The sequence below is a fragment of the Gobio gobio genome (genome assembly GCF_949357685.1).
Source record: "Gobio gobio genome assembly, chromosome: 23".
Lineage (NCBI taxonomy): Eukaryota > Metazoa > Chordata > Actinopteri > Cypriniformes > Gobionidae > Gobio > Gobio gobio.
In genome coordinates this window covers 20,033,861-20,105,949 of record NC_137119.1, presented here as the reverse complement: position 1 = coordinate 20,105,949, position 72,089 = coordinate 20,033,861, and the positions used below count along the sequence as shown (strand labels likewise).

Here is a 72,089-nt window from a genome sequence, read left to right as displayed (position 1 = left end):
CGCGTCATTGATTGATATAAAACTCCGGACAAGCTTTCTTGCGTGTGTCCATTTTAATGTGTCTTGACTATCGTACAGTCTGACATTAATGACAACCGAGATCTTACAATGTGACATGGCTTACAGCGGGGATCATGTTCGTACAGTCTGACTAGGAACAATCGTGAAGGACTATAAATCGCACAGTGTGCACCCGGCTTTAAACAACTCCCCACCCCGACGTGAAGTGCATTCAAATTGAGTAATGCTAGCCATGGATTATCCTTCTTATACTATATGTAGACCAAATTTTACTAGTCAATATTATTTCTCATTAATATTCATAATCAGTTAATATTTTGTATCTGTATTATTATTTTTATTAGCATTAATAATCATTTATAATCGTTGTATGCTTGAATACATGTGTGTGAGAGAGCATGGGAGAGTTAACTTTGGACTATGAGGCTCCATATGTGAGAGTGGAAGACAGCATGAATGTGTGTGTGTGTAAGTTTCAATGCATATGTGTACATTTAGTTAATGTAAACCAGATGTGTTTTGGGGTGCTTAAAACCACAAGCCTTTTGTCTGGAGAGAGAGAACGGACTATGGATAACCACAGAGAAGCTGCATATAACATCTCTCCAGAAATAGTCTTTCTCTCCTATGTCTGACAACAACAACAATTATTAAAAATATAGCTGCAAGCAGCAATACCGGGGCCAAGCGCAAAGAAGAAGACAAGACATGCCAAAATGGCTGGCAGTGTCAGATCAACTGGAGCAATGAGCAATTAATCACGTTTTAAGATGATTTTAAGCAAAAGGCTGAAAATGCATTGTAGTCTGAGAGTGTCAGACCAACTGCAACAATTAACAATTATACAGTTTAAGAAGATTAGGCAAAATGGCTGAAATATCATATATTGAGTCACTGATAATGTAAGTTAATGGTTTATCACTTTTGACCAATAGGTGGCACAGATACGAAATTGATGTGGTGTGGTCAGAATAAGGGAACAATGACACATGCAAAGTTTGATGCCAATATGTCAAAGCATTGCAGAGATACAGCCTCAAGAGTAATTTTGGCATAATGGCTCAACTTCGTCACTGCGGTTTACAAAAACGGTTTCATCTATTGATGCAAAATCCCTAACTTTTTGTTGACACAGTCTGAAGATGATACGATTCGATTTTGGTGGAAATTGGACAAACGGTCTAGGATGAGTTTGAAAAAGTAGGTTTTGATCAAATAAGAACATTGAGGACAGTATGTTTGACCAAATATGGAAAAATTAGTATCTCTGTTCTCGGCATGAGCCAATGACTGTATTATGACCAGTTTCATTAAACTAGGCTAATTTAATCAAAAGTTATTAGCATGTTTGTAAATTTTGTTATAACCTCTGACCACAAGTTGGCACTGCCCCAAAACGTTTTGAGTACCTTCAAAGCATGGTGCGGAAGACATGATTTTTGGACAAACAGTTCAAAAGTTATAAGCAAAAATAGCCATTTTTTGTATCTCCGGACCAGTAGGTGGCGCTGCGCCGAAACGCTGCATGTTGCTTCAGGTCATGCTTGTGATGACATATACCAAGATTGGTTTGAATACGATAAAGCGTTGTGGAGATATAGGCTTATGAGTGTTTTTGCAACCGCTATGCAAAATTTGTCTGCGTGTTTATCAAAAACGATTTGACAAATCAACTTGATTTGCAAGATTTTTTGTCAGCATGGTCTGAAGATGATCTGGTTCAATTTTCGTGCAAATCGGACAAACCGTCTAGGACGAGTTCGTAAAAGTAGGTTTTTTGGAAAATTAAAAATGGCGGGGAAATTATCATGACCGAAAATGACATCATAGGTTGCAATTGAATCGGCATGAGCCAATGACTCTATTATGACCAGTTTCAATATACTAGGCTAATTTAATCAAAAGTTATTAGCATTTTTGTCAAGTTTGTTATATCTTTTGACCACAAGGTGGCACTGCCCTAAAACTTTTTGAGTACCTTCAGGGCATAGCAAGGAAGTCACATACCGAGTTTAGTAACAATATACTAATGCATTTGTAAAATATAGCATTTTTTGACAAAATTCAAAATGGCCGACAGCCAAAATGGCCGATATGGTAAAATTGAATATCAGACGACTCGGCATGCCGTCCTGAATGTAACGAGACCACTTTTATGATTTTTGGACAAACAGTTCAGAAGTTATAAGCAAAAATAGCAATTTTTCGTATCTCCGGACCAGTAGGTGGCGCTGCGCCGAAACGCTGTACGTTGCCTCAAGTCATGCTTGTGATGACATGTACCAAGTTTGGTTTGAATACGATAAAGCGTTGCGGAGATATTGCCTTAAGAGTGTTTTTGCAACCGCTACGTAAAATTTGTTTGCGCTTTTATCGCAAATGATTAGACGAATCAACTTGATTTGCAAGATTTTTTGTCAGCATGGTCTGAAGATGATCTGGTTCAATTTTCGTGCAAATCGGATGAACCATCTAGGACGAGTTCGTAAATGTAGGTTTTTCGGAAAATTCAAAATGGCGGGAAAATTTTTATGACGGAAAATGACGTCATAGGGTGCAATCGAATCGTCTTGAGCCAACGAATCAGAGGAAAAAAGAATTTTGTTTCTAGCCCTTATGGTTCAAAAGTTATTAGCATAAACATGAGTCAAATTTTGGACTGATGGTGGCGCTAGAGGGATTGAGTTTGAGACTCCAAATTTGCTACGGTGACAGTTCAGACTGTCCTCTATTAGTGTGCCAAATTTCACAACTTTTTACCATACGGTTCTATGGGCTGCCATAGACTTCGTGGCGGAAGAAGAAGAAGAAGAAGAAGAAGAAGATGAATAATAATAATAAGAACGGGAACGGTTTCAATAGGTGCCTTCGCACCTTCGGTGCTTGGCCCCTAATAATAAGAACGGGAACGGTTTCAATAGGTGCCTTCGCACCTTCGGTGCTTGGCCCCTAATAATAAGAACGGGAACGGTTTCAATAGGTGCCTTCGCACCTTCGGTGCTTGGCCCCTAAATATAGCTGCAAGCAGCAATACCAGGGCCAAGCGCAAAGAAGAAGACAAGACATGCCAAAATGGCTGGCAGTGTCAGATCAACTGGAGCAATAAGCAATTAATCACGTTTTAAGATTATTTTAGGCAAAATGGCTGATATATTATATAAAGATTCACTGATAATATAAGTTAATGGTTTATCACTTTTGACCAATAGGTGGCACAGTTACAAAATTGATGTGGTGTGGTCAGAATAAGGGAACAATGACACATGCAAAGTTTGATGCCAATATGTCAAAGCATTTCAGAGATACAGCCTCAAGAGTCATTTTGGCATCATGCCTCAACTTCGTCACTGCAGTTTACAAAAACGGTTTCATCTATTGATGCAAAATCCCTAACTTTTTGTTGACAAAGTCTGAAGATGATACGATTCGATTTTGGTGGAAATTGGACAACCGGTCTAGGATGAGTTTGAAAAAGTAGATTTGAGGAACATTGAGGACAGTATGTTTGACCAAATATGGCAAAATTAGTATCTATATTCTTGGCATGAGCCAATAATTGTATTTTGACCCGTTTCATTAAACTAGGCTAATTTAATCAAAAGTTATTAGCATTTTTGTACATTTTGTTATAATCTTTGACCACAAGGTGGCACTACCCCAAAACTTTTTGAGTACCTTCAAAGCATGGTGCGGAAGACCCATACCAAGTTTCGTAACGATAGACTAATGCGTTTGTAAAATATAGTATTTTAGCACATAATTCAAAATGGCCGAGAGCCAAAATGGCCGATATGGTAAAATTGAATATCAGACAACTCTGAATACTGTCCTGAATCTAACGAGACAACTTTTATGATTTTTGGACAAACGGTTCAAAAGTTATAAGCAAAAATATCAATTTTTTGCATCTCTGGACCAGTAGGTGGCGCTGCGCCGAAACGCTGCAAGTTGCCTCAAGTCATGCTTGTGATGACATGTACCAAGTTTGGTTTGAATACGATAAAGCGTTGCGGAGATATTGCCTTAAGAGTGCTTTTGCAACCGCTACGTAAAATTTGTTTGCGCGTTTATCGCAAATAATTTGACGAATCAACTTGATTTGCAAGATTTTGTGTCAGCATGGTCTGAAGATGATCTGGTTCAATTTTCGTGCAAATCGGATGAACCGTCTAGGACGAGTTCGCAAAAGTAGGTTTTTCGGTTAATTAAAAATGGCGGGAAAATTATTATGACGGAAAATGACGTCATAGGGTGCAATCGAATTGTCTTGAGCCAAGGAATCAGAGGAAAAAAGAATTTCGTTTCTAGCCCTTATGGTTCAAAAGTTATTAGCATAAACATTAGTCTAATTTTGGACTGATGGTGGCGCTAGAGGGATTGAGTTAGAGACTCAAAATTTGCTATGGTGACATTTCAGACTGTCCTCTATTAGTGTGCCAAATTTCATAACTTTTTACCATACGGTTCTATGGGCTGCCATAGACTTCGTGGCGGAAGAAGAAGAAGATGAAATATAGCTGCAAGCAGCAATACCGGGGCCAAGCGCAAAGAAGAAGACAAGACATGCCAAAATGGCTGGCAGTGTCAGATCAACTGCAGCAATGAGCAATTAATCACATTTTAATATGATTTTAGGCAAAAGGCTGAAAAATGCATTTTAGTCTGAGAGTGTCAGACCAACTGCAACAATTAACAATTATACAGTTTAAGAAGATTAGGCAAAATGGCTGAAATATCATATATAGAGTCACTGATAATATAAGTTAATGGTTTATCACTTTTGACCAATAGGTGGCACAGATACGAAATTGATGTGGTGTGGTCAGAATAAGCGAACAATGACACATGCAAAGTTTGATGCCAATATGTCAAAGCATTGCAGAGATACAGCCTCAAGAGTCATTTTGGCATCATGGCTCAACTTCGTCACTGCGGTTTACAAAAACGGTTTCATCTATTGATGCAAAATCCCTAACTTTTTTTTGACACAGTCTGAAGATGATACGATTCGATTTTGGTGGAAATTGGATAAACGGTCTAGTATGAGTTTGAAAAAGTAGGTTTTGATCAAATAAGAACATTGAGGACAGGATGTTTGACCAAATATGGAAAAATTAGTATCTCTGTTCTCGGCATGAGCCAATGACTGTATTATGACCAGTTTCATTAAACTAGGCTAATTTAATCAAAAGTTATTAGCATGTTTGTAAATTTTGTTATAACCTCTGACCACAAGGTGGCACTGCCCCAAAACATTTTGAGTACCTTCAAAGCATGGTGCGGAAGACATGATTTTTGGACAAACAGTTCAAAAGTTATAAGCAAAAATAGCCATTTTTTGTATCTCCGGACCAGTAGGTGGCGCTGCGCCGAAACGCTGCATGTTGCTTCAGGTCATGCTTGTGATGACATATACCAAGATTGGTTTGAATACGATAAAGCGTTGAGGAGATATAGGCTTATGAGTGTTTTTGCAACCGCTACGCAAAATTTGTGTGCGCGTTTATCGAAAACGATTTGACAAATCAACTTGATTTGCAAGATTTTTTGTCAGCATGGTCTGAAGATGATATGGTTCAATTTTCGTGCAAATCGGACAAACCGTCTAGGACGAGTTCGTAAAAGTAGGTTTTTTGGAAAATTAAAAATGGCGGGGAAATTATCATGACCGAAAATGACATCATAGGTTGCAATTGAATCGGCATGAGCCAATGACTCTATTATGACCAGTTTCAATATACTAGGCTAATTTATTCAAAAGTTATTAGCATTTTTGTCAAGTTTGTTATATCTTTTGACCACAAGGTGGCACTGCCCTAAAACTTTTTGAGTACCTTCAGGGCATAGCAAGGAAGTCACATACCGAGTTTAGTAACAATATACTAATGCATTTGTAAAATATAGCATTTTTTGACAAAATTCAAAATGGCCGACAGCCAAAATGGCCGATATGGTAAAATTGAATATCAGACGACTCGGCATGCCGTCCTGAATGTAACGAGACCACTTTTATGATTTTTGGACAAACAGTTCAGAAGTTATAAGCAAAAATAGCAATTTTTCGTATCTCCGGACCAGTAGGTGGCGCTGCGCCGAAACGCTGCATGTTGCCTCAAGTCATGCTTGTGATGACATGTACCAAGTTTGGTTTGAATACGATAAAGCGTTGCGAAGATATTGCCTTAAGAGTGTTTTTGCAACCGCTACGTAAAATTTGTTTGCGCGTTTATCGCAAATGATTTGACGAATCAACTTGATTTGCAAGATTTTTTGTCAGCATGGTCTGAAGATGATCTGGTTCAATTTTCGTGCAAATCGGATGAACCGTCTAGGACGAGTTCGTAAAAGTAGGTTTTTCGGAAAATTAAAAATGGTGGGAAAATTTTTATGACGGAAAATGACGTCATAGGGTGCAATCGAATCGCCTTGAGCCAAGGAATCAGAGGAAAAAAGAATTTTGTTTCTAGCCCTTATGGTTCAAAAGTTATTAGCATAAACATGAGTCAAATTTTGGACTGATGGTGGCGCTAGAGGGATTGAGTTTGAGACTCCAAATTTGCTACGGTGACATTACAGACTGTCCTCTATTAGTGTGCCAAATTTCACAACTTTTTACCATACGGTTCTATGGGCTGCCATAGACTTCGTGGCGGAAGAAGAAGAAGATGAAATATAGCTGCAAGCAGCAATACCGGGGCCAAGCGCAAAGAAGAAGACAAGACATGCCAAAATGGCTGGCAGTGTCAGATCAACTGGAGCAATGAGCAATTAATCACCTTTTAAGATGATTTTAAGCAAAAGGCTGAAAATGCATTGTAGTCTGAGAGTGTCAGACCAACTGCAACAATGAACAATTATACAGTTTAAGAAGATTAGGCAAAATGGCTGAAATATCATATATTGAGTCACTGATAATGTAAGTTAATAGTTTATCACTTTTGACCAATAGGTGGCACAGATACAAAATTGATATGGTGTGGTCAGAATAAGGGAACAATGACACATGCAAAGTTTGATGCCAATATGTCAAAGCATTGCAGAGATACATCCTCAAGAGTCATTTTGGCATCATGGCTCAACTTCGTCGCTGCGGTTTACAAAAACGGTTTCATCTATTGATGCAAAATCCCTAACTTTTGTTGACACAGTCTGAAGATGATACGATTCGATTTTGGTGGAAATTGGACAACCGGTCTAGGATGAGTTTGAAAAAGTAGGTTTTGATCAAATAAGAACATTGAGGACAGGATGTTTGACCAAATATGGCAAAATTAGTATCTATGTTCTCGGCATGAGCCAATAAATGTATTATGACCAGTTTCATTAAACTAGGCTAATTTAATCAAAAGTTATTAGCATGTTTGTAAATTTTGTTATAACCTCTGACCACAAGGTGGCACTGCCACAAAACTTTTTGAGTACCTTCAAAGCATGGTGCGGAAGACATGATTTTTGGACAAACAGTTCAAAAGTTATAATCAAAAATAGCCATTTTTTGTATCTCCGGACCAGCAGGTGGCGCTGCGCCGAAACGCTGCATGTTGCCTCAGGTCATGCTTGTGATGACATATACCAAGATTGGTTTGAATACGATAACGCGTTGTGGAGATATAGGCTTATGAGTGTTTTTGCAACCGCTACGCAAAATTTGTGTGCGCGTTTATCAAAAACGATTTGACAAATCAACTTGATTTGCAAGATTTTTTGTCAGCATGGTCTGAAGATGATATGGTTCAATTTCTGTGCAAATCGGACAAACCGTCTAGGACGAGTTCACAAAAGTAGGTTTTTTGGAAAATTAAAAATGGCGGGGAAATTATCATGACCGAAAATGACATCATAGGGTGCAATTGAATCGGCATGAGCCAATGACTCTATTATGACCAGTTTCAATATACTAGGCTAATTTAATCAAAAGTTATTAGCATTTTTGTCAAGTTTGTTATATCTTTTGACCACAAGGTGGCACTGTCCTAAAACTTTTTGAGTACCTTCAGGGCATGGCATGGAAGTCACATACCGAGTTTAGTAACAATCCGTTCATGTGTTCATAAAATACAGCATTTTAGCTCATAATTCAAAATGGCCGACAGCCAAAATGGCTGATATGGTAAAATTGAATATCAGACGACTCGGCATGCCGTCCTGAATCTAACGAGACCACTTTTATGATTTTTGGACAAATGGTTCAAAAGTTATAAGCAAAAACAGCCATTTTTTGTATCTCCGGACCAGTAGGTGGCGCTACGCCGAAACACTGCATGTTGCCTCAAGTCATGCTTGTGATGACATGTACCAAGTTTGGTTTGAATACGATAAAGCGTTGCGGAGATATTGCCTTAAGAGTGCTTTTGCAACCGCTACGTAAAATTTGTTTGCGCGTTTATCGCAAATGATTTGACGAATCAACTTGATTTGCAAGATTTTTTGTCAGCATGGTCTGAAGATGATCTGGTTCAATTTTCGTGCAAATCGGATGAACCGTCTAGGACGAGTTCTCAAAAGTAGGTTTTTCGGTTAATTAAAAATGGCGGGAAAATTATTAGGACGGAAAATGACGTCATAGGGTGCAATCGAATTGTCTTGAGCCAAGGAATCAGAGGAAAAAAGAATTTCGTTTCTAGCCCTTATGGTTCAAAAGTTATTAGCATAAACATGAGTCTAATTTTGGACTGATGGTGGCGCTAGAGGGATTGAGTTAGAGACTCAAAATTTGCTATGGTGACATTTCAGACTGTCCTCTATTAGTGTGCCAAATTTCATAACTTTTTACCATACGGTTCTATGGGCTGCCATAGACTTCGTGGCGGAAGAAGAAGAAGAAGAAGAAGAAGAAGAAGATGAATAATAATAATAAGAACGGGAACGGTTTCAATAGGTGCCTTCGCACCTTCGGTGCTTGGCCCCTAATAACGGCTAATATAATGAATATAACGGTTAATATAATGAATATAACGGCTAAATATAATGAATATAACGGTTAATATAATGAATATAACGGCTAAATATAATGAATATAACGGCTAATATAATGAATATAACGGCTAATATAATGAATATAACGGCTAAATATAATGAATATAACGGTTAATATAATGAATAATATAGCTGCAAGCAGCAATACCGGGGCCAAGCGCAAAGAAGAAGACAAGACATGCCAAAATGGCTGGCAGTGTCAGATCAACTGGAGCAATGAGCAATTAATCACCTTTTAAGATGATTTTAAGCAAAAGGCTGAAAATGCATTGTAGTCTGAGAGTGTCAGACCAACTGCAACAATGAACAATTATACAGTTTAAGAAGATTAGGCAAAATGGCTGAAATATCATATATTGAGTCACTGATAATGTAAGTTAATAGTTTATCACTTTTGACCAATAGGTGGCACAGATACAAAATTGATATGGTGTGGTCAGAATAAGGGAACAATGACACATGCAAAGTTTGATGCCAATATGTCAAAGCATTGCAGAGATACATCCTCAAGAGTCATTTTGGCATCATGGCTCAACTTCGTCGCTGCGGTTTACAAAAACGGTTTCATCTATTGATGCAAAATCCCTAACTTTTGTTGACACAGTCTGAAGATGATACGATTCGATTTTGGTGGAAATTGGACAACCGGTCTAGGATGAGTTTGAAAAAGTAGGTTTTGATCAAATAAGAACATTGAGGACAGGATGTTTGACCAAATATGGCAAAATTAGTATCTATGTTCTCGGCATGAGCCAATAAATGTATTATGACCAGTTTCATTAAACTAGGCTAATTTAATCAAAAGTTATTAGCATGTTTGTAAATTTTGTTATAACCTCTGACCACAAGGTGGCACTGCCACAAAACTTTTTGAGTACCTTCAAAGCATGGTGCGGAAGACATGATTTTTGGACAAACAGTTCAAAAGTTATAATCAAAAATAGCCATTTTTTGTATCTCCGGACCAGCAGGTGGCGCTGCGCCGAAACGCTGCATGTTGCCTCAGGTCATGCTTGTGATGACATATACCAAGATTGGTTTGAATACGATAACGCGTTGTGGAGATATAGGCTTATGAGTGTTTTTGCAACCGCTACGCAAAATTTGTGTGCGCGTTTATCAAAAACGATTTGACAAATCAACTTGATTTGCAAGATTTTTTGTCAGCATGGTCTGAAGATGATATGGTTCAATTTCTGTGCAAATCGGACAAACCGTCTAGGACGAGTTCACAAAAGTAGGTTTTTTGGAAAATTAAAAATGGCGGGGAAATTATCATGACCGAAAATGACATCATAGGGTGCAATTGAATCGGCATGAGCCAATGACTCTATTATGACCAGTTTCAATATACTAGGCTAATTTAATCAAAAGTTATTAGCATTTTTGTCAAGTTTGTTATATCTTTTGACCACAAGGTGGCACTGTCCTAAAACTTTTTGAGTACCTTCAGGGCATGGCATGGAAGTCACATACCGAGTTTAGTAACAATCCGTTCATGTGTTCATAAAATACAGCATTTTAGCTCATAATTCAAAATGGCCGACAGCCAAAATGGCTGATATGGTAAAATTGAATATCAGACGACTCGGCATGCCGTCCTGAATCTAACGAGACCACTTTTATGATTTTTGGACAAACGGTTCAAAAGTTATAAGCAAAAACAGCCATTTTTTGTATCTCCGGACCAGTAGGTGGCGCTACGCCGAAACACTGCATGTTGCCTCAAGTCATGCTTGTGATGACATGTACCAAGTTTGGTTTGAATACGATAAAGCGTTGCGGAGATATTGCCTTAAGAGTGCTTTTGCAACCGCTACGTAAAATTTGTTTGCGCGTTTATCGCAAATGATTTGACGAATCAACTTGATTTGCAAGATTTTTTGTCAGCATGGTCTGAAGATGATCTGGTTCAATTTTCGTGCAAATCGGATGAACCGTCTAGGACGAGTTCTCAAAAGTAGGTTTTTCGGTTAATTAAAAATGGCGGGAAAATTATTATGACGGAAAATGACGTCATAGGGTGCAATCGAATTGTCTTGAGCCAAGGAATCAGAGGAAAAAAGAATTTCGTTTCTAGCCCTTATGGTTCAAAAGTTATTAGCATAAACATGAGTCTAATTTTGGACTGATGGTGGCGCTAGAGGGATTGAGTTAGAGACTCAAAATTTGCTATGGTGACATTTCAGACTGTCCTCTATTAGTGTGCCAAATTTCATAACTTTTTACCATACGGTTCTATGGGCTGCCATAGACTTCGTGGCGGAAGAAGAAGAAGAAGAAGAAGAAGAAGAAGATGAATAATAATAATAAGAACGGGAACGGTTTCAATAGGTGCCTTCGCACCTTCGGTGCTTGGCCCCTAATAATAATAGGAACGGGAACGGTTTCAATAGGTGCCTTCGCACCTTCGGTGCTTGGCCCCTAATAATAGGAACGGGAACGGTTTCAATAGGTGCCTTCGCACCTTCGGTGCTTGGCCCCTAAATATAGCTGCAAGCAGCAATACCGGGGCCAAGCGCAAAGAAGAAGACAAGACATGCCAAAATGGCTGGCAGTGTCAGATCAACTGGAGCAATGAGCAATTAATCACGTTTTAAGATGATTTTAGGCAAAAGGCTGAAAATGCATTGTAGTCTGACAGTGTCAGACCAACTGCAACAATGAACAATTATACAGTTTAAGAAGATTAGGCAAAATGGCTGAAATATCATATATAGAGTCACTGATAATATAAGTTAATGGTTTATCACTTTTGACCAATAGGTGGCACAGTTACGAAATTGATATGGTGTGGTCAGAATAAGGGAACAATGACACATGCAAAGTTTGATACCAATATGTCAAAGCATTGCAGAGATACAGCCTCAAGAGTCATTTTGGCATCATGTCTCAAATTCGTCGCTGCGGTTTACAAAAACGGTTTCATCTATTGATGCAAAATCCCTAACTTTTTGTTGACACAGTCTGAAGATGATACGATTCGATTTTGGTGGAAATCGGACAAACGGTCTAGGATGAGTTTGAAAAAGTAGATTTTGATCAAATAAGAACATTGAGGACAGGATATTTGACCAAATATGGCAAATGTTATAACCTTTGACCACAAGGTGGCACTGCCCCAAAACTTTTTGAGTACCTTCAAAGCATGGTGCGGAAGACATACCACATTTCATAACGATAGACTAATGCGTTTGTATTTTAGCACATAATTCAAAATGGCCGACAGCCAAAATGGCCGATATGGTAAAATTGAATATCAGACGACTCGGCATGCCGTCCTGAATCTAATGAGACAACTTTTATGATTTTTGGACAAACGGTTAAAAAAATGATAAAAGCAAAAATATCCATTCTTTGTATCTCCGGACCAGTAGGTGGCACTGCGCCGAAACGCAGCATGTTGCCTCAAGTCATGCTTGTGATGACACGTACCAAGATTGGTTTGAATACGATAAAGCATTGCGGAGATATTGCCTTATGAGTGTTTTTGCAACCGCTACGCAAAATTTGTGTGCGCGTTTATCGAAAACGATTAGACAAATCAACTTGATTTGCAAGATTTTTTGTCAGCATGGTCTGAAGATGATATGGTTCAATTTCTGTGCAAATCGGACAAACCGTCTAGGACGAGTTCGCAAAAGTAGGTTTTTTGGAAAATTAAAAATGGCGGGGAAATTATCATGACCGAAAATGACGTCATAGGGTGCAATTGAATCGGTATGAGCCAATGAATGTATTATGACCAGTTTCATTAAACTAAGCTAATTTAATCAAAAGTTATTAGCATTTTTGTAAATTTTGTTATAACCTTTGACCACAAGGTGGCACTGCCCCAACACTTTTTGAGTACCTTCAAAGCATGGTGCGGAAGACACATACCAAGTTTCATAACGATAGACTAATGAGTTTGTAAAATATAGCATTTTAGCACATAATTCAAAATGGCAGAGAGCCAAAATGGCCGATATGGTAAAATTTAATATCAAACGACACGGCATGCCGTCCTGAATCTAACGAGACTACTTTTATGATTTATGGACAAACGGTTCAAAAGTTATAAGCAAAAATAGCCATTTTTTGTATCTCCGGACCAGTAGGTGGCGCTGGGCCGAAACGCTGCATGTTGCCTCAGGTCATGCTTGTGATGACACGTACCAAGATTGGTTTGAATACGATAAAGCGTTTCGGAGATATAGCCTTAAGTGGGTTTTTGCAACCGCTACGTAAAATTTGTGTGCGCGTTTATCAAAAACGATTTGACGAATCAACTTGATTTGCAAGATTTTTTGTCAGCATGATCTGAAGATAATCTGGTTCAATTTTCGTACAAATCGGATGAACCGTCTAGGACGAGTTCGCAAAAGTAGGTTTTTTGGAAAATTCAAAATGGCGGGAAAATTATTATGACGGAAAATGACGCCATAGGGTGCAATCGAATCGTCTTGAGCCAAGGAATCAGAGGAAAAAAGAATTTCGTTTCTAGCCCTTATGGTTCAAAAGTTATTAGCATAAACATTAGTCTAATTTTGGACTGATGGTGGCGCTAGAGGGATTGAGTTAGAGACTCAAAATTTGCTATGGTGACATTTCAGACTGTCCTCTATTAGTGTGCCAAATTTCATAACTTTTTACCATACGGTTCTATGGGCTGCCATAGACTTCGTGGCGGAAGAAGAAGAAGATGAAATATAGCTGCAAGCAGCAATACCGGGGCCAAGCGCAAAGAAGAAGACAAGACATGCCAAAATGGCTGGCAGTGTCAGATCAACTGGAGCAATGAGCAATTAATCACGTTTTAAGATGATTTTAGGCAAAAGGCTGAAAAATGCATTGTAGTCTGAGAGTGTCAGACCAACTGCAACAATTAACAATTATACAGTTTAAGAAGATTAGGCAAAATGGCTGAAATATCATATATAGAGTCACTGATAATATAAGTTAATGGTTTATCACTTTTGACCAATAGGTGGCACAGTTACGAAATTGATGTGGTGCAGTCAGAATAAGGGAACAATGACACATGCAAAGGTTGATGCCAATATGTCAAAGCATTGCAGAGATACAGCCTCAAGAGTCATTTTGGCATCATGGCTCAAATTCGTCGCAGCGATATACAAAAAAGGTTTTGCCTATAAACGCAAAATCCATAATATTTTCTTGGCACAGCCTGAAGATGATACGATTAAATTTTGGTGAAAATCGGACAAACGGCCTAGGAGAGTTTGAAGAAGTAGTTTATTAACAAATAGCAAGATGGAGGACAGGAAGTTTTTTACCAAGTATGGCAAAATTTATATTTATGTTCTCAGCAGTAGCCAAGGAATGTATTATGACCAGTTTCATTATTATAGACAAATTTATTCAAAAGTTATTAGCCTTTTTGTATATCTTGTTATACATTTTGACCACAAGGTGGCGCTGCCCTGAAACCTTTTGAGTACCTTCAGGGCATGGTGCAGAACTCGAACACATAACGAGTTTCATAATTATACTCCAAAGCGTTATTAAACAAAGGCCTAGAATTAATTTTTTTCATAATCCTGTATTTCATGTTTTTTCTATTATTGTGCCACCAAGAGATATGATACCACCATTTTTTATGTGTCCTCGGAGTGAGCCCATACATATGTGTGTCGATTTTGGTGAAAATATCTCATTTTGTTTTTGAGTTATAGACATTTATATGAAAAAACACATACAAAATTACTGACACCTGACTTTGATTGGATTTTACTTCCCCTTAATGTCAATATTTTGACATTTCGGTATTAACACTTGGCTATCGACCTATGTTTCAGAACTTCTGACGCTGGTTTTGTCTTGGTCAGACTAGCATTCGAAGATATCCGCTAATGTTTTTTTAGCGCTAAGTTACCATGCTGCGAAATCTGGCAAGTCTGGTATCTTTGGACTTGGCAAGGATTCAGGAGACAAAAAAAGGTTACTCCTATGAAAACAAGTCAACCACACCCAAAGTTATAAGCATTTGGGAGGGGCAATCTCCACTAGGTGGTGCTGTTTCTAAACCTCTCAGGTTACCTCAGGGCATCGTGGTGATGACCCATACTGAGTTTTGTCAACCCTATGTCAACCAAAAATGTATTACTGAGACCACAAAATATGGCGGAAAATGAATACTTAAACAATAATACTTAAACAATAGGCTTAAACAATAATATTTTATACAGACTAAACATGCTCACACACACAAACACACATTTTGTTGTAGATACAGATATGTGAAATATATGGTGGGAACAAAATGTTTACTGCAAGTTTTTTTCAGGTTTCACATTACTCATCATGTGGCACAATTGTCAATACCAATACTTCAATAGAAAGGAAGTGATGCATTTTACAAAATGTGATTGTAAATGTTATAATAGTGATTTTATAATGTCTAAATATGAATTACAGATCAATATTAGGGAGTAGTATGAGCACAAATTGATGACAAAAACTTAGTAGAAGCTGTATCGTTAGATTTTAGCTCAGCATTTTATGTAATGGATCATAAATTATTGCTGGATAAATTGATTGTTTAATATGTGACAATGACTACGTTTACATGGACAACAATACTCCGATATTAATCTGATTAAGACCATACTCTGATTAAGAATCTACCATGTAAACAGTGATTTCTAATTACCTTAATCTGGTTAAAGTCATACTTGAATTAAAGGTCCCATGGCATGGCATTTTTCTATTATTTTATAGTGTTTACTGAGGTGTACTTATATTGTTAGTATGATTTTTACATCATAAAATGTCATAATTTAGAAATAAAAGGCATTTTTTCTATATTGCTGTTTGCCCTGTGGCTGACTGCCCTGTTTCAAGAGACTTCAGTAAAAACGCCCACTGTTGTGATTGGCTGACATCTTTGCATTTTAAATGAGCGGAGGGGGCGTGGTTTAACGAGGCACGAGCAGGCACGAGTTTGCCAGAGACGGATGGACCTGTGTTCACTTCTCATCAGTTCTCTCAGCATGTCTCAGTTCAGGGTGAACTGTTGCAGTTACTAGCATATACTTCAGGTTATTTGTTTATTTCTAGTCGGAGGGACTGTCACTCATGTGGATCAGCGCTGACTCGAGACGCGAACCGTTTAGAACGATTCAGTCCGATTTGGTGAACTGGTTCGGTTCACTAAAAAGAACCGATTCAAAAGAATGATTCGTTCTCGAACCGGACATCACGGAGACGGAGCGATTGCTAACAAAGTTATTTATAGTAACTACTGAGTTATGAGAGCGCTGTCTGTCAGCGCGAGTTTATTGTGTTTGTATCTGAGAGTTTTGAATAAACACGAGTCCCAGTCACGCCGAGTCCGTCTTCATCATTATTCTACCAACTTTGTAACACATGCAATGCACCATTACAGCGAGATGAACGAGTTAGTAAGTGTTGAGTATAGCATTATTTCTAGATATGTTCCAATCATATGAAAAGCGTCAGTGACGCGCATTGAGTAACGTTACACAGCGCAAACAAAGACACAACAGCAGTAATCGAATGTAATCCAGTTTATTGTGGGGAAAGCTGGCTAGCCTAGCCCAGATATGCTCATGCTTACCCTCCTTCTGCTTAATCTCACTGCACATTTAAGACTGTATGCACATTTAAGAACAGATAGACGCGACGAGGACGTACAAAAACACTGACTCACAAGATAGAAAACACCTTTCTGTCGGGAGAGAAGCCGCAGTGTGTGCACAAATAATAAATAATTAGCTACACATAAGAAATTAATGATCACAGATCAGAAGGAACTGAAGAAAGACTTCTGTTTTCATTTGTACATCCAAACACTGAGAAACTGCCAGCGTTCACTCGTTCACAAGTAATGATCTCTCGAGCGCTTGCAAGGGCGTGCCAGATTCTCTGGGCGGAGGAAAGGGAGGTAACCGTTCCTGCTTGGACGTCAAACCAGGAGACTTCAGGATTGGCTCGTCTGGCCTGTCATTTTCTCAAAGGCAGAGAAAGACAGCCAGAACTCGGTTTTACACCGATCAACATTTCTATACACTTGGGGACAATATTCAGGCTAGGGGAACTCATATTAATGTTGAAATACCTCATAAAATGAAAATTTCATGCCATGGGACCTTTAAACAAAAATCGAATTAAGACATGTGGAGTATGCCTATTTTAGTCGCATTATCGAAGTGCATTGTAGACATGTATACACCTTAATCTAACTATTAACGTCGTCGTGTAGGAGTTTTCGCCGCATTTTGTGACAGGACACACACACACACACCAGGCAAGTGCAGAGCGGAGGAGGGCCTTGGAGCGCGAGCCCCTGTCCTTTTTAAAAATGTATCAAAAGTGCCCCTCTCAACAATCATCAATAATATTGTGACAAATAAAACAGAATTTGAATTATAATTAATATAACAGCGCGTACAAAACAGTAACAAGGCACTCAAATGTCCCGTTTATCTTTTACGTATCTGTCAGTTTGAAATGTCGTTGCCATGACGTGTTGCTATGGTTGGTGCGTGTCTTGCTTGACTGCTCATTCTGACACTGCCTCCTCTATATTTTTTTCTTTGTGTTGTAATATGTAAAAGTACATTGTAAAAGTAAAATACAATAAGTTTGTATCTGTAATCTCAGATTCATACTTGTCTGCTTACAACAGCGGTCGAGAACCTCTAGGCTCGCGAGCCATATGGCCATTCAGTGAACGCCTGTGGCTCGACGGCAGAAAAAAACAATCCAAACAATCACGATTTTGAAACCTCAATTTTCATCATTAATCAAAGCTATTAATCGAAATGTAGGCTGTCAAGAAAGAGAAAAAAAAAAACTGAAAGACACAACATATAATATTACAAAAATAAAACAACGTAGCCTATATATATATATATATATATATATATATATATATATATATATATATATATATATATATATATATATTACATTAAAAAGTACAAAAATCACTCATTTTTATAAAGGAACACTGTCCGACAGCGACACCCGCAGGTAGCCTAAAGTTACAGCGGTTTGCCTGAGCCTAATGATTTTAACAGACCCATGAAAGTCGCACTATGATTGGCCGTCGGGTGGCATGGAGACGTAATGACGTGCCATTAATCGAGCCATGTTCTATATGTAAAACGGGAACATGAACGGAATATTCTAAAATCAACTCATGTAAACACCTTAATCAGATTATTGTCTTATTCAGATTAAGGGCAATAATTAGATTACTGCTGTCCATGTAAACATAGTCACTGTTTATGTTATTATGGAAGTTATTCAGATTTTAAAGAGCAATGTGGTGTTCCTCAAGGAAGTTGTTTAGGACTATTATTATCATCATCATTATTTTATCAATGATCTTCCTCCTGTTTTAAACTGTGCGCAGACAGTCATGTATTTTGTTTTGAAAACCACTGCACAACAATGGACTATAATATCTGGAGGAATGAAAATTTGGAATGATTTACTATCAGATATTATAAAATGAGTTTTACAAGGAAGGAACATTTAATGGAATTTGTTAATGGGATTTGTATGTTTAATTTTATTGTTGTTGATTTAATTAGGGCCTGAGCACCGATGGTGGTCTACATGCCAATATTTAGTCAGTTATAGTGCCACCTGTGGGCAACAGTAAACTGTGATTAACTCCTCATTAAGATTGAACCAGAATCATATTTGGTCAGTGTAATCTTAAGCCTTAGTGATGTAAAATTTCAAAGATCTTGAGTTTTGTTGAACTGAGTTTTGAGTTTTGTCTATGGCATCCTGACAAAGTCTGATGTTTCTGCAAAATTTTAGTTAGTCATAGTGCCACCAGCTGGTCAAGTCAAGTCACCTTTATTTAAATAGCGCTTTCAACAAGTCCAATTGTTTCAAAGTAGCTTCACAGTGTTAACTATCTAACTATCCAGCTAATTTCAATTTTCATATAGTGTCAATGCGGGCAGAACGGTAATATATTTGAAATTGAGATGTCCCCAACTGAGCAAGCCAAAGGCAACGGTGGCAAGGAACCAAAATACCTTTCAAGGCCAGAATGGAGAAAAAGAAACCTTGGGAGAAACCAGTTTGGGTGCCAGTTGTCCTCTGGCCGACGAACAAACAGTGTATGATTATAATTCTGGCAACATTACAGTTCAGAAGTCATATTAGATAAATAGATATTCGTAAGATTATTCGATAGATTGGAGTCGTCGTGCTGGAGACGGGTTTAATGAGGGTGTCGTTTAGATGCAGCATTTACAGGGCAGAGTTTAGTTGACAGGCTCTCTTTAGACATATCAGGGATGCATTGGTCATGTCCAGGTGCAGGTCCACCATCTGATCTGAATACAGCCCGGTAGCAGGAAGTGTGGCAAATACAAATGATTGATGTAGTCCTCCTATTTTTATATTCTTAAATGCATATTGGCCACCGTGCTCTGTGTTCCTAAAGCCCCAAGGTGGTGGTGGCACAGGTGCGAGATCCCTTTCATTGCTCTTGCAGCTTTAATGTAGTTTTGTATTTTTTACTTTTTGGGACCTCATGAAGAGTAGTCACTGCCTAGGTACTGGCTAATGGGGATCCAAATAAACAAATAAACTTAGATCATAGATGGGAAAGAGCATTGACGGCAAAACAGGCAATTTAACTAAGGAAAAATATGTTTTTTTTGACAGTTTTAACACATCTCTGCTTTTTTTTAGGTGTCCTCAAAGTGTGCCCAAAAATATATGTGTAAAATGTGTTGTAAATATCTCATTTTATTTTAAAGTTATAGCCACTTATATTTATTTTATATAGAGAATTGGCTGGATTGATTGGATTTTTTTTTTTGCCACTTCCTTCCAAAATGTTGGCTTTTGGTCATTATTGTTTAGCTATTGACCTATGTTATGTGTCTTGAAGACATTCGCAAAGGTTTTTTAGGTGCTAAAATACACCTTTTCACATACCATAAGGTGAAACCTGGCATGTTTGGTATCACTGGAATTCAGCAATGATTCAGGAGTCTAAGGAGGTGAATGCTCATTCAGGGCATTGTGCCAATGACGTATACAGAGTTTTTTGAGATATGCCAGTGTCCTCATAGACTATCATGGCAACCTGGATGAAGACAATGAATGCCCATTGTCATCTGACTAATGTTTGGGTGCCTGTATTGCCATTTTCACGTGTTTTTCCCCTGTTATAGCGCCAACAAGTGGTTAATAGTTGCGATTTTTTTCATGTGATCTCAGACTGAGCTCACATACATGTGACCTGAATTTGGTGAAAATATCTCATTCCGTTCACAAGTTATAGTCATTTTAGTAAAAGAGGTCACGGTTACATCAAACATTTTGGCTCCCCTTAGCGACCATGAATCAAAATGTGTTTTTTTTTTTTATAGTTATTGATAATCACTCTCCAGACAACATTTCTGCAGTGATTTGGTTCTGATCAGGTTAAGAACCTGGGAGTAATTTGCAAAAGTAGGTTTTACAAAAAACCTAAAATATCTCGAAATTGGCGCCTGAAGGGCGAGCAAATCCGAGGCATGCGTTTTGTCCGCCTTGAGCCAAGGATTCCAGCGATATAAGGCACCCGAGGCTATGCCTTACGGTTGAGGAGTTATGAGGCGTTTCGTACTTTTGATCGCCGTTTCGTACTTTTGATCGCTGTAGCGCCCCCGTCAGGCCGATCGGGGTGTGCTTCGGTGACGTCAGTAGTCGTTGTGAGTACTACCATCCCTGCAAGTTTCAAGTCTCTACGACTTACGGTTTGGTCTGCCCGATCAGTTTAAGCTGGAGAATGATGCATCATGGGAAAATGAACAGTTACAATAGGGTTTCAGCCTGACACCTGACTTTGATTGGATTTTACTACCCCTTACTATCAATATTTTGACTTTTGGGCTCGCGACAGTGCCTAACGACCTATGTTTCCGAACTTCTGACGCTGGTTTCGTCTCGATCGGACTAGCGGTTTCGAAGATATCGGCAAAAAAGTTTTAAGCGCTAAATTACAACGGTGCACAAACCATACGGCGAAACCTGGCAAGTGTGGTATCGTTGGACTCGGCAACAATTCAGGAGTCTAATGAGATGAGTCTCGTGAAAATAAGTCAACCACGCCCAAAGTTCTGAGCCTTTTAAAAAAAAAATCTCCACTAGGCGGCGCTGTTTTCGAAACTTGTCAGGCTACTTTGGGGTATCGTGGTGATGACCCATACCGAGTTTTGCAACAATCCGTTCATGCGTTGATAAAATACAGCATTTTAGCACATAATTCAAGATGGCCGACAGCCAAAATGGCCGATATGGTAAAATTGGATATCCTTCGACTCGGCATGACGTCCCGAATCTAACGAGGCCCCTTTTATGATATTTGGACAAACGGTTCAGCAAAGAAAAGCTAAAATAGCCATTTTTCGTATCTCCAGACCAGTAGGTGGCACAGCGCCGAAACGCTGCATGTGGCCTCAAGTCATGCTTATGATGACATGTACCAAGTTTGGTTTGAACACGATAAAGCGTTGCGGAGATATTGCCTTAAGTGTGTTTTTGCAAACGTCATGTAAAATTTGTTCGCGCGTTTATCGAAAACGATTAGACGAATCAACTTGATTTGCAAGATTTTTTGTCAATATTGTCTGAAGATGATCTGGTTCAATTTTCGTGCAAATCGGATGAACCGTCTAGGACGAGTTCGCAAAAGTAGGTTTTTCAGTTAATTGAAAATGGCGGGAAAATATCCAAGACGGAAAATGGCGTCATAGGGTTCAATCGAATTGGCACGAGCTCAGAAATTAGAGGAAAAAAGAATTTCGTTTCTAGCCCTTACGGTTCAAAAGTTATTAGCATAAACATGAGTACACATTTGGACAGGTGGTGGCGCTAGAGGGATTGAGATAGAGACACCAAAATTGCCATGGTGATATACCAGACCATCCTCTATTAGTGTGCCAAATTTCACAACTTTTTACCATACGGTTCTATGGGCTGCCATAGACTCCCATGGCGGAAGAAAAAAAGACGGGAACGGTTTCAATAGGTGCCTTCGCACCTTCGGTGCTTGGCCCCTAATAAAAAGGGCATAAAAAGGGTCTAAAAAGGCCTATAAAAAAAAGACTATAGGGTCTGAGCACTTGATTTTTGAGCTGCTGGTTGCAAAAACTTTATCAAGCCTGGTGACATGTGCATCGGAGAGGTCAGAGGTCAATTTTTGCATTTTAATCTCTTTTATCATGGAAAAGTGGTGTTTTTTTTTTTACCTTTTAAACTGGTATGCCTCTACTGATGGCCCGATCTCCGTCAAAGTTTGCACGCGTCTTTACAATAATGCGACGCACATGGTCAGCCGATTTGGTGAAGTTCTGCGCAGAGCAGGCAATTTTTAGTCATTTAAATGTCATTTCGCATAGGATTATATAGAGCATTTTTTTCACCTTTATAACAGTTAAAGCGCCACGGCGGCCATAAAAGTCTGCAAGCCTCTTTAGGGTCACGTGACGCATGCGCACGCGTGATTTCGTGAAGCTGTATGCAAATCAGGCAGGAAGAGGGCCGCTTTCAGGCATTTAATGGGATTTTCCATAGAAATACATCATTGTGACCCCTTTTTAACCGTTATAACGCCACCAAGTGGCCAATCGCCACGTTCTTTTTCATGCGGCCACAGAACGAGCTCTTACATATGCGTGCTGAGTTTGGTGAAAATACCTCGTTCCGTTCACGAGTTATAGCCAATTTAGTAAAAGTGGCTCCTCCCCCTTCCAACGTTTTGGCAGCCCTTAGGGACCGTGAACCCAAATTTCCACTTTTTTTTTATAACCTTTGACAATCAGACTCCAGAGAATCTTGCTGCGCTGGTTTGGTTCCGGTCGGGCCAATAACCTAGGACTAGTTTGCAAAAGTAGGTTTTGCAAAAAATCCCAAATAGCCAAAATTTTTCCCACTCTGACGAGCAAATCCGAGGCATGCGTTTTGTCCGCCTTGAGCCAAGGATTCCAGCGATATAAGGCACCCGAGGCTATGCCTTACGGTTGAGGAGTTATGAGGCGTTTCGTACTTTTGATCGCCGTTTCGTACTTTTGATCGCTGTAGCGCCCCCGTCAGGCCGATCGGGGTGTGCTTCGGTGACGTCAGTAGTCGTTGTGAGTACTACCATCCCTGCAAGTTTCAAGTCTCTACGACTTACGGTTTGGTCTGCCCGATCAGTTTAAGCTGGAGAATGATGCATCATGGGAAAATGAACAGTTACAATAGGGTTTCAGCCTGACACCTGACTTTGATTGGATTTTACTACCCCTTACTATCAATATTTTGACTTTTGGGCTCGCGATAGTGCCTAACGACCTATGTTTCCGAACTTCTGACGCTGGTTTCGTCTCGATCGGACTAGCGGTTTCGAAGATATCGGCAAAAAAGTTTTAAGCGCTAAATTACAACGGTGCACAAACCATACGGCGAAACCTGGCAAGTGTGGTATCGTTGGACTCGGCAACAATTCAGGAGTCTAATGAGATGAGTCTCGTGAAAATAAGTCAACCACGCCCAAAGTTCTGAGCCTTTTAAAAAAAAAATCTCCACTAGGCGGCGCTGTTTTCGAAACTTGTCAGGCTACTTTGGGGTATCGTGGTGATGACCCATACCGAGTTTTGCAACAATCCGTTCATGCGTTGATAAAATACAGCATTTTAGCACATAATTCAAGATGGCCGACAGCCAAAATGGCCGATATGGTAAAATTGGATATCCTTCGACTCGGCATGACGTCCCGAATCTAACGAGGCCCCTTTTATGATATTTGGACAAACGGTTCAGCAAAGAAAAGCTAAAATAGCCATTTTTCGTATCTCCAGACCAGTAGGTGGCACAGCGCCGAAACGCTGCATGTGGCCTCAAGTCATGCTTATGATGACATGTACCAAGTTTGGTTTGAACACGATAAAGCGTTGCGGAGATATTGCCTTAAGTGTGTTTTTGCAAACGTCATGTAAAATTTGTTCGCGCGTTTATCGAAAACGATTAGACGAATCAACTTGATTTGCAAGATTTTTTGTCAATATTGTCTGAAGATGATCTGGTTCAATTTTCGTGCAAATCGGATGAACCGTCTAGGACGAGTTCGCAAAAGTAGGTTTTTCAGTTAATTGAAAATGGCGGGAAAATATCCAAGACGGAAAATGGCGTCATAGGGTGCAATCGAATTGGCACGAGCTCAGAAATTAGAGGAAAAAAGAATTTCGTTTCTAGCCCTTACGGTTCAAAAGTTATTAGCATAAACATGAGTACACATTTGGACAGGTGGTGGCGCTAGAGGGATTGAGATAGAGACACCAAAATTGCCATGGTGATATACCAGACCATCCTCTATTAGTGTGCCAAATTTCACAACTTTTTACCATACGGTTCTATGGGCTGCCATAGACTCCCATGGCGGAAGAAAAAAAGACGGGAACGGTTTCAATAGGTGCCTTCGCACCTTCGGTGCTTGGCCCCTAATAAAAAGGGCATAAAAAGGGTCTAAAAAGGCCTATAAAAAAAAGACTATAGGGTCTGAGCACTTGATTTTTGAGCTGCTGGTTGCAAAAACTTTATCAAGCCTGGTGACATGTGCATCGGAGAGGTCAGAGGTCAATTTTTGCATTTTAATCTCTTTTATCATGGAAAAGTGGTGTTTTTTTTTTTACCTTTTAAACTGGTATGCCTCTACTGATGGCCCGATCTCCGTCAAAGTTTGCACGCGTCTTTACAATAATGCGACGCACATGGTCAGCCGATTTGGTGAAGTTCTGCGCAGAGCAGGCAATTTTTAGTCATTTAAATGTCATTTCGCATAGGATTATATAGAGCATTTTTTTCACCTTTATAACAGTTAAAGCGCCACGGCGGCCATAAAAGTCTGCAAGCCTCTTTAGGGTCACGTGACGCATGCGCACGCGTGATTTCGTGAAGCTGTATGCAAATCAGGCAGGAAGAGGGCCGCTTTCAGGCATTTAATGGGATTTTCCATAGAAATACATCATTGTGACCCCTTTTTAACCGTTATAACGCCACCAAGTGGCCAATCGCCACGTTCTTTTTCATGCGGCCACAGAACGAGCTCTTACATATGCGTGCTGAGTTTGGTGAAAATACCTCGTTCCGTTCACGAGTTATAGCCAATTTAGTAAAAGTGGCTCCTCCCCCTTCCAACGTTTTGGCAGCCCTTAGGGACCGTGAACCCAAATTTCCACTTTTTTTTTATAACCTTTGACAATCAGACTCCAGAGAATCTTGCTGCGCTGGTTTGGTTCCGGTCGGGCCAATAACCTAGGACTAGTTTGCAAAAGTAGGTTTTGCAAAAAATCCCAAATAGCCAAAATTTTTCCCACTCTGACGAGCAAATCCGAGGCATGCGTTTTGTCCGCCTTGAGCCAAGGATTCCAGCGATATAAGGCACCCGAGGCTATGCCTTACGGTTGAGGAGTTATGAGGCGTTTCGTACTTTTGATCGCCGTTTCGTACTTTTGATCGCTGTAGCGCCCCCGTCAGGCCGATCGGGGTGTGCTTCGGTGACGTCAGTAGTCGTTGTGAGTACTACCATCCCTGCAAGTTTCAAGTCTCTACGACTTACGGTTTGGTCTGCCCGATCAGTTTAAGCTGGAGAATGATGCATCATGGGAAAATGAACAGTTACAATAGGGTTTCAGCCTGACACCTGACTTTGATTGGATTTTACTACCCCTTACTATCAATATTTTGACTTTTGGGCTCGCGACAGTGCCTAACGACCTATGTTTCCGAACTTCTGACGCTGGTTTCGTCTCGATCGGACTAGCGGTTTCGAAGATATCGGCAAAAAAGTTTTAAGCGCTAAATTACAACGGTGCACAAACCATACGGCGAAACCTGGCAAGTGTGGTATCGTTGGACTCGGCAACAATTCAGGAGTCTAATGAGATGAGTCTCGTGAAAATAAGTCAACCACGCCCAAAGTTCTGAGCCTTTTAAAAAAAAAATCTCCACTAGGCGGCGCTGTTTTCGAAACTTGTCAGGCTACTTTGGGGTATCGTGGTGATGACCCATACCGAGTTTTGCAACAATCCGTTCATGCGTTGATAAAATACAGCATTTTAGCACATAATTCAAGATGGCCGACAGCCAAAATGGCCGATATGGTAAAATTGGATATCCTTCGACTCGGCATGACGTCCCGAATCTAACGAGGCCCCTTTTATGATATTTGGACAAACGGTTCAGCAAAGAAAAGCTAAAATAGCCATTTTTCGTATCTCCAGACCAGTAGGTGGCACAGCGCCGAAACGCTGCATGTGGCCTCAAGTCATGCTTATGATGACATGTACCAAGTTTGGTTTGAACACGATAAAGCGTTGCGGAGATATTGCCTTAAGTGTGTTTTTGCAAACGTCATGTAAAATTTGTTCGCGCGTTTATCGAAAACGATTAGACGAATCAACTTGATTTGCAAGATTTTTTGTCAATATTGTCTGAAGATGATCTGGTTCAATTTTCGTGCAAATCGGATGAACCGTCTAGGACGAGTTCGCAAAAGTAGGTTTTTCAGTTAATTGAAAATGGCGGGAAAATATCCAAGACGGAAAATGGCGTCATAGGGTGCAATCGAATTGGCACGAGCTCAGAAATTAGAGGAAAAAAGAATTTCGTTTCTAGCCCTTACGGTTCAAAAGTTATTAGCATAAACATGAGTACACATTTGGACAGGTGGTGGCGCTAGAGGGATTGAGATAGAGACACCAAAATTGCCATGGTGATATACCAGACCATCCTCTATTAGTGTGCCAAATTTCACAACTTTTTACCATACGGTTTTATGGGCTGCCATAGACTCCCATGGCGGAAGAAAAAAAGACGGGAACGGTTTCAATAGGTGCCTTCGCACCTTCGGTGCTTGGCCCCTAATAAAAAGGGCATAAAAAGGGTCTAAAAAGGCCTATAAAAAAAAGACTATAGGGTCTGAGCACTTGATTTTTGAGCTGCTGGTTGCAAAAACTTTATCAAGCCTGGTGACATGTGCATCGGAGAGGTCAGAGGTCAATTTTTGCATTTTAATCTCTTTTATCATGGAAAAGTGGTGTTTTTTTTTTTACCTTTTAAACTGGTATGCCTCTACTGATGGCCCGATCTCCGTCAAAGTTTGCACGCGTCTTTACAATAATGCGACGCACATGGTCAGCCGATTTGGTGAAGTTCTGCGCAGAGCAGGCAATTTTTAGTCATTTAAATGTCATTTCGCATAGGATTATATAGAGCATTTTTTTCACCTTTATAACAGTTAAAGCGCCACGGCGGCCATAAAAGTCTGCAAGCCTCTTTAGGGTCACGTGACGCATGCGCACGCGTGATTTCGTGAAGCTGTATGCAAATCAGGCAGGAAGAGGGCCGCTTTCAGGCATTTAATGGGATTTTCCATAGAAATACATCATTGTGACCCCTTTTTAACCGTTATAACGCCACCAAGTGGCCAATCGCCACGTTCTTTTTCATGCGGCCACAGAACGAGCTCTTACATATGCGTGCTGAGTTTGGTGAAAATACCTCGTTCCGTTCACGAGTTATAGCCAATTTAGTAAAAGTGGCTCCTCCCCCTTCCAACGTTTTGGCAGCCCTTAGGGACCGTGAACCCAAATTTCCACTTTTTTTTTATAACCTTTGACAATCAGACTCCAGAGAATCTTGCTGCGCTGGTTTGGTTCCGGTCGGGCCAATAACCTAGGACTAGTTTGCAAAAGTAGGTTTTGCAAAAAATCCCAAATAGCCAAAATTTTTCCCACTCTGACGAGCAAATCCGAGGCATGCGTTTTGTCCGCCTTGAGCCAAGGATTCCAGCGATATAAGGCACCCGAGGCCATGCCTTACGGTTGAGGAGTTATGAGGCGTTTCGTACTTTTGATCGCCGTTTCGTACTTTTGATCGCTGTAGCGCCCCCGTCAGGCCGATCGGGGTGTGCTTCGGTGACGTCAGTAGTCGTTGTGAGTACTACCATCCCTGCAAGTTTCAAGTCTCTACGACTTACGGTTTGGTCTGCCCGATCAGTTTAAGCTGGAGAATGATGCATCATGGGAAAATGAACAGTTACAATAGGGTTTCAGCCTGACACCTGACTTTGATTGGATTTTACTACCCCTTACTATCAATATTTTGACTTTTGGGCTCGCGATAGTGCCTAACGACCTATGTTTCCGAACTTCTGACGCTGGTTTCGTCTCGATCGGACTAGCGGTTTCGAAGATATCGGCAAAAAAGTTTTAAGCGCTAAATTACAACGGTGCACAAACCATACGGCGAAACCTGGCAAGTGTGGTATCGTTGGACTCGGCAACAATTCAGGAGTCTAATGAGATGAGTCTCGTGAAAATAAGTCAACCACGCCCAAAGTTCTGAGCCTTTTAAAAAAAAAATCTCCACTAGGCGGCGCTGTTTTCGAAACTTGTCAGGCTACTTTGGGGTATCGTGGTGATGACCCATACCGAGTTTTGCAACAATCCGTTCATGCGTTGATAAAATACAGCATTTTAGCACATAATTCAAGATGGCCGACAGCCAAAATGGCCGATATGGTAAAATTGGATATCCTTCGACTCGGCATGACGTCCCGAATCTAACGAGGCCCCTTTTATGATATTTGGACAAACGGTTCAGCAAAGAAAAGCTAAAATAGCCATTTTTCGTATCTCCAGACCAGTAGGTGGCACAGCGCCGAAACGCTGCATGTGGCCTCAAGTCATGCTTATGATGACATGTACCAAGTTTGGTTTGAACACGATAAAGCGTTGCGGAGATATTGCCTTAAGTGTGTTTTTGCAAACGTCATGTAAAATTTGTTCGCGCGTTTATCGAAAACGATTAGACGAATCAACTTGATTTGCAAGATTTTTTGTCAATATTGTCTGAAGATGATCTGGTTCAATTTTCGTGCAAATCGGATGAACCGTCTAGGACGAGTTCGCAAAAGTAGGTTTTTCAGTTAATTGAAAATGGCGGGAAAATATCCAAGACGGAAAATGGCGTCATAGGGTGCAATCGAATTGGCACGAGCTCAGAAATTAGAGGAAAAAAGAATTTCGTTTCTAGCCCTTACGGTTCAAAAGTTATTAGCATAAACATGAGTACACATTTGGACAGGTGGTGGCGCTAGAGGGATTGAGATAGAGACACCAAAATTGCCATGGTGATATACCAGACCATCCTCTATTAGTGTGCCAAATTTCACAACTTTTTACCATACGGTTCTATGGGCTGCCATAGACTCCCATGGCGGAAGAAAAAAAGACGGGAACGGTTTCAATAGGTGCCTTCGCACCTTCGGTGCTTGGCCCCTAATAAAAAGGGCATAAAAAGGGTCTAAAAAGGCCTATAAAAAAAAGACTATAGGGTCTGAGCACTTGATTTTTGAGCTGCTGGTTGCAAAAACTTTATCAAGCCTGGTGACATGTGCATCGGAGAGGTCAGAGGTCAATTTTTGCATTTTAATCTCTTTTATCATGGAAAAGTGGTGTTTTTTTTTTTACCTTTTAAACTGGTATGCCTCTACTGATGGCCCGATCTCCGTCAAAGTTTGCACGCGTCTTTACAATAATGCGACGCACATGGTCAGCCGATTTGGTGAAGTTCTGCGCAGAGCAGGCAATTTTTAGTCATTTAAATGTCATTTCGCATAGGATTATATAGAGCATTTTTTTCACCTTTATAACAGTTAAAGCGCCACGGCGGCCATAAAAGTCTGCAAGCCTCTTTAGGGTCACGTGACGCATGCGCACGCATGATTTCGTGAAGCTGTATGCAAATCAGGCAGGAAGAGGGCCGCTTTCAGGCATTTAATGGGATTTTCCATAGAAATACATCATTGTGACCCCTTTTTAACCGTTATAACGCCACCAAGTGGCCAATCGCCACGTTCTTTTTCATGCGGCCACAGAACGAGCTCTTACATATGCGTGCTGAGTTTGGTGAAAATACCTCGTTCCGTTCACGAGTTATAGCCAATTTAGTAAAAGTGGCTCCTCCCCCTTCCAACGTTTTGGCAGCCCTTAGGGACCGTGAACCCAAATTTCCACTTTTTTTTTATAACCTTTGACAATCAGACTCCAGAGAATCTTGCTGCGCTGGTTTGGTTCCGGTCGGGCCAATAACCTAGGACTAGTTTGCAAAAGTAGGTTTTGCAAAAAATCCCAAATAGCCAAAATTTTTCCCACTCTGACGAGCAAATCCGAGGCATGCGTTTTGTCCGCCTTGAGCCAAGGATTCCAGCGATATAAGGCACCCGAGGCTATGCCTTACGGTTGAGGAGTTATGAGGCGTTTCGTACTTTTGATCGCCGTTTCGTACTTTTGATCGCTGTAGCGCCCCCGTCAGGCCGATCGGGGTGTGCTTCGGTGACGTCAGTAGTCGTTGTGAGTACTACCATCCCTGCAAGTTTCAAGTCTCTACGACTTACGGTTTGGTCTGCCCGATCAGTTTAAGCTGGAGAATGATGCATCATGGGAAAATGAACAGTTACAATAGGGTTTCAGCCTGACACCTGACTTTGATTGGATTTTACTACCCCTTACTATCAATATTTTGACTTTTGGGCTCGCGACAGTGCCTAACGACCTATGTTTCCGAACTTCTGACGCTGGTTTCGTCTCGATCGGACTAGCGGTTTCGAAGATATCGGCAAAAAAGTTTTAAGCGCTAAATTACAACGGTGCACAAACCATACGGCGAAACCTGGCAAGTGTGGTATCGTTGGACTCGGCAACAATTCAGGAGTCTAATGAGATGAGTCTCGTGAAAATAAGTCAACCACGCCCAAAGTTCTGAGCCTTTTAAAAAAAAAATCTCCACTAGGCGGCGCTGTTTTCGAAACTTGTCAGGCTACTTTGGGGTATCGTGGTGATGACCCATACCGAGTTTTGCAACAATCCGTTCATGCGTTGATAAAATACAGCATTTTAGCACATAATTCAAGATGGCCGACAGCCAAAATGGCCGATATGGTAAAATTGGATATCCTTCGACTCGGCATGACGTCCCGAATCTAACGAGGCCCCTTTTATGATATTTGGACAAACGGTTCAGCAAAGAAAAGCTAAAATAGCCATTTTTCGTATCTCCAGACCAGTAGGTGGCACAGCGCCGAAACGCTGCATGTGGCCTCAAGTCATGCTTATGATGACATGTACCAAGTTTGGTTTGAACACGATAAAGCGTTGCGGAGATATTGCCTTAAGTGTGTTTTTGCAAACGTCATGTAAAATTTGTTCGCGCGTTTATCGAAAACGATTAGACGAATCAACTTGATTTGCAAGATTTTTTGTCAATATTGTCTGAAGATGATCTGGTTCAATTTTCGTGCAAATCGGATGAACCGTCTAGGACGAGTTCGCAAAAGTAGGTTTTTCAGTTAATTGAAAATGGCGGGAAAATATCCAAGACGGAAAATGGCGTCATAGGGTTCAATCGAATTGGCACGAGCTCAGAAATTAGAGGAAAAAAGAATTTCGTTTCTAGCCCTTACGGTTCAAAAGTTATTAGCATAAACATGAGTACACATTTGGACAGGTGGTGGCGCTAGAGGGATTGAGATAGAGACACCAAAATTGCCATGGTGATATACCAGACCATCCTCTATTAGTGTGCCAAATTTCACAACTTTTTACCATACGGTTCTATGGGCTGCCATAGACTCCCATGGCGGAAGAAAAAAAGACGGGAACGGTTTCAATAGGTGCCTTCGCACCTTCGGTGCTTGGCCCCTAATAAAAAGGGCATAAAAAGGGTCTAAAAAGGCCTATAAAAAAAAGACTATAGGGTCTGAGCACTTGATTTTTGAGCTGCTGGTTGCAAAAACTTTATCAAGCCTGGTGACATGTGCATCGGAGAGGTCAGAGGTCAATTTTTGCATTTTAATCTCTTTTATCATGGAAAAGTGGTGTTTTTTTTTTTACCTTTTAAACTGGTATGCCTCTACTGATGGCCCGATCTCCGTCAAAGTTTGCACGCGTCTTTACAATAATGCGACGCACATGGTCAGCCGATTTGGTGAAGTTCTGCGCAGAGCAGGCAATTTTTAGTCATTTAAATGTCATTTCGCATAGGATTATATAGAGCATTTTTTTCACCTTTATAACAGTTAAAGCGCCACGGCGGCCATAAAAGTCTGCAAGCCTCTTTAGGGTCACGTGACGCATGCGCACGCGTGATTTCGTGAAGCTGTATGCAAATCAGGCAGGAAGAGGGCCGCTTTCAGGCATTTAATGGGATTTTCCATAGAAATACATCATTGTGACCCCTTTTTAACCGTTATAACGCCACCAAGTGGCCAATCGCCACGTTCTTTTTCATGCGGCCACAGAACGAGCTCTTACATATGCGTGCTGAGTTTGGTGAAAATACCTCGTTCCGTTCACGAGTTATAGCCAATTTAGTAAAAGTGGCTCCTCCCCCTTCCAACGTTTTGGCAGCCCTTAGGGACCGTGAACCCAAATTTCCACTTTTTTTTTATAACCTTTGACAATCAGACTCCAGAGAATCTTGCTGCGCTGGTTTGGTTCCGGTCGGGCCAATAACCTAGGACTAGTTTGCAAAAGTAGGTTTTGCAAAAAATCCCAAATAGCCAAAATTTTTCCCACTCTGACGAGCAAATCCGAGGCATGCGTTTTGTCCGCCTTGAGCCAAGGATTCCAGCGATATAAGGCACCCGAGGCTATGCCTTACGGTTGAGGAGTTATGAGGCGTTTCGTACTTTTGATCGCCGTTTCGTACTTTTGATCGCTGTAGCGCCCCCGTCAGGCCGATCGGGGTGTGCTTCGGTGACGTCAGTAGTCGTTGTGAGTACTACCATCCCTGCAAGTTTCAAGTCTCTACGACTTACGGTTTGGTCTGCCCGATCAGTTTAAGCTGGAGAATGATGCATCATGGGAAAATGAACAGTTACAATAGGGTTTCAGCCTGACACCTGACTTTGATTGGATTTTACTACCCCTTACTATCAATATTTTGACTTTTGGGCTCGCGACAGTGCCTAACGACCTATGTTTCCGAACTTCTGACGCTGGTTTCGTCTCGATCGGACTAGCGGTTTCGAAGATATCGGCAAAAAAGTTTTAAGCGCTAAATTACAACGGTGCACAAACCATACGGCGAAACCTGGCAAGTGTGGTATCGTTGGACTCGGCAACAATTCAGGAGTCTAATGAGATGAGTCTCGTGAAAATAAGTCAACCACGCCCAAAGTTCTGAGCCTTTTAAAAAAAAAATCTCCACTAGGCGGCGCTGTTTTCGAAACTTGTCAGGCTACTTTGGGGTATCGTGGTGATGACCCATACCGAGTTTTGCAACAATCCGTTCATGCGTTGATAAAATACAGCATTTTAGCACATAATTCAAGATGGCCGACAGCCAAAATGGCCGATATGGTAAAATTGGATATCCTTCGACTCGGCATGACGTCCCGAATCTAACGAGGCCCCTTTTATGATATTTGGACAAACGGTTCAGCAAAGAAAAGCTAAAATAGCCATTTTTCGTATCTCCAGACCAGTAGGTGGCACAGCGCCGAAACGCTGCATGTGGCCTCAAGTCATGCTTATGATGACATGTACCAAGTTTGGTTTGAACACGATAAAGCGTTGCGGAGATATTGCCTTAAGTGTGTTTTTGCAAACGTCATGTAAAATTTGTTCGCGCGTTTATCGAAAACGATTAGACGAATCAACTTGATTTGCAAGATTTTTTGTCAATATTGTCTGAAGATGATCTGGTTCAATTTTCGTGCAAATCGGATGAACCGTCTAGGACGAGTTCGCAAAAGTAGGTTTTTCAGTTAATTGAAAATGGCGGGAAAATATCCAAGACGGAAAATGGCGTCATAGGGTGCAATCGAATTGGCACGAGCTCAGAAATTAGAGGAAAAAAGAATTTCGTTTCTAGCCCTTACGGTTCAAAAGTTATTAGCATAAACATGAGTACACATTTGGACAGGTGGTGGCGCTAGAGGGATTGAGATAGAGACACCAAAATTGCCATGGTGATATACCAGACCATCCTCTATTAGTGTGCCAAATTTCACAACTTTTTACCATACGGTTCTATGGGCTGCCATAGACTCCCATGGCGGAAGAAAAAAAGACGGGAACGGTTTCAATAGGTGCCTTCGCACCTTCGGTGCTTGGCCCCTAATAAAAAGGGCATAAAAAGGGTCTAAAAAGGCCTATAAAAAAAAGACTATAGGGTCTGAGCACTTGATTTTTGAGCTGCTGGTTGCAAAAACTTTATCAAGCCTGGTGACATGTGCATCGGAGAGGTCAGAGGTCAATTTTTGCATTTTAATCTCTTTTATCATGGAAAAGTGGTGTTTTTTTTTTTACCTTTTAAACTGGTATGCCTCTACTGATGGCCCGATCTCCGTCAAAGTTTGCACGCGTCTTTACAATAATGCGACGCACATGGTCAGCCGATTTGGTGAAGTTCTGCGCAGAGCAGGCAATTTTTAGTCATTTAAATGTCATTTCGCATAGGATTATATAGAGCATTTTTTTCACCTTTATAACAGTTAAAGCGCCACGGCGGCCATAAAAGTCTGCAAGCCTCTTTAGGGTCACGTGACGCATGCGCACGCGTGATTTCGTGAAGCTGTATGCAAATCAGGCAGGAAGAGGGCCGCTTTCAGGCATTTAATGGGATTTTCCATAGAAATACATCATTGTGACCCCTTTTTAACCGTTATAACGCCACCAAGTGGCCAATCGCCACGTTCTTTTTCATGCGGCCACAGAACGAGCTCTTACATATGCGTGCTGAGTTTGGTGAAAATACCTCGTTCCGTTCACGAGTTATAGCCAATTTAGTAAAAGTGGCTCCTCCCCCTTCCAACGTTTTGGCAGCCCTTAGGGACCGTGAACCCAAATTTCCACTTTTTTTTTATAACCTTTGACAATCAGACTCCAGAGAATCTTGCTGCGCTGGTTTGGTTCCGGTCGGGCCAATAACCTAGGACTAGTTTGCAAAAGTAGGTTTTGCAAAAAATCCCAAATAGCCAAAATTTTTCCCACTCTGACGAGCAAATCCGAGGCATGCGTTTTGTCCGCCTTGAGCCAAGGATTCCAGCGATATAAGGCACCCGAGGCTATGCCTTACGGTTGAGGAGTTATGAGGCGTTTCGTACTTTTGATCGCCGTTTCGTACTTTTGATCGCTGTAGCGCCCCCGTCAGGCCGATCGGGGTGTGCTTCGGTGACGTCAGTAGTCGTTGTGAGTACTACCATCCCTGCAAGTTTCAAGTCTCTACGACTTACGGTTTGGTCTGCCCGATCAGTTTAAGCTGGAGAATGATGCATCATGGGAAAATGAACAGTTACAATAGGGTTTCAGCCTGACACCTGACTTTGATTGGATTTTACTACCCCTTACTATCAATATTTTGACTTTTGGGCTCGCGACAGTGCCTAACGACCTATGTTTCCGAACTTCTGACGCTGGTTTCGTCTCGATCGGACTAGCGGTTTCGAAGATATCGGCAAAAAAGTTTTAAGCGCTAAATTACAACGGTGCACAAACCATACGGCGAAACCTGGCAAGTGTGGTATCGTTGGACTCGGCAACAATTCAGGAGTCTAATGAGATGAGTCTCGTGAAAATAAGTCAACCACGCCCAAAGTTCTGAGCCTTTTAAAAAAAAAATCTCCACTAGGCGGCGCTGTTTTCGAAACTTGTCAGGCTACTTTGGGGTATCGTGGTGATGACCCATACCGAGTTTTGCAACAATCCGTTCATGCGTTGATAAAATACAGCATTTTAGCACATAATTCAAGATGGCCGACAGCCAAAATGGCCGATATGGTAAAATTGGATATCCTTCGACTCGGCATGACGTCCCGAATCTAACGAGGCCCCTTTTATGATATTTGGACAAACGGTTCAGCAAAGAAAAGCTAAAATAGCCATTTTTCGTATCTCCAGACCAGTAGGTGGCACAGCGCCGAAACGCTGCATGTGGCCTCAAGTCATGCTTATGATGACATGTACCAAGTTTGGTTTGAACACGATAAAGCGTTGCGGAGATATTGCCTTAAGTGTGTTTTTGCAAACGTCATGTAAAATTTGTTCGCGCGTTTATCGAAAACGATTAGACGAATCAACTTGATTTGCAAGATTTTTTGTCAATATTGTCTGAAGATGATCTGGTTCAATTTTCGTGCAAATCGGATGAACCGTCTAGGACGAGTTCGCAAAAGTAGGTTTTTCAGTTAATTGAAAATGGCGGGAAAATATCCAAGACGGAAAATGGCGTCATAGGGTGCAATCGAATTGGCACGAGCTCAGAAATTAGAGGAAAAAAGAATTTCGTTTCTAGCCCTTACGGTTCAAAAGTTATTAGCATAAACATGAGTACACATTTGGACAGGTGGTGGCGCTAGAGGGATTGAGATAGAGACACCAAAATTGCCATGGTGATATACCAGACCATCCTCTATTAGTGTGCCAAATTTCACAACTTTTTACCATACGGTTCTATGGGCTGCCATAGACTCCCATGGCGGAAGAAAAAAAGACGGGAACGGTTTCAATAGGTGCCTTCGCACCTTCGGTGCTTGGCCCCTAATAAAAAGGGCATAAAAAGGGTCTAAAAAGGCCTATAAAAAAAAGACTATAGGGTCTGAGCACTTGATTTTTGAGCTGCTGGTTGCAAAAACTTTATCAAGCCTGGTGACATGTGCATCGGAGAGGTCAGAGGTCAATTTTTGCATTTTAATCTCTTTTATCATGGAAAAGTGGTGTTTTTTTTTTTACCTTTTAAACTGGTATGCCTCTACTGATGGCCCGATCTCCGTCAAAGTTTGCACGCGTCTTTACAATAATGCGACGCACATGGTCAGCCGATTTGGTGAAGTTCTGCGCAGAGCAGGCAATTTTTAGTCATTTAAATGTCATTTCGCATAGGATTATATAGAGCATTTTTTTCACCTTTATAACAGTTAAAGCGCCACGGCGGCCATAAAAGTCTGCAAGCCTCTTTAGGGTCACGTGACGCATGCGCACGCGTGATTTCGTGAAGCTGTATGCAAATCAGGCAGGAAGAGGGCCGCTTTCAGGCATTTAATGGGATTTTCCATAGAAATACATCATTGTGACCCCTTTTTAACCGTTATAACGCCACCAAGTGGCCAATCGCCACGTTCTTTTTCATGCGGCCACAGAACGAGCTCTTACATATGCGTGCTGAGTTTGGTGAAAATACCTCGTTCCGTTCACGAGTTATAGCCAATTTAGTAAAAGTGGCTCCTCCCCCTTCCAACGTTTTGGCAGCCCTTAGGGACCGTGAACCCAAATTTCCACTTTTTTTTTATAACCTTTGACAATCAGACTCCAGAGAATCTTGCTGCGCTGGTTTGGTTCCGGTCGGGCCAATAACCTAGGACTAGTTTGCAAAAGTAGGTTTTGCAAAAAATCCCAAATAGCCAAAATTTTTCCCACTCTGACGAGCAAATCCGAGGCATGCGTTTTGTCCGCCTTGAGCCAAGGATTCCAGCGATATAAGGCACCCGAGGCTATGCCTTACGGTTGAGGAGTTATGAGGCGTTTCGTACTTTTGATCGCCGTTTCGTACTTTTGATCGCTGTAGCGCCCCCGTCAGGCCGATCGGGGTGTGCTTCGGTGACGTCAGTAGTCGTTGTGAGTACTACCATCCCTGCAAGTTTCAAGTCTCTACGACTTACGGTTTGGTCTGCCCGATCAGTTTAAGCTGGAGAATGATGCATCATGGGAAAATGAACAGTTACAATAGGGTTTCAGCCTGACACCTGACTTTGATTGGATTTTACTACCCCTTACTATCAATATTTTGACTTTTGGGCTCGCGACAGTGCCTAACGACCTATGTTTCCGAACTTCTGACGCTGGTTTCGTCTCGATCGGACTAGCGGTTTCGAAGATATCGGCAAAAAAGTTTTAAGCGCTAAATTACAACGGTGCACAAACCATACGGCGAAACCTGGCAAGTGTGGTATCGTTGGACTCGGCAACAATTCAGGAGTCTAATGAGATGAGTCTCGTGAAAATAAGTCAACCACGCCCAAAGTTCTGAGCCTTTTAAAAAAAAAATCTCCACTAGGCGGCGCTGTTTTCGAAACTTGTCAGGCTACTTTGGGGTATCGTGGTGATGACCCATACCGAGTTTTGCAACAATCCGTTCATGCGTTGATAAAATACAGCATTTTAGCACATAATTCAAGATGGCCGACAGCCAAAATGGCCGATATGGTAAAATTGGATATCCTTCGACTCGGCATGACGTCCCGAATCTAACGAGGCCCCTTTTATGATATTTGGACAAACGGTTCAGCAAAGAAAAGCTAAAATAGCCATTTTTCGTATCTCCAGACCAGTAGGTGGCACAGCGCCGAAACGCTGCATGTGGCCTCAAGTCATGCTTATGATGACATGTACCAAGTTTGGTTTGAACACGATAAAGCGTTGCGGAGATATTGCCTTAAGTGTGTTTTTGCAAACGTCATGTAAAATTTGTTCGCGCGTTTATCGAAAACGATTAGACGAATCAACTTGATTTGCAAGATTTTTTGTCAATATTGTCTGAAGATGATCTGGTTCAATTTTCGTGCAAATCGGATGAACCGTCTAGGACGAGTTCGCAAAAGTAGGTTTTTCAGTTAATTGAAAATGGCGGGAAAATATCCAAGACGGAAAATGGCGTCATAGGGTGCAATCGAATTGGCACGAGCTCAGAAATTAGAGGAAAAAAGAATTTCGTTTCTAGCCCTTACGGTTCAAAAGTTATTAGCATAAACATGAGTACACATTTGGACAGGTGGTGGCGCTAGAGGGATTGAGATAGAGACACCAAAATTGCCATGGTGATATACCAGACCATCCTCTATTAGTGTGCCAAATTTCACAACTTTTTACCATACGGTTCTATGGGCTGCCATAGACTCCCATGGCGGAAGAAAAAAAGACGGGAACGGTTTCAATAGGTGCCTTCGCACCTTCGGTGCTTGGCCCCTAATAAAAAGGGCATAAAAAGGGTCTAAAAAGGCCTATAAAAAAAAGACTATAGGGTCTGAGCACTTGATTTTTGAGCTGCTGGTTGCAAAAACTTTATCAAGCCTGGTGACATGTGCATCGGAGAGGTCAGAGGTCAATTTTTGCATTTTAATCTCTTTTATCATGGAAAAGTGGTGTTTTTTTTTTTACCTTTTAAACTGGTATGCCTCTACTGATGGCCCGATCTCCGTCAAAGTTTGCACGCGTCTTTACAATAATGCGACGCACATGGTCAGCCGATTTGGTGAAGTTCTGCGCAGAGCAGGCAATTTTTAGTCATTTAAATGTCATTTCGCATAGGATTATATAGAGCATTTTTTTCACCTTTATAACAGTTAAAGCGCCACGGCGGCCATAAAAGTCTGCAAGCCTCTTTAGGGTCACGTGACGCATGCGCACGCGTGATTTCGTGAAGCTGTATGCAAATCAGGCAGGAAGAGGGCCGCTTTCAGGCATTTAATGGGATTTTCCATAGAAATACATCATTGTGACCCCTTTTTAACCGTTATAACGCCACCAAGTGGCCAATCGCCACGTTCTTTTTCATGCGGCCACAGAACGAGCTCTTACATATGCGTGCTGAGTTTGGTGAAAATACCTCGTTCCGTTCACGAGTTATAGCCAATTTAGTAAAAGTGGCTCCTCCCCCTTCCAACGTTTTGGCAGCCCTTAGGGACCGTGAACCCAAATTTCCACTTTTTTTTTATAACCTTTGACAATCAGACTCCAGAGAATCTTGCTGCGCTGGTTTGGTTCCGGTCGGGCCAATAACCTAGGACTAGTTTGCAAAAGTAGGTTTTGCAAAAAATCCCAAATAGCCAAAATTTTTCCCACTCTGACGAGCAAATCCGAGGCATGCGTTTTGTCCGCCTTGAGCCAAGGATTCCAGCGATATAAGGCACCCGAGGCTATGCCTTACGGTTGAGGAGTTATGAGGCGTTTCGTACTTTTGATCGCCGTTTCGTACTTTTGATCGCTGTAGCGCCCCCGTCAGGCCGATCGGGGTGTGCTTCGGTGACGTCAGTAGTCGTTGTGAGTACTACCATCCCTGCAAGTTTCAAGTCTCTACGACTTACGGTTTGGTCTGCCCGATCAGTTTAAGCTGGAGAATGATGCATCATGGGAAAATGAACAGTTACAATAGGGTTTCAGCCTGACACCTGACTTTGATTGGATTTTACTACCCCTTACTATCAATATTTTGACTTTTGGGCTCGCGACAGTGCCTAACGACCTATGTTTCCGAACTTCTGACGCTGGTTTCGTCTCGATCGGACTAGCGGTTTCGAAGATATCGGCAAAAAAGTTTTAAGCGCTAAATTACAACGGTGCACAAACCATACGGCGAAACCTGGCAAGTGTGGTATCGTTGGACTCGGCAACAATTCAGGAGTCTAATGAGATGAGTCTCGTGAAAATAAGTCAACCACGCCCAAAGTTCTGAGCCTTTTAAAAAAAAAATCTCCACTAGGCGGCGCTGTTTTCGAAACTTGTCAGGCTACTTTGGGGTATCGTGGTGATGACCCATACCGAGTTTTGCAACAATCCGTTCATGCGTTGATAAAATACAGCATTTTAGCACATAATTCAAGATGGCCGACAGCCAAAATGGCCGATATGGTAAAATTGGATATCCTTCGACTCGGCATGACGTCCCGAATCTAACGAGGCCCCTTTTATGATATTTGGACAAACGGTTCAGCAAAGAAAAGCTAAAATAGCCATTTTTCGTATCTCCAGACCAGTAGGTGGCACAGCGCCGAAACGCTGCATGTGGCCTCAAGTCATGCTTATGATGACATGTACCAAGTTTGGTTTGAACACGATAAAGCGTTGCGGAGATATTGCCTTAAGTGTGTTTTTGCAAACGTCATGTAAAATTTGTTCGCGCGTTTATCGAAAACGATTAGACGAATCAACTTGATTTGCAAGATTTTTTGTCAATATTGTCTGAAGATGATCTGGTTCAATTTTCGTGCAAATCGGATGAACCGTCTAGGACGAGTTCGCAAAAGTAGGTTTTTCAGTTAATTGAAAATGGCGGGAAAATATCCAAGACGGAAAATGGCGTCATAGGGTGCAATCGAATTGGCACGAGCTCAGAAATTAGAGGAAAAAAGAATTTCGTTTCTAGCCCTTACGGTTCAAAAGTTATTAGCATAAACATGAGTACACATTTGGACAGGTGGTGGCGCTAGAGGGATTGAGATAGAGACACCAAAATTGCCATGGTGATATACCAGACCATCCTCTATTAGTGTGCCAAATTTCACAACTTTTTACCATACGGTTCTATGGGCTGCCATAGACTCCCATGGCGGAAGAAAAAAAGACGGGAACGGTTTCAATAGGTGCCTTCGCACCTTCGGTGCTTGGCCCCTAATAAAAAGGGCATAAAAAGGGTCTAAAAAGGCCTATAAAAAAAAGACTATAGGGTCTGAGCACTTGATTTTTGAGCTGCTGGTTGCAAAAACTTTATCAAGCCTGGTGACATGTGCATCGGAGAGGTCAGAGGTCAATTTTTGCATTTTAATCTCTTTTATCATGGAAAAGTGGTGTTTTTTTTTTTACCTTTTAAACTGGTATGCCTCTACTGATGGCCCGATCTCCGTCAAAGTTTGCACGCGTCTTTACAATAATGCGACGCACATGGTCAGCCGATTTGGTGAAGTTCTGCGCAGAGCAGGCAATTTTTAGTCATTTAAATGTCATTTCGCATAGGATTATATAGAGCATTTTTTTCACCTTTATAACAGTTAAAGCTCCACGGCGGCCATAAAAGTCTGCAAGCCTCTTTAGGGTCACGTGACGCATGCGCACGCGTGATTTCGTGAAGCTGTATGCAAATCAGGCAGGAAGAGGGCCGCTTTCAGGCATTTAATGGGATTTTCCATAGAAATACATCATTGTGACCCCTTTTTAACCGTTATAACGCCACCAAGTGGCCAATCGCCACGTTCTTTTTCATGCGGCCACAGAACGAGCTCTTACATATGCGTGCTGAGTTTGGTGAAAATACCTCGTTCCGTTCACGAGTTATAGCCAATTTAGTAAAAGTGGCTCCTCCCCCTTCCAACGTTTTGGCAGCCCTTAGGGACCGTGAACCCAAATTTCCACTTTTTTTTTATAACCTTTGACAATCAGACTCCAGAGAATCTTGCTGCGCTGGTTTGGTTCCGGTCGGGCCAATAACCTAGGACTAGTTTGCAAAAGTAGGTTTTGCAAAAAATCCCAAATAGCCAAAATTTTTCCCACTCTGACGAGCAAATCCGAGGCATGCGTTTTGTCCGCCTTGAGCCAAGGATTCCAGCGATATAAGGCACCCGAGGCTATGCCTTACGGTTGAGGAGTTATGAGGCGTTTCGTACTTTTGATCGCCGTTTCGTACTTTTGATCGCTGTAGCGCCCCCGTCAGGCCGATCGGGGTGTGCTTCGGTGACGTCAGTAGTCGTTGTGAGTACTACCATCCCTGCAAGTTTCAAGTCTCTACGACTTACGGTTTGGTCTGCCCGATCAGTTTAAGCTGGAGAATGATGCATCATGGGAAAATGAACAGTTACAATAGGGTTTCAGCCTGACACCTGACTTTGATTGGATTTTACTACCCCTTACTATCAATATTTTGACTTTTGGGCTCGCGACAGTGCCTAACGACCTATGTTTCCGAACTTCTGACGCTGGTTTCGTCTCGATCGGACTAGCGGTTTCGAAGATATCGGCAAAAAAGTTTTAAGCGCTAAATTACAACGGTGCACAAACCATACGGCGAAACCTGGCAAGTGTGGTATCGTTGGACTCGGCAACAATTCAGGAGTCTAATGAGATGAGTCTCGTGAAAATAAGTCAACCACGCCCAAAGTTCTGAGCCTTTTAAAAAAAAAATCTCCACTAGGCGGCGCTGTTTTCGAAACTTGTCAGGCTACTTTGGGGTATCGTGGTGATGACCCATACCGAGTTTTGCAACAATCCGTTCATGCGTTGATAAAATACAGCATTTTAGCACATAATTCAAGATGGCCGACAGCCAAAATGGCCGATATGGTAAAATTGGATATCCTTCGACTCGGCATGACGTCCCGAATCTAACGAGGCCCCTTTTATGATATTTGGACAAACGGTTCAGCAAAGAAAAGCTAAAATAGCCATTTTTCGTATCTCCAGACCAGTAGGTGGCACAGCGCCGAAACGCTGCATGTGGCCTCAAGTCATGCTTATGATGACATGTACCAAGTTTGGTTTGAACACGATAAAGCGTTGCGGAGATATTGCCTTAAGTGTGTTTTTGCAAACGTCATGTAAAATTTGTTCGCGCGTTTATCGAAAACGATTAGACGAATCAACTTGATTTGCAAGATTTTTTGTCAATATTGTCTGAAGATGATCTGGTTCAATTTTCGTGCAAATCGGATGAACCGTCTAGGACGAGTTCGCAAAAGTAGGTTTTTCAGTTAATTGAAAATGGCGGGAAAATATCCAAGACGGAAAATGGCGTCATAGGGTGCAATCGAATTGGCACGAGCTCAGAAATTAGAGGAAAAAAGAATTTCGTTTCTAGCCCTTACGGTTCAAAAGTTATTAGCATAAACATGAGTACACATTTGGACAGGTGGTGGCGCTAGAGGGATTGAGATAGAGACACCAAAATTGCCATGGTGATATACCAGACCATCCTCTATTAGTGTGCCAAATTTCACAACTTTTTACCATACGGTTCTATGGGCTGCCATAGACTCCCATGGCGGAAGAAAAAAAGACGGGAACGGTTTCAATAGGTGCCTTCGCACCTTCGGTGCTTGGCCCCTAATAATAATAGGAACGGGAACGGTTTCAATAGGTGCCTTCGCACCTTCGGTGCTTGGCCCCTAATAATAATAAATATAGCTGCAAGCAGCAATACCGGGGCCAAGCGCAAAGAAGAAGACAAGACATGCCAAAATGGCTGGCAGTGTCAGATCAACTGGAGCAATGAGCAATTAATCACGTTTTAAGATGATTTTAAGCAAAAGGCTGAAAATGCATTGTAGTCTGAGAGTGTCAGACCAACTGCAACAATTAACAATTATACAGTTTAAGAAGATTAGGCAAAATGGCTGAAATATCATATATTGAGTCACTGATAATGTAAGTTAATGGTTTATCACTTTTGACCAATAGGTGGCACAGATACGAAATTGATGTGGTGTGGTCAGAATAAGGGAACAATGACACATGCAAAGTTTGATGCCAATATGTCAAAGCATTGCAGAGATACAGCCTCAAGAGTAATTTTGGCATAATGGCTCAACTTCGTCGCTGCGGTTTACAAAAACGGTTTCATCTATTGATGCAAAATCCCTAACTTTTTGTTGACACAGTCTGAAGATGATACGATTCGATTTTGGTGGAAATTGGACAAACGGTCTAGGATGAGTTTGAAAAAGTAGGTTTTGATCAAATAAGAACATTGAGGACAGTATGTTTGACCAAATATGGAAAAATTAGTATCTCTGTTCTCGGCATGAGCCAATGACTGTATTATGACCAGTTTCATTAAACTAGGCTAATTTAATCAAAAGTTATTAGCATGTTTGTAAATTTTGTTATAACCTCTGACCACAAGTTGGCACTGCCCCAAAACGTTTTGAGTACCTTCAAAGCATGGTGCGGAAGACATGATTTTTGGACAAACAGTTCAAAAGTTATAAGCAAAAATAGCCATTTTTTGTATCTCCGGACCAGTAGGTGGCGCTGCGCCGAAACGCTGCATGTTGCTTCAGGTCATGCTTGTGATGACATATACCAAGATTGGTTTGAATACGATAAAGCGTTGTGGAGATATAGGCTTATGAGTGTTTTTGCAACCGCTATGCAAAATTTGTCTGCGTGTTTATTAAAAACGATTTGACAAATCAACTTGATTTGCAAGATTTTTTGTCAGCATGGTCTGAAGATGATCTGGTTCAATTTTCGTGCAAATCGGACAAACCGTCTAGGACGAGTTCGTAAAAGTAGGTTTTTTGGAAAATTAAAAATGGCGGGGAAATTATCATGACCGAAAATGACATCATAGGTTGCAATTGAATCGGCATGAGCCAATGACTCTATTATGACCAGTTTCAATATACTAGGCTAATTTAATCAAAAGTTATTAGCATTTTTGTCAAGTTTGTTATATCTTTTGACCACAAGGTGGCACTGCCCTAAAACTTTTTGAGTACCTTCAGGGCATAGCAAGGAAGTCACATACCGAGTTTAGTAACAATATACTAATGCATTTGTAAAATATAGCATTTTTTGACAAAATTCAAAATGGCCGACAGCCAAAATGGCCGATATGGTAAAATTGAATATCAGACGACTCGGCATGCCGTCCTGAATGTAACGAGACCACTTTTATGATTTTTGGACAAACAGTTCAGAAGTTATAAGCAAAAATAGCAATTTTTCGTATCTCCGGACCAGTAGGTGGCGCTGCGCCGAAACGCTGTATGTTGCCTCAAGTCATGCTTGTGATGACATGTACCAAGTTTGGTTTGAATACGATAAAGCGTTGCGGAGATATTGCCTTAAGAGTGTTTTTGCAACCGCTACGTAAAATTTGTTTGCGCTTTTATCGCAAATGATTTGACGAATCAACTTGATTTGCAAGATTTTTTGTCAGCATGGTCTGAAGATGATCTGGTTCAATTTTCGTGCAAATCGGATGAACCATCTAGGACGAGTTCGTAAATGTAGGTTTTTCGGAAAATTCAAAATGGCGGGAAAATTTTTATGACGGAAAATGACGTCATAGGGTGCAATCGAATCGTCTTGAGCCAACGAATCAGAGGAAAAAAGAATTTTGTTTCTAGCCCTTATGGTTCAAAAGTTATTAGCATAAACATGAGTCAAATTTTGGACTGATGGTGGCGCTAGAGGGATTGAGTTTGAGACTCCAAATTTGCTACGGTGACAGTTCAGACTGTCCTCTATTAGTGTGCCAAATTTCACAACTTTTTACCATACGGTTCTATGGGCTGCCATAGACTTCGTGGCGGAAGAAGAAGAAGAAGAAGAAGAAGAAGAAGAAGAAGAAGATGAATAATAATAATAAGAACGGGAACGGTTTCAATAGGTGCCTTCGCACCTTCGGTGCTTGGCCCCTAATAATAATAATAAGAACGGGAACGGTTTCAATAGGTGCCTTCGCACCTTCGGTGCTTGGCCCCTAATAATAATAGGAACGGGAACGGTTTCAATAGGTGCCTTCGCACCTTCGGTGCTTGGCCCCTAATAAAGAGATCTCTTGACAAAGCAACTGGTGTCTGGTCCCGTGAATTAAACAATGGGGAAAGAGGCAAATTCCAAGTCTACACTATACTTGCCAACACTCTCAAAATTTTAACAAAAGGGTTAAAATTACGGTTACTTTCATCAGCTTTACGACTCGTTAGATCTAGCATTCTTCCTATTTTAAATCAGACACAGAGATAAAATAGTAAGATTACATTTATTTGATTGAATTATAACATTTATTTGAAAATACTTTTGAGAGAAAGATCTCAGGTTGGAACAACACGAGGGAGAGTAAATTATGTCAACATTTTAATTTGTCGCCACCATAAAGTTCTATATCTGCATTCTGAGCAGTTTTGAGATATTGAGCTTTTAGAAACCTTTTGTTTTCTAATTTAATAAACACAAAAATGTACACAGCATAAAAAAAATCACATAATGTAAATAAGTTGTCACAGAATAATATGTGAATAACTCAATTTTGACAAAAATATCAGATAGAATCTTAGCCTGACGTTGTCATACTCAATTCTAGTCAGAATATGATTCTGATACTGCTCCGTTGGGCTTTGATTATGGGCGTGTTTCAACCGAACCAGGAAAGACCTCAATTGGATAGACCTACAACCAATCAATTGGATAGACAACCAATCAGAGCAACGAAGTGACGCATAACGTTAGTTGTCAAATGTCAACAGAACTCAACTGCACTCAGTGTAGCCAAGTCTGCGGTTTTCCCGCGGGCTGTTTTTCCATGTCCACGGGTTGAAGCGACCCCAATTATGTGATATTTAGACCCAGGAATGCAAATTTTAGCAGGCAACCCTGCCAAAAAACACACATTTTACCCTCCAAACGCCAGAATTTAAGGATACACAGAGTACTTACCAACACGATCATCATTTCTGAGAGAAATAGTGAAGGTGAATGCATATACGAACAAGTTCTAGGATTTTTCGTCAAATAATTTTTCGACAAATTCAACCCAAGCGCTCTTTTGTGATGTGGATGATTATGTTACTGTTTATCATCTGTCCATCATCGTATAAAGCCCGCCCTGACAATTTCATTGGTCCGAATAGCTTTTATATGAACTTATAAAAGTTATGTTTTCCTGAAAAAAGATGTGACATTTTTTTAGTTGGATTAATAAAAAAAAAAAAAAACTCTGCTATTTTAACAGTGTTGTGTAGACTTTTTACACCGACTGTATATAAGTCAATTCACACTACACCGACAGACAGCGTCTGGTACAGACAATCACCAGATTACAGTACATCACTCAAGACAAATCATGACCCACAAACGCTGATTGAATGATTGAAAACAAGCGCTGACCAACAGCAACAGACGCCAACAGAGGTAACTGTGTCTGTCAGTAAGGCCCCAGCCCTTACCTGTGGGCATATAAGGCCTGCACGTGCTACTGTTCATCAACATCTCGGTAAGTGGGGCAAAGCCGGTGAATCTCTCCACTCTATGTTTTCTGAGAATCGTGGTTACAACAGTAACCTATTGTTCTCTTTAATCATCTCATGTTCGAGATCCACCAATGGGAGAGACATGGACAGCTCCCCTATTGCCTAATACACTCACAGTGAGGTTCTGTTAGCCAGAGAAATATGGTCAACCCAAGGGGCGGTGCTTGACACGTCTCATAATCATGAACCTACCACACCGACGCACACACATAACTGCGGTGTACAAGCAGGGCATGAAATGTGTGTGGCACACACAAAAGAAGGCGGGTTAAGATGACTCCAGCCCCAAAACTAAATGTACTACCGAGGTTGTGGTGACATCCAGCCTGTAGTAACGCACAAATGTATGGGGAGAAGCCCAACTGGCAGCAGAGCAGATATCCTGCAGTGATACTCCCCTGAACAAAGCCCAAGAGGCAGCTAAGCCCCTCGTGGAATGAGCTTTGATATGGCTGCACTCCCTTCGATTCATATGCCAAAATTATAACGTCCACAAGACAATGTGAGAGGCTTTGCTTAGACAGGGGATTTACCTTGTGGGGAAGTGCCTGTGAAACAAAGAGCAGGTCACTCTTCCGGAAAGCACTGGTCCTAGCCAAATACGTCTGTAAAGCACGGACCGGACACAGGGCATTTAACCTTTGATCCTCCGCGGAGGAAAAGGGCGGAGGGTGAAAAGAGGACAGCTCCAACACCTCCGATGTGAATGCAGGGAAACATTTAGGCATGAAGGCTGGAATAGGCTTAAGGAAACCCTTATCTCCACCCAGAGATAATTTAGTGCACGAGGGATGGACCGAAAGTGCATGTAACTCACTGACACGTTTGGCTGACGTCAAAGCCAAGAGCAAAGCTGTCTTGAAAGACAGCAACTTTAGGGAAATATTTCCCAGAGGGTCAAAAGGGAATTGAGACAGAGCCTCCAGCACCATGGAGAGGTCTTATTCAGGGATCATTGTCCTAATGACTGGCAAAGAGCGACGGGCACCCTTCATAAATCTGCGGATTAGAAGATACTGCCCAGCCGTTGAGTCCTCAAAACCCACATGACAAGCAGAGATAGCTGCAAGATAGACTTTATCCATAAGGTCTTGGAAGAAACACAAAAAATCAGAAACAGAGCACTGATATGATGTGAGACCACGCCCATCACACCACTCATCGAACACCTGCCACTTACAGCCATATAAGGACTGCGTAGAAATGGCCCTGGCATTCTGTATAGTAGCAACCACATGCGGGGGAAGCCCTAGTGCGTTTAGGTTTGTCCTCTCACGGGCCAGGCCCAGAGAGCCACCCTGTTCTGGTGTGGGTGATAAATCTCCCCGTTCGCTTGAGACAATACTGCCGTCCAAAGCCAAAGCGCAGTAACTACACATTTGGTCAAAATTGAGTTAAGACTTGAAATGGGCTTTGTGACATCTGTTCTGTCTAGTGACAAAGTTTGCTGGTTCAATTTTGTCCAGTTTTAGAGAAACGAGCATGTCAAGCCAAGCCAATACCAAGGCAAACCGCAGTAAGTGATGTTTCCCCGTTTTTGACACAGCAGATACTGCGGTTTCAGGCTTGTCATGATGGGGATTGTAACTTATGCGGTTTGCCCCGATCGTAACACACAGAAACAATCCCGCAGCCATATGATGGTTGAACTCGCGTTAAAACGCAAATATTCAAAGACTGGTAAGGAAGATAGCAAAATAATAACTCATAGTAAGGCAACTGACAGCTTTATAATCAATTAACATTGACTAGCCAGCCGCTAGCAAATTTTGACTTACCTGTGCTGCTCTAGTAAAGGCAATATCCTCTGACAACGTAAAGATAATCCGATTTAATCACGTTGGTGTTTGTTGATTCGGACATCTCTCTGTTTCAGGCAGCTAATCCAATTGTATTGACAGGGGTTACTCCTTCAAAAGTTAGCTGGGTCTGGTAAAGTTATCTTGTTAGACAAAGTTACTCTAAAAGTTAGCGGCGCCAGTCAGCAGGTGACAACCGGACGAGCGCAGCCGGCCGACAGCAAGAAAAAAAGTACACTTGCATAATGTACTGAAAGTACTCTATTTTCACGCACTAATTTCGTAATTATATTTTAATTATGAATTATAGCTTTAAGGGTGTAGATAGCATAAATAGGAAATGTACATGTTTGAGAATAGCTTAGAAGTTAGGCTAAAGGGAGAAGAAATACGTAAGTTAACTTACTCTCTAACCTCTAATTCTAGGAAATGATGTATGGCCATATTAAAGGGATAGTTCAACCGAAAAGGAAAATTCTGTATTACTATAAACATGTATTAAGAAGCATGAAAAAAAGTTGGATGAACACATTTAGTTTGTAGATACTGCACTTTGCCTTTGCAATAGTGTTTTAGTTGTTTAAGGTCATCCAAAGGCAGAGTGCAGTATCTGCATTTTGGGGGTCAAAGATCACCTCGGTGGTCATGGTTTTTATCTAAAAAAAAATTCTTCCTAAGAAGGCAATACATAAATGCATTACCACTAATCTACCCACAACATGTTTGACTGGCTGGTGTAAAAACTTTAAAGCCATTTTTCTCAGTTTCAGTGTTTTCGTAGTTACTGCACTTAGCCTTTGTAAGGCAGAATAGTTCTGTGCGGAGGGGGAGGCGCCACGGCTGGGGATGTAACAGAGGGATTATCCCCGCCAGCCATGGTGCTGTGGGCCACCTGGGTGCTATCAGAATGAGAGACAGGCCCTTCTCTCTCACCCTGGCTAGTGTGGGAATTATCAGGCATTATTATCTTTTTCTGTCTGACTTTACTTGCACAAAGACAATTGTCAGACACACTATTAATTAATTATTTATAAATTCTTTGGATAGTGACAGTATGAACAACAAAAGTGATGCTGTGTTGAGTGCAGTGCTTATGGTGGAGGGAAAGTAATAAAGCAAAATGCAGCAAAGCAGTTTAGGGTGGGAAAAGTTAAGAATTTTTACTGTTTTTGTTTTTTTGTGCAGTGTGCACATTTTATTGTGCAGTTTTAGTGCAGTGTAGTGCCTATGGGTCTGAGGATATAATAGTGGAGCAAATGGCAACACAGGAGTTTGGGGTTGGTGAAGGAAGGATTATATTTAATTTTTATTGAGGAACAGAATTTTTTGAAGTGTGTTGGGGTTTAGACGATTCCTCTTCTTGGACAAAACCTCTTCAGCCGTGGAAACAGGAACAGAGAATGCGATTGAACATGAAAAGGCCAGTGCCAGCTGGTATAAGTGAGGATACTGATGATTCTGTTGAGCCCAATATACTAGTGGATCCTCAGATCTTGTGAGATTTACTTCCTATAAATACTGGTCCAGTTCAACACTAGCATCTGTTGCACTTGAGCTCCTTCTACTGTGATCAACCGTGCTATCAGATGCCAAAGGACACCTAATAATAGAGGAAAACTCTATTATAGAAAAACTAACCTAATAGTAATAATGTAGTATACTGTAGTATAATAGTATAATGTAATATTATGTAGCCCTAACACATAGGAACCACAATAACGACAATGACACAACTCTCTGACATTCAAACTTCTACTACTCCTGACAATTCTCTGAAACGCCACAACAACCACAACGCGAGTTTCGAACCCGAAGAGACACTTACCGAAGAGACACATACCGATGATGTATTCCACACAAACCGAGGCCTCATTTGTCAGTGGTCACGTGATTTCTCCGTTAGCAACACAAGCCTCGAACCGGGGCTTCATCTGTCACGCCCATTTATTCTTGACACAATATCCAACGCCTCGGTTCAAATGACACATCACTACCAATTGCCTGTACATTAGATTACGTGTCTGGATTGTCCTTCTATTAAAGCTGCATTTGGATCTCCAACCCAAAGTCTCGGAGCAGTTTCATTACAGCTTCCTAGTTCTACGACAGAACGACTCGTGAGCATTCGTCGTGGTGCTCACGTGAACAGCATCGGCCAATGGTAAGCCGGCATTCTGGAAGCGCTGCACTGTTTACACTGCGTCAACAGCACTAGAGTCTGACACAGGCTAGAAGAAATTATTGAATAAAGTTCTTGTTTTGTTTATTTTTGCACACAAAACGTATTATTGTCGCTTCATACAATTAAGGTTGAAACACTGTAGTCACATGGACGATTTTAACAATATCATTACCTTTACTCTCTACCTTTTTGGGCCTTGAAAGTGTTAATTAAATAGCTGTCAATGGAGGGGTCAGAGAACTCTCGGATTTCCTCAAAAATATCTTAATTTGTGTTCCGAAGATGAGCGAAGGTCTTATGGGTTTGGAAAGACATGAGGGTGAGTAATTAATTACAGAATTTAAATTTTTAGGTGAACTAACCCTTTAACCGTTGCACTCGTGTCGCACGTCCTTTGCAGTACTCGTGCATGACACACCATTTGAGTCATAGACAGAACACAAAACTTGCGCTCCGGTGGATAACAGTGACTGGATCTAGAAACTTCCGATGACACACAGCTCATATCTCGGTCCTTGTAAGTTACCGAAACCGCACACTCAGCAGAGCGACTCTCTCACACTGTATGACGTGACAGACAACTAGTTGTCTAATGCAGTTTCGTTTAGGCTTTGTTGAGGTATGGGAAAAGGAACTGAACCTTTCTTTGAATTGCATCAGAGTTATTTTAATAAGAAAGTAATACCATAGAATGTTTACATCCTTTTTTGTAAGTTCCTCAAGAAACTCATGTTGCATAACCACCCCTTATATAAACTAGTCCACCCCAAAGGCCTTTCCCATTTCTTTTGGCCCAATTACCAGCTCAAGAGCCCGGGCGGACTAGACAATATACCCCAAAAAACCCCAAATATAAACAGAAACCAAATCCAAACTCAATTACAACAAGAGCAACAAATGAGCTCCGTAGAGTTGAAATAAACATATAAACACCTTATTATTCATAAATCACCCATATTAAAACACTTTAATTATTAAAATCAACTCATACCTGTCTCAAAGATCCAGCCGAATCCACATGCGGATTCCTCGAATATACGAACAATGTCGATCTATTTCTGAATTTCAGTCTCTCCCAATTGTATTGCAGAACTTCTGTCAGGTCTTTATTTTTGCATTTTTAATTACCCTTCATGCAATTGCCCTTTTCTTCTGATATTCTACAATTGTATCTTGAGTTAATAACCTTTTTAAAAGCCGAAATGCCTTATTCCTTTCTCTGATTGCCCCTGTGCATTCTTCAGACCACCACGGTACATTTTTCTTTTTCTTTCCATTATTCTTATTAAAGGTATAGATTATTTTGCTGCATAAATAATTTATAATTTTGTGGCAAGGTGGGCAAGCGAGAGACATGGGAGGAGCGAGCGAGATCGGTGTGCGTGATTGAGACGTCACCTGTGAGGCACACCGGTCTCGAGTCCTCTCATGAGGGAGCACGGAGGCATATTAGGACGAGCGGCTCCAGTGAAGGACGATAGAGGACCAGGCCTGGATTTGTGTTTTGTTTACGTTTTGTTATGTGTGTGCACGGCAGTCGTCCATGAGGGGCTGCCGCTTTTACTTTCCTTTTTGTGTTCATTTATTTGATTAAAGTTATTGTTGATTGTTCGCCGGTTCCCGCCTCCATCTTAACTGAACCTACATACCCCGTTACAAATTGACTATCTTAATATACTTCTCCTCAATAGATCCTTCTAATTTCATATTTAAAAAAATTTCTTCACACATCACATGGAATTCCTTCCATTTTGCCTTTTTATTCATTCCTTGCAGGATTAATTTTTTTTCTGGATATAAGAATCCACACTGATTCCTTGCTCATTGATTCTCTTTGTACCTGTCACAAGTATCCACTGACGAGGCGAGTTGTTGGACCCAAGTGCAGTTTAATCAAAAATATCAAAACAAAACAAAAACTTGGCAATACTCAAAACAAAGACTTGACATGGCTAAACATAAACCTCACCTCTACAGCAGGTAACAACATCAGCAACAGACAAGGACACACGGCAAACATGAGGGCTTAAATACACAGACTAAATGACAAGACAAGTGACACCTGTGAACAGTGATGAGACAATTAGCCAATGACATGACACAACACATGAGGGCATAGGAATCACATGACAATGAAACACATGACAAAACCAGGAAACTGAAAGGACAAGACAAACTTAGAAACATGACAGTAAACGTGATGAACTAAACACATGAAACATGAACCAACACCAAAACACCATGTGACAGTACCAGCTGTACCTTTCATCTTACAAGTAGCTTCTGCATACGTTAGCTTTTGCATTGTTTTTACATTGTTTGTATTTGTCCAAGCTTCTTGTTGTACAGGGCATCCGGCATATGCTGTCCTCCCCCACAGTTACAGCATCTGATCTCGGCTCCCTCCTCAACACTTGCCATATTCATGTTCTCCTCCGTACTTCGCACAGCGCATTTTCCCTTTACACAGATTTGCCGTGTGTCCCATTCTCTGGCATTTAAAACATCTCAAAGGTGGAGGTATGTATTCACGAACCGAAAAAGCTTATAAATCCTAGCTTTACCCTTATCGGTAGAGTAATCCCTTCAAACTGGATCATCATGCTTGTGCTCTCACATCTTTTATTATCTTTCCACATCTGCAATCTTATAACAGAGATGACTATGCCTCCATTCAAACTTCCTTTAATGTCATCCATGCTTACAATAAGAGGTACTTCTGAAATGACCCCTCTAGTTTTATCGGCTGGACTTGATCCTTTGAAGTGCATGACTGATACATCAGATGCATCCTTCACAGCTTTGCCAACCTCAGGATAGGAAAAAAATACAATAAAGGTTCAAATGACTAGTTACCAACATGGGATTTGATATTGTTTATACTCTTCATTATGTACAAAAATGGGCCGAGGTAAACAGCTTTAGATGTCCGGCAGAGTGTAGCTCATAGGTGAGTTAATTTAATTTATTCATACCTCTTTCTGAAAACATCTTAGCGTCATGGCAGCTGTCGACTGAGTCATCCCTACAAACCTGTTGGTAGACAGTGAAAAATGCACTCATCCCAGATGATGTCCTGCTGGCAGAGGCTTTACCAGGGTCTCTATTGTGCAGCTCATCCAGGGTCTCCCTGCTCAGCTCAATACAAGTCTACAGAAAACCATTTTCTCCCTGTATCTGTTTTATGTACTGTTCATTTCTATTTTGTTTCTCATCTTAAACATAACTTATCTTGTAAATAGTTAAAATAAAAAGTACTGTAAGTAAAAATGTATATAACAATTTTTGTCATTTACAAATTAATTGACATGAAAAAAACTAAATGTACAGAATAATTTATTTAATTTACAAATTATAACTTGCATAACAAAAATGTATATGATTTCTTTTTCATTTACAAATTATTACTTGCATAACAAAAATGATGTATAGAAGATATTTTAATTTACAAATTTTAATTTACATTACCAAAATTTTAGTTTCCTTTAGAGAGTGGTCACTTCGACATTGCGTCAGTGATGACACTGCGGGAACTCCTCCCTTCTCAGAATTTCCTGAAATCTTATAGGTTAACGTCAGTTTAGAATAACTGGCCAATTATTGCGAATTATACAAATTACATGCAGATACTGACAGGCTTGCGGGCAGTATAAAATGCAGAGGCACGACAATTGCGTCAGAATCTCTTCCTTCATGCTGTCATCGTTGAAGTTGCACCTGAGGACTAGTTACCTTTTCTTCATCACATCCAAAGGCTACTGTAGTAAAGGTTGTTCGTACGGGAAGAAGGAGGCGGGAACCGGCGGACATTCAAAATGTTTAATCAAAATAAAGACAAAATAAAATGGCGGCGCTGCAGCGAACACAAAATAAAACATAACACAAAATCCAGAACTGGTCCTCTCTCGTCCCTCACTGTCGTCGCTCCTCCTTTATACTCCCTCACTCCTCCGCAAGGGCCAAGATCGCTGCGGCTCGCAGCTGGCGCTCATCCTCTCTGATGAGCGCCGCCTCGTCCCGCCCTCACGGTCCCTCGGCCTCGCTGCTCGCCACATACCCCCAACGCCCTTCGCAGGCCGGGGGGCACTCCCGAGTCTGCGCTCTACTCCCCCCCCCCTCCCCGGGGGGGCCGATCACGGCGGCCGCGGGACCTGGGGGTAAGAACAGCGAGGTGAGAGAACGGAGCGGGGAGCATGAGGAGCGACAGAGACGAGAGAGTGGAGAGAGGAGAAAAAAAAGAGAGGAGAGAGGAGAAATGAGCTGGCGCTCATCCTCTCTGATGAGCGCCGCCTCGTCCCGCCCTCACGGTCCCTCGGCCTCGCTGCTCGCCACAGCTACCCTTTGTAGGATTTGCACGAGCCCCACCGACACCCACTGCCTGGTCCTGACCCACGCTAAGGCGGCCTTCTTGGACTCTAGCTGCATGCACTGCGCTGACCTGCCGGCTCTTGCCATCATCCTCTACCGCCGCCCCATTCCCCGGGCTATTTTGCAAACTTTGTCTCCTTTGCCACTGGCGGAGATAAGGACTCCATGTCCCTATCAGCATCAGAGAAGGACTGGGCAGCGTTGGAGTCAGACCTCCCCAACACAAAAGGCCCTTTAGACCTCTAGTACCCCTTTTCCACCAAGGCAGTGCTAGAGCTAGATCGGAGCCAGAGCCTAGTTTCAAATCGGTTCTTTGTGTTTCCACACCCAAAGCCCCAGCTCCGAGCCAGGAAAAGTGGTTCTTAAGTAGCACCAAAACATTGCTGGGCTACAACAGGGCCAGAAATAAGAACCGATTACGTCAGGCGCTTGGGGTGGGGTCAACAAGACCAACACAAACTTGAGATCCGCCATTGTTGAAATAGCAGCTAATGGAGCTAACAGCTTCTGCTCGTTTGTAATCTCCGTCTATACAAATTACGGCAAACTGCATGAATACGTTGGATTCGCTGTGTTTTGATGCCGATGTAGGATCATAAAGCCATGTGAATCAATAGTAACACAACGTTTGCATTGTTGATGGAAGGCTTCTTCGCAGCGGTGCTGTGCAGAGACCGATCGCCGTATAACAATGAGTCCAGCGAGAGCATATGACTCCTTATGCTTTTGATTCACGCATGCGGTTTTTTTTTATATCATACGTGGATCGGTCTGCGCAGCGCCGATGCATCTCGAACAAGCCTGGTGTGTTTGTGTTTCCCGGCGCTGCCTCGCTAGCTTTGCTGAGAAAGATGAGACGGATACAGTGACGTAAGACCTGGCTCTGTTGTGGCTCTCAGCATGTGGAAAAGCAAATGGTTCTTAGAAGGCTCCTCAGTCGAACCAACTAGGAACTGGGACTAGCTCTGGCTCTGAACTAGCTCTAGCACTGGAGGAGCTTGTCAGGGTTCTCTGTAAGGCAGTCAGGAAACTTGACCTGACTTGGGATACTCCAGACGAGCCTGCCAAGAGCAAGCTGAATTCCTGGTGTTCCCAGATGGGCAGCTTCAAGGAGGAGGACCCAGATTTTCCCACTGCTAGTTGGCTGCTGGGGATAATTCAACACTAGTATTCTCTCCAGTTCAGACGCAGACCACCCAAAGGCATGGTTCCCTCACTGACATTGCCTCACAATGCCCCAGTTCTGAAACAGGAAGTTTACAGCCTGCTTGTGAAAGGAGCGATAGAGCGTGTCCATCCGAGCGAGCTAGAGAGCGGGTTCTACAGCTACTATTTTGTGGTGCCCAAGATAGATGAGGAACTCCGTCCGATACCGGACCAGATCCTAGCACAGATCTGTTCCGGGGACTGGTTCGCATCCATGGATTTAAAGGACACTAACTTTCATATTCATATAGCGACGCGCCACTGGCGTTTCCTGAGATTTGCTTTTGAAGGCACAGCATACTTACTAGCCTGGGAAAACCCAGACAACTTCCGGCAAATTTAGATTTGCTCTGCAAGTAGTCTGGCAAAGAGCCCATTCAAGCCCATTTCTAATCCCTAGAAATCGCGGCACCAATTAGAAACGTTGGGGCGGGCTTTACACGATGACGACGATGACATTGAAGCAGATTTGCCGCCGTGGAGCATCACTCGTTCGAATCAGCTATAGCGTCTGTTTTAAGCGATTTAAACTTTTCCTTTTCGTTAAACCCTGAGCAAAGAACAACACTCAAAGCCTTCATATCTAAAAAAGATGTTATCGCTGTCTTACCTACTGGATTCGGCAAAAGTCTGATACCAGCTTGGCCCTTTGGTAGCTAAACGAATGGGTCTTAGCGAGAGCCCTCTGGTAGTGTTAATGTTTTAAAAAATATAGTTTTAAGTCCTTTTCAGGCATGAATGTAGTTGTTTAAAGCTCAAATCTGTGGTTTATTTATAAAGAGAGCACCTTTTTTAAAATTTGATCTGCCGTTTTCGGAGTTGTGAGCTCCAGTGGTTCAGCGGCGCTCAATCGCTCATTGAGCCCGCCGAGAGGTGCCTTTCCTCGGCCAGTCCTTCTGCTGTCTGCCGCTGACTCTGATGTCTCTGTAGTGGTTAAACATAAGATATGATTCGTCTCGTCTTGTGTAGATCTAACGGCTGATCTTTGCTCTCATTAACCTATAATTTGTTCCTAGACAGATCGTTTTGTCTGAGGACAAAGTGAAGTTTCATAACTTTATATTTTTAAGATATTAAACTTTACCGTTGTAGTCTCCTAGTGCTGATTTTGACTGAATTGCTTAATTTATTGTATAGCTTCTTATACCTTTTACTTACTTTTATAATTGCTATTGATGATCACACATAAACTGACATTTAACAAAAAGAGACTGGGTTGTGTTTTATGTCATATTTAATTTATTACAGTGATAATCATAGCCTATATTATGCGTGTGTGTTTTTTTAAATGTAAACGAAAAGAGGCTGGGTTTTTTATATTTCCTTTTGTTATAAACATGCATTGAAGATAATATACATTGCCTGCACTACATATATACTTAGTGATACTGTCAAGAACGCTGCTTGTCCATTAGCAGAGTAGGCGGACTAGTGTCCTCCCGTCCTCGGGAGTTCGTTCTCCGGAGTCAAACTTGGTAAGTCACGGACGCAAGTCAGAAGTTCGCGTACGAAATATGTCATAAAACACCACTGCCTCATTTCATAAAAACATTTAATTAAATTAAACATAATAATAGCCACACGAATGTGGTTCAGGCAACGCGTAGCTAGGCCTACATTGATTATCTTATATATTTATAATAAAACGAAGTATAAAACACCCTACCTCTTTTCATTTACATTTTAAAAATAATATATTAAACATTAATCTGTGGTTTAGGTAAGGTGACCAGATTTCTGAAATGGAAACTGGGGACATTTCCTATTTGAGAACACAAGTACAGACAAGAACGCATATTGAGAAACGGCCAGAGTCTCAGATGTTTCTCCGTCGCTCTGCATACGTCATCTCCCTCATCGCTCTGATTGGTTTTAGGTCTATCCAATTTGAGCGACGCCCGTTTGTGACGCCCCTTTGGAAATGATTTGTCTATGAAGCTTTGCCAGACCATAACTCAGTTACTACTGAGAATGGTCTGGTTTTAACCAGGCTACATACTTACGGCAGGACTTCGCAGATTCAGTGCTTCCGTTCGGGCTGGCAATCGCCCCCCGCACATTTTCGAAGTGTGTAGATGCTTCACCATCTGGAGTCACTGGGTCTGCGTGTGAATGTGCAGAAGAGCATGCTCATCTCGAGTCAGACTATAACATATCTGGGCGTGTGTTTTGACTGGGTGGCGATGCGATGGCATAGAGACCATTTCATAGTCTCTGCGCCGCTTCAGACTGGGCTGGTTTGTTCTCCTTAGGGAATTTCAGAGGTTTGCTTCATCAGTTTGTCATCTGGGCCTTCTGCATATGCGGCCGCTGCAGTTATGGCTGAAAACTCGAGTTCCGTGGAGGGCATAGACCTCAGGTCATGTGCATTCTGGTCACACTCAGTCAGTCCTCTGAGAACGTGGCGCGACCCGGATATGTTCCGTGGAGGGATGCCCTTGCGACTAGTGACAGGACGTATGCTTGGGCATACTGGCATCAGGTCTGTGGTCGGAGTCGCAGAGCGAGTGGCACATAAACCCTTTGGAACTAAAGGCGGTTTCCTTAGCCCTGGACGCTTTTCTGGCACAGCTGGAACAGTGGCATGTGCTGATTTGCACAGACAACATGTCTGTGGTTTCATACATAAATCACCAGGGCGATGGGGAGTGTTTGTGAAATGGTGCCATGATACTGATATTGACCCGGCGAACTTTACCGTGTCAGATTTCTTACGTTTCCTGAAGCACAGACTGGAATGGACGCAATCAGGAAGGCATGCTCTGGTGGTCAGATTTATCAAGGGAGCGAGGAGATTACATCCTTCGTGGCCGCCATCTGTGCCACCGTGGGATCTAGCTCTAATTCTGAAGGCTCTCTCTATACTGTGATTTGAGCCCATGGCATCTATCCTCTTTAAAAAGCTCTTTCTAAAAACTGCTCTGCTTCTTGCCCTTGCTTCAGCTAAGCGCATTGGAGATTTACACGCGTTCTTGGTGGACGGTGATTGCATTTGTTTCGGACCCGGCAACTGCAGTGTCATTCTCCGGCCGAGACAACGTTACGTTCCTAAGTCTCTCTCCACACCATTTAAAGCACAGGTCGTTTCTCTATCCGCTCTATCTGCCGAGCCATCAACCTCTCATGACGCTGGCGCCCAGGGCACTATATGCCTTGTCAAGGCTTTGCGGATGTATGTAAACTGCTCGGCTGCCTTTCGACAGTCGGACCATCTCTTTGTGTGCTTTGGTGGCTGTGCAGACTCTAAGCAGAGGCTTTCTCACTGGACTGTGGATGCTATCGCGTTAGCTAATGCGAGCCAGGGACAGGAATGCCCCCTTAACATCAGAGCTTACACGACGAGGGCTGTTGCCTCTTCTTGGGCCTGGTCTAGGGGTATGTCTATTCAGGATATATGCTTTGCAGCTGGCTGGTCTTCACAGAACACCTTCGCCAGATTTTACAAGTTGGATGTACCGTCTGTGGCGTCTCAAGTGCTTTTGGTGAGTTAAAAATAACCTCACTTATGTATATGAGGACTGATGCTAGTGTTTTGGCACAGTTACCTCTGTTGCTGTTGACATTGTGTATGCCTTTGTGCATTCTACTGTATGTGCTTATTGTGTTGTGTCTGCCCTGGTCTCAGTGCAGCCTTCACTTTCATTCTGATCGAATATGCAAATTTTTTTGTGGGGTCTGAGCTGACGTTTCATTGGTCTAGCTTTGCTTATCAGATGTGAGCACCCTTAGTCGTGCTGCCATTGGCTGACTGTATGTGTTTATTTTTCCTATTTTATTTTCATTCCGGCTTGTCATCATTCAAAAAAAAAAAAAGAAAAAAAAAATATCCAGATAAATCGCACCATCCGGATAGAGTGAATTTGATTGTTGTTGGATGACAAGTGTAAACATATACCATTCCGACACCCTATTGGTTTGTACGTGATCCATCGCACCTGCACATGACAAAAATCACACAAAGTGTTGCCAGGTTGGGTGGATTCCTACTCAATTGGGTGGTTTTGAATTTGATTGTGCAGGTAAAAATGGGTTGGGCGGGTGGACAAAATTTGGGCTGGTTTGGGGTCAATTCGGCGTTTTTTCAAAAATCTAAATTGTATGGTCGAATTGCTTGTAAAACAAAACTTGAGTGTGCATGAACTCCATAAAATCAGTCATCATGACACACACAGGCCTACGAAGAGTCAGATGGCATTGGTGTTGACGTCGCCAACAAGCACGCACTTTCAGCCAATCAGCGATCAGCAGGCAGACATGCTCATTCATGAGTCATGACTGACAGCCAGGTTTTTAGCGCAATAACTTGTAGCTGTATATTCAAGTGATCGCTATGCTGAGGGTGGTATACATATAGGCTACAGTAGGGATAAAACGGTATGGAAATTTAACATCACGATTATAGTGACCCAAATTATCACGGTTATCAATATTATCACGGTTTTGTTCAAACGAGATGAAAGTATTCAAAAAGAACAGATGCACACACTTAAAAAATGTCAACAAGTTTAATATTTGAAATTCAACAAACAACAGATAACTAAAGCAGCTCTATGCACTTTTTTTAAGCTTGATTCTGTGGGATTTCCGTCCTTAATGGCCGTCGTCAATAGCAATGCATAATGCATAAATAATAATAATTTGTCGTAAATATAATCTCTAATATTATCTCTGTAAATATATTCTCAAGCAATATTCGCATCAGTGTTCAGCAATGATGCATTTAAATATAGCATGTTTTGTGTTAGAGCCCAAACAGTATCCTGGTGAAATAATGCATATCCATATTTCCATATGATTTGACAGTTTATTTTATTAAATATCAAAATGTGTGCATCATACCTGACACCTAAATGATCACTTTACAGTCAGTTTTATGACTGTCATTCTCTTCAAATGATATTGAAGTTTGAAACGTGTATAACGTTACCAATGTTGTATGTAACTTTAGAGACGGTCCCTAAATTCGCCAGCGTTATGCCAGTCATATCAGATGCGCTGTGGTTCTGCTGTGTGTTTTAAAACTATTTTCGCTGCTGAAATAGAACAAAAACAGTCCAACACAGTATGATGAGTGAATCTCCTGCGTACATCGCACATTTATCTCTGCTTTGAGTGCAGATTTCAGCGAGTGAGCGCGGCGCGCGCTCTGAACGCCTCTGATTATGAGACATTGCATTCATAAACTCAATATAAACACGTGTGAGTGGTTATAATGCGCAACGCGATTATAACAGACGGCTTTTGAGAAGACTAAGTTCAACAGCCAGAGTGACTAGTGTGCAGCCGAAATAACGTTATACCCGCAAATGGTGGTTGTTAATGTCAAGCCCTGAATATTATCCCTTAAATGTCACCCTAGTCTAGTCTGAATTTGTTCGTTCGCTTCACGTTATAATTTGCCAGACGTAGTTTTGGTATTGAGGTCAAAGTCCAATTGCCTTGCGTTCTTCGTTTTGAAGTGTTCCCCCATTACAGTGACTTTCTTCTGACATGTTCTGCAGACAAGGTGACCATCTTAGATTAAGTTTCCCTCAGGACTTTTGTAAAAGCCAAAATATGAACAAATAATTATTATAGAAATGTAGAAATTAAAGCTAAAGCTCAATCTCCTCCCAAAAATCCAGAAAAAAGTCAGTTAGTGCCTCAGTGACAACTTCACTCAGAGAAGCCGCCAATCTCAGCTGTCAATCATGATGTCACACCCCCCATTTTTATAGTATCAAATAACTAACTAAAACTAAACTTATTTAAAAAACGAACACTTGAAATGAAATCATTGTGATAAAAACTGCCTAAATATGACAGAAACAATCTTTAGGAAACAATTATTTGAAGTGTAATTTAATTGTTTAGTGTGTCTCGCGTCCATTCTAAGACATGGAGAGGTGGGGTTTAGGAGCTATACTGGGACCAACCACCGGGGGGCGATCAAGGCGCGCAGGCTTCAGTTTCTGAGAGAAGTGCTGCAGGCTTGGTACAGTGGCCCTGTTCCAAATGGTACACTTCATATGTGCACTTTCGGTCTTGTGAACTTACAGTGGCCGCTGCGTGCGCGTGTCCATTAAGTCCACGAGACAGCAGGGTGTCCCATTTGTCATTTTAGGTCTCATAAGGGTGCTCGCGAGCTCGATATGCGCCCTCGATGCGCACTTCCACACCTCTACGCAGCGGACTTCTTCCCGGCAGTCAAAGCAGCATTACGTTGTGAAAGTGCGGACTCAGAGGACGATCGTGAGGGTTTAGGATGCCATTTGGGACAGGGCCAGTATCAATGAATGACACATTTTGGCAGTGATTTGTGCATTAACGTGTGTGAAATGCCTATTAATTATGTGCTTTTGCCGATCTCTTATATTGGACACTTTTTGCACTTAAATTGGCTTATTCTTACTGTTGACATTGAAAATGATGCTTGTGTTTTGGGATTACCGTTTCCACCAGGACATATAGTCATATTTGATCCGTTTTCCTGGGAAATTGATTTTTTTTATCACCAACATTTACATGCGTGTTATTAAACTATTAAATTATGTTTTAATTTACAGTCAAAGTTTTGGCCGTTTTCTTCTCAGGGTGGGCGGGTTTTGGTGAGCTTTTGGGCTGGAAATCGTCGACCCAATCTGGCAACACTGATCACACATGTACATTTATATTCCAATAAAGGTTATTGATAACATGCCTCTGAAGTTTGACTTTTTGCACCATTTCAATTCTTATCGGCAACTAGTCATCATATCTTACGCTCCATGAAGCGCATGCTCAGTTAATGCTCAGTAGTACAAATCATACCTGTCAAGTTTTGGATTTGAAAATAAGGGAAATTTTTCGGCGCCCACCGCAAGCAGTCCCACCACCCCAACCAAGCTCCAGTATCCCTTACATTTTAAGACAGGTGTTATAGCCCAAATGAAAACACAAAAGGGTATAATGAGCATTTATTTAAAGGCTTATTTGCATATTTTCTGTTCATTTAAAATTGCTTGTCTTTAGATTTTATTTTCATTCCACACATTCTTTTCATTTCATATTGCTTTTCTTTTACAGTTTTTCTTTTCTTTTCATTTCACACAACTTTTCTTTACTCTTTTAGTGAGTTATTGTACACATTTGTTGCAGACTTTGCATTCTTTAAGACTGTTTTGGAAGGAGTGTATTTGTGGGCTGGGCCAGAGTGGTTCATTTTACATGAGAGTAGAGTGCAAACAGTTCTGTTGTCTAATGTCATCCTATTCTCTGTAACAATCTTTCGTACCATAAATACCCTTTCTGAACTTGCATTGCTATGGGCAGGGCTCGACATGAACGCTTGTACGCTTGTCCGGTGTCCTGACATTTCATCCTACCCGTCAGATTGTCCTACCAAGGCTTACTGCGCATGCCCACATCAATATTTTTTATATTTACATTTTAAGGGTACACTGTTAGACTTTACCGCAATTTTACAGTTACTTACCGCAAAAAAGCCCAGTAAAATACCATTTATATTATTTACGGTTAGCTACTGTAATATGCACTGCATTGTGGGTATTTTTAATGAAATTTACAGTAACTTACTGTATATGGGAATTTGCAGTATTTTACTGTTTACGTAAAAGCAGTAGTGCTACTGTAAACAAAGAATACACACAAACACACACACACACTGGATGTTTAAAAGTTAAATAAAAACATGTGGATGGAAGGATGTAAAATTAGTTCTTTGTGGGAGACAAAGAAGTAATTTTTATATTTAGTATTTTCTCCTACCCTTTTCACATTTTCGGGTTTCTCAGAGCGGAAGTCGTCATAGTTGGGTTAAATTTTATAGCGGTGAATGAGAGAATACAATAATTATATATTTTTTGTGTGCCCATTTGCTCAAATAGCAAAAGAAAAACTCCACAATAGTGATTTCACAACTTTCAAAAAGAGGAAAAAATAGAGTATAGAATAAATAGAGTAAAGTATTAGTGTTATAAATGTATTTCGAATTCGCCTCATAGGAGGAGCTTCTGCCAGCGGCTCGTCTTGTTGAGAAATGACTGACATGGGCTGTGTTTACACGTCTTTTTGTGTTAAAACTGTTAATGTGTGACAAAACGTAGTTTTAAGACTTTTTTAGTCGGTAATGTAGTTGTTTAAAGCTCAAATCTGTGGTTTATTTATAAGAAGAGTGCCTATTTTAACATTTTATCTGGTGTTTTCGGAGATGTGAGCTCCAGTGAGTCAGCGGCGTTCAGCGCTTGTTTACCCGGCGAGAGTAGACTTTCCTCGGCTAGCCCTTCTGACGTCTGCCGCTGGCTCTGATGTCTCTGTGGCGTTCTCCAGCTATAATTAGTCTTGTGGAGATTTAACGGCCCATATTTGCTCTCATGGATCTATAATTTGTTCCCTGGCAAATCGTTTAGGCTGAGGGCAAAGTGAAGTTTCATTACTTGTTTATTTTTCGGCTATAACTGTACGTTGCAAAATAAAATGACGGATCATGAGATATAAAATGCTAACGGTAGGCTACACACACACACACACACCTACTGTTAGCATTTTATATCTCATGATCCGTAATTTTATTTTATTTATTATTATTTTAATGCCAGAGTAATACCAGTACAAGTGTGATGATATAAATGTAATTTTTAAATGTTTAAAAAATATATTTATAAACTTTGCTTACACTTCACACAATTTAAATTGTTTACTCGCGTGCCAAGCCCGCGCAAATGAGGTTTGTGTCGAGTGCGCGCATAACGGACGTCCCTGCCTGTGGATCGGATCGCCAGACACCAGCTGCGAGCTTTCCTGAGGTAAGAAGTTTTTATTTGACAAATTTGTCACAAATGTCTTTGATACTTTTAAAACGTAAACCAATATCCATTAAATATAGCTACATATATGAAGAAAGTAAATAATAATATCGAATTGCTATTACTATATGACAGTCTCGGGGAACTGTTCATTTTCCTCAAGAACCGCTTTCATAACCCATTAAATTTGCATACAATTGACTAACTGTTACCTGCATTGTACATTATGTACCAAATGTTGTATTTACGCGAACAATGGTTTCCGTCTTTTCACGGCCAGTTATAGTTACATATTTTCGTTGACAGTTAAATGTGTGTGACGCCATTTGAAGTAACGTTAGCGGTGTCAAAGGCTCTCTCTCTCTCTCTCTCTCTCTCTCTCTCTCTCTCTCTCTCTCTCTCTCTCTCTCTCTCTCTCTCTCTTTCTCTTTCTCTCTCTCTCTCTCTCTCTCTCTCTCTCTCTCTCTCTCTCTCTCTCTCTCTCTCTCTCGAAAATAGAACATTTACGCCAGTGTATACACCAGAGGATTAATATATATTCAAGTAAAATAATAATTAGTTCAAGTATGTTCATTGTGGCTTCTTATTTATTATATTATTTCATATGAATTCATTTTTACATGCCACTGAAGGCTCTATTATTGTCTTCTCTCTTTTTTCAGTGTTGATAGTCATTTGATTGTGTAAGTGGTCAATCTAGCAGTCATCCTATATCTGTGAATTATCATGTGCATAACATTTGGGCACCATTATAGTCAATAAACATTAATGAAAATTTCTTCTTTTTCTCTCTTGTGTCAACAGGAGCTAACAACACCCCAGAAAGAGCCACAGCACTGAGCATCTTTGGCTTTGTAAGTATATATTTTGACTAACATTATGTGATTAACGTCTTTTAATGCATAACATTTTATTATTTCAAAAATACTTGTTGCCTGCATTTCCTACTTGGCATCTATTTGTTATCTTGTTGTGACTGTTTAGTCTCATGTGGGATATGTCACAGCATAACATGACAAAGTAATTAAAAATGATTCATTGTATGCACTTAAAAATTTGTGTAACACTTTACAATACGGTTCATTAGTTAACTACATTAATTAACATTAACTAATAATGAACTGCACTTATAAAGCATTTATTTATCTTTGTTAATGTTAATTTCAACATTTACTAATGCATTATTAAAATCTTGCTAACATTAGTTAATGCACTGTGAACTAATATGAACAGCTGGATTTTTATGAACTAACGTTAACAAAGATTAACTAATGCTGAACAGAGGTGTTGTTCATGGTTAGTTCATGTTAACTAATGCATTAGAGGGTTAGTTCACCCAAAAATGAAAATTCTGTCATTAATTACTCACCCTCATGTCGTTCGACACCCGTAAGACCTCCGTTCATCTTCAGACACAAATGAAGATATTTTAGTGTAAAGCTGATGCTGAGAAAGGCTTCAGATAGGCCTCCATTGGCATTCAGTACATTGACACTTCCAAGATCCATGAAAGGCACTTAAAACGTTGTTACAAAGTCCATCTCACCACAGTGACTCTACAATAATCTTAAGATGCGACGACAATAGTTTTTGTGCGCAAAAAAAAATCTAAATAACACCTTTATCCAACTTGTTCTCGACTTCCGTGTGTGCCTCCACGACGCATGCGCGAGAATATGACGCAGATCCGGCGTTCGGGAATCCATGAAATGCACACTTAAGCCCCATTTTGAGAACTACGCCGAGACCTAAAGCACGATCAATGTAGAATTCAACAGCTTAGACACGCGCGTCTTCCTCTGCTCGTAAACAAATCTCTTCTGGGTCATGTGTCCGAACGCCGAATCTGCGTCATATTCTCGCGCATGCGTCGTGGAGGCACACACGGAAGACAAGAACAAGTTGGATAAAGATGTTATTTAGATTTTTTTTTGCGCACAAAAACTATTGTCGTCACATCGTAAAATTATTGTAGAGTCACTGTGGTGAGATAGACTTTGTAACGACGTTTTAAGTGCCTTTCATGGATATTGGAAGTGTCAATGTACTGAATGCCAATGGAGGCCTATCTGAAGCCTTTCTCAGCATCAGCTTTCAACTAAAATATCTTCATTTGTGTTCCGAATATGAACGGAGGTCTTACGGGTGTCCAACGACATGAGGGTGAGTAATTAATGACAGAATTTTCATTTTTGGGTGAACTAACCCTTTAACTAATGTTAACTAATACAACCTTATTGTAAAGTGTTACCAAAATATGTATACATTATTTTATATGCAGATCATATCCAACCAGTGACCAGAAAACAGAGAGACTGAGGAATAGACGGAGAAACGGACAAAGCTGGACTACAACTAAAACCTGAACTAAAAACTAATCATGCAAGTATGTACAGGTGCAAGTATTTAATTATTTGCAATTTCTGAGAGACTTTTATCTTTTCATTTTCAGCCAACCTCGTCTTATGCTGCCTTCATGTGCTAGAAATTTCCTACTTCCCACTTCTGAAGTTGTGATTACGAGCTCATCACATTCAGATTTTGACTTGAGAGGGCGTTCATGTCCAATTTTTTAACTAGGAAACTAGTTCAGTAATTCCTATAGCACGTGAAGGCAGCATAAGATGTCAGTTGAGCAGGAGGTGACGTTTGCCTACCACACCACAGGTGATATAAAGTATATCATATCATGAAATTGCTCTTATAGTCAGGGTGTCCGCGGGGTTGTAAAAGGTAGTAAATGAAATTAGCCAAAATTAAGGGCATTAAAAAGTAGTAAAAAGTACTAAACGTCATCTGACGAGGTATTAAATTTTCGAGTCAAATTTTTTTTAGATAAATTTGTCAATTTGGCCTTTTTTTTCTAAAATTTGCGTGGATTTATTTATATGTTTAGAGTAGGACCTGCGCGATATCGTGTGAGGTGGTGTTCGTTCACGCGCGCTGAAACAAACTGGGTCCGCGGCTGGCTTGCTGACAAACATGTACGCGAGCTCGCTTCCATTCAGTAATTAAAGCATGGGGAAATGCAAGTTTTCGGACCTCTGGCTGGAGGACTCACGATTTAAAGACTGGCTTAGGCCAGTAGTTTGCAACAGCCGCAAGGCTTATTGCCACGTCTGCAAGAAGACAATTAATATAACCTGGGTGGGGGTGAATGGCGTCAAATCGCATATGTAATCAAATAGCCACCAAGCTAGGATGCGCGGACGTAGCGAGCAGCTTCCCATACCAATGTTCTGCGCTACAGATGCATCAACGACCTCAACCTCCACTGCTTTGCCCTCAACCCCGACTGCTCTCCCGATTCAAACCACTGCCAGTAGCCTAACGTTAGTCTAGCAGCATCATCAACAGGTGCGTGACAGACGTCAGACAGCAGACGCTATGCCCTATCACCACCGCTACATTGCGAGCTGAGGTGCTGTGGTGTTTAGACCTTGCAACTAAACACCACTCTTTCAATTTGAATCTATGGCATTGAAGAGCTGTTTCGAAATATGCAAGTTGCTTAAAGCTTGGCATACACTGTGCGATTTCTGTGCGATTTCAGCAAGGTTATCTACTCACACTGTACGAGTAGATCGCATGCGATGTAAAGCCAAAGCTCACGGTTTATATGCTCACACCATGGCTCGGATCGTCGAGCGCGACTTGTCTGCTCACTGTATGAGTGAAGATTTAGCATTTACTATTTATGTATATAAATGATTATTATTATGATTAGGGTAGGCCTACTTTTATTATTAAATTGATAATACATTTAATTTGCCCCCGTGATAATTTCATAATGCATCAATGCACAACCGACACGCTGCATAATAAAAGAATAGATATATTAGCTTACTCCTCATTATTTAAATACATTTTGCACAATTAAACAAGGAATTATAGGCCTATAATTAAAATGATTATCAGTCTATAATATGTCAGAACACTACAATAATATCAGTATTATCAGAAAGTAAGAGCAGCTTTATTTAAAAAAAAACTTGTTTAACACGAAATGGGCCTATACTTCTCTTCTAATTTGTTTCACAATATGGGCCAAAAGAGAAATATTAAGAATATAAATTCAGACAGTTATAGGCTATACGTTATCAGCATATGTTAAAGCAGATTTATATAAATAAAGAGATATCTCTTGTCTCTGTGAGAATATGCGCCGAAAGCTTGTCAGATTTTACGTTCACTTTCAGTAGTGAATAATTGACCAGGTTTGAGACTTCACCGACTCTCGCACACATTACGTTTTTGTGTGATATCCACTGACTCGCCTTCATGATTTAAAACGAAAAAGAAAAAAAATCTGTATTGCGCCGTGAAAATTGCTCTGTACACTGCATGAACTATGAAGAAGATGTCTCCTTCCTCTTCTGTCTTTATTTCTATTCTCATCTCTTTGGGCAGTTGATGTTAAGTTATAATGACCTCGTTACATTGTGATGCAATATGTTATTCCATTTGGAAAGATATTTCATTTACACTACTATAGTTGCAGCTTGAAGTCGCGCTGGTATTAAAAAATATTTTGAAGGTATTAAAAAAGGTAGTAAAAGGTATTAAATTCAACTTAAGAAGTTCTGTATATACCCTGATAGTGTATGGAATGCTTTTTAAAGAAAATTTGCGGGGGGGGAAAGGAAAATGTTTAGATGAAGTAATGGAGATGGTGTGAACATGGCCTTTACATGTTCCAGCGTGAGCTGGAGGGAGGTGTCTTCCGTCAGCAGCTTGCTTTCTGATTGGGTATTGTTGCGTTTCACATGATAATCTCCAGAGCGCGCACGCTTGTCCTCGGGATAGAGATATATAATATAAGTATAACTATGAATAATAATAATATAACAAGTATAACTATGAATAACTGCTGTTGCACAAGTTGTTACCTCATCTGTCCATGAACAAATTTAGATGAGATAAACCATTTCTCACACATTGTCCCTCTGTTTTGTTTCAGATCAGCCATCAGTAGTTTACCAGTAGGGAGGCCAGCCAAGACCAGCTGGGGTATTTTGTTCATACTTTTTGTTGCCATATCGTCATGATCTCTGCTTTGATTTGTTGTAATGAATTCAGTTCTCTATTTTTTTTCTGTTTTTTGTAATTGATTGTGACGGTGAATAAAAAATATACTGATGTACATGGACTCAAGTCTCTTATTTGGAATTTATTAAATGTATTATTTGTTTTATTGCATTCATGTAAAATATTCAAAATAAAGTAATAACATATTAACATATGCATATTTTGTAAAATAAAAAGTAAAATAAATTACAGTAAAATTACTGTAAAAATTATTATACTGTAAAAATAAATTGCGGTAAGGGCATCATACTGTAAAATTAAATTGCGGTAAGGGCATCATACTGTAAAATTAAATTACGGTAAGGGCATCATACTGTAAAATTAAATTACGGTAAGGGCATCATACTGTAAAATTAAATTACGGTAAGGGCATCATACTGTAAAATTAAATTACGGTAAGGGCATCATACTGTAAAACACATTTACAGGTAAGCTACTGTAAAGGGGCAATTACAGTAACTTACTGGCAATAGTGCTGCCAGTAAGTTACCGCAAAAATACAATAAAATGTCTAACAGTGTAGGTTTATGGTAGGGATAGGGGTAGGTATGGATATTAATGGATATTAATAAAGCAACTCACATTAATATGATTCTGGTAGCACAATCTGATATGTAGCATTTTACATCCATATTTAATATTTATTTATTTAAAATATTTACATAGTTTTAAGGGTAGGTTCAGGGTAGGAGTAGGTATGGATATTAATAAAGCCTCAAATCAGATGAATATGATGCTGGTAGCACAATCTGATAGGCAGCATTTTTTGCTGTCGAATCGTGCTACCTAACAGTTACTGTTTTAATGGGAGGTATAGCAAAATCTGACAAGGTAGGACAAATCGTCAGAACACCGGGACAAGTGGATTTTTTGAAGGGGCAAGTGAAAAATAATTT

At 41.1% G+C, this 72,089-nt stretch overlaps 1 long non-coding RNA gene across 1 annotated transcript; it reads left to right on the top strand.

The window, feature by feature from the left end:
* Nucleotides 1-65,994: 65,994 nt before the first annotated feature.
* On the top strand, nucleotides 65,995-71,160 carry LOC307119360. The gene is made up of 4 exons (XR_013815636.1): nucleotides 65,995-66,105; nucleotides 66,910-66,959; nucleotides 68,387-68,491; nucleotides 71,066-71,160. It is a non-coding gene; the product is annotated as an uncharacterized lncRNA (long non-coding RNA).
* Nucleotides 71,161-72,089: the final 929 nt, after the last annotated feature.